This window comes from Mya arenaria, chromosome 9 (genome assembly GCF_026914265.1).
Source record: "Mya arenaria isolate MELC-2E11 chromosome 9, ASM2691426v1".
NCBI lineage: Eukaryota > Metazoa > Mollusca > Bivalvia > Myida > Myidae > Mya > Mya arenaria.
In genome coordinates, this window is record NC_069130.1 from 46,293,601 (window position 1) to 46,357,771 (window position 64,171).

Sequence of the window (64,171 nt, forward strand, 5' to 3'; positions counted from 1 at the left end):
CCTCATATCCACAATAAAGAAATATAGTTCATCTATTGTTGCCTCATATCCACAATAAAGAAATATAGTTCATCTATTGTTGCCTCATATCCACAATAAAGAAATATAGTTCATCTAGTGATGCCTATACTCCACAATAAAGAAATATAGTTCATTTATTGTTGCCTCATATCCACAATAAAGAAATATAGTTCATCTATTGTTGCCTTATATCCACAATAAAGAAATATAGTTCATTTATTGTTGCCTCATATCCACAATAAAGAAATATAGTTCATTTATTGTTGCCTCTAATCCACAATAAAGAAATATAGTTCATCTATTGTTGCCTCAAATCCACAATAAAGAAATAAAGTTTATCTTTTGTTGCCTTAAGCAATATAGTTTAGCTATTGTTGCCTCAAATCCACAATAAAAAAAGTTTATCTTTTGTTACCAAAAGAAATAAGTAATCTATTGCTGCCTCAAAACCAGAATAAACAAATACAGTTTATCTTTTGTTGCATAAAGCAATATAATTATTTAATCTATTGTTTCCTCAAATTCACAATAAAAGATATAGTGCACAGGCTTATTATTCTGGGCCGTTCCACCAAGAATCCCAAGAGTGATTTTGAGAAGTTTCAACAGTAATCATGCACTCATGAAAAAAAATCTCCAAAGTTCATAACCGAAATTTGAATTTACCAAAATTGGAAAGATAATGTGCTTTACACGGTGTTTTGGTATTACAAACTTGAAACCACGTGACTTTTTTTTGTATATTTCTGTTGCAGATTAGATTGATGTTGTTATCATGATAATTTAGTGATCATAAAGTGGATACAGGTCACCGTACGGCTTGTTTTTTACCCACCTTTCTTCTCTTGAGTGTTTAACAAGGAAACAGTACGATGAACTCACGTCAGTATCTGCACAATGGCTAGCGCCTGGTGACGGTCTGACGGCACAGTACGCAAGAAGAAGTCGTAGCGGCTCGTGTCGCTCAGCTCAGTACTCGTGGCTCCGTAGCTAATCTGGAAAAAAAGCTTGTTCGGTTGTAAATTGAAGACAACTTCTCTAAATAGCCAATATATTATTGTTAAGGAAATAACTTAATATTTGGACGATCAAATTTAATGTTACCGGAGCGGGTCCAGGATTTTACGTTAGAGGGGGCGTTATTTAGGGGCGTAACCTTTTGACTTGCACCACTTCCCTCATAACCAAGTTTATGACATATATTTTTTTTTCTCCGTTAAACATATGAACTCACAATCCCCAACTGCAGAAGTCCTTCTCAGACAAGGAAGTAAGAAAGTAAGTGCGATTACTAACATCATTTATAGAAGTGGCTATAAAGTGGTACTCTCAATATTGTGTCCGCAATCCACTTAAAATGCAGGAATAATAATATAATGCTAACATCATCTAGAAATATTCGAATAAAAACAACCGGCAGAAAATTGTATAAAACTTGGATAAGTTGTCAACATGCTATTTCTAGGCTAGTTTGCACAAGTTGGCTTACTTTAACGAAACTTAAGAATTTACCAGTTATATACAATTGGCTACAGCCCCCAACATCACGAAATACTTATAGCTGCACTCTCACAGAGTGATCGTTTTGACAACTTTTTTGTCTTCTAACAAGTTTTGCGAATGTGCATGGAAACAAGTGAAATAAGACTTCTGACAAAAATCAAATCGCAGATTTTCATATTTAAGTTTAAAAAATGAAGTCTTTTGCATTTTTCTTAAACCGTTAGTAACGCTTTTAGCAATAAAACATTATTTGAACGGAAATATGCAAATCTGCAATCTGATCTTTTATCAGCAGTCCTATATCACTGGTTTGCAGAAACTGACTCATTGCAAGACAAAAAAAAAGTTGTCAAAACGGTAAATCTGTGAGAGTGCAGCTCTTTAAGTGGACTCCAAATCTCAACTCATTTTACTATAAACATCAAAAGTCAATATAAAACGTATATATAAATATATATATATATATTTAATCTTCTTAAAAGCGAATTCCCTATGCTGATTAATGATTTTGGACAAGATTTTCAAGAAAAAATATACTACAGCAAAAAAATGTAATTGAGTTCAACTCGTTTTTTAGCAACAACTCAAATTATTTCTAGCTCTATAGTAAGCTTTCTTTGATGTATTGAAAACAAATCCACAATTATCTTGTCACCCGTCCGTGTAAACTTTTTTTTATCAAAACATGGGATGAGAAAATTCGTTTTTAAAATAAGTAGAAACATTTTGAATCATACAATGCTTTTATGTGGTAAAATGAGTTGATATCTTGATTAAGTAATTTTGTGATGTTGGAGCGTGATGCGATTCCTGTTTTTTATATTAAGCATATATATTCTGATAAATTATAGTATAAAGTAAAAGTAATACATTCAACATATTTGCCATGGAGGCAAAGTATATTAGTCAGTAAAATAAAAGTTGAACTATACTAATATAAATATTATAATGAAAATTAAGAACTGATTCGATAAAACAAGAACATACTTTTATTATTTCAACTTAAAGCCGCACTCTCACAGATTGACCATTTGGACAACTTTTTTAAATTTGTGTCTTTGAATGAACTAATTTTGCGTAAATATCTGGAAACCAGTAATGTAATACTGGTGGCAAAATATCAGATCAAAGTGTTTAACATATACGTTCGAAAATTGAAGTTTTATGGCCAAAAGCGTTACTTACGCCTTCAGAAAAGAATGTGTTTTTTTCGACAAAAACATTTATTTTCGAACGTAAATGAGTAAAACTGTGATCTGATCTTCCGCAATCTTATATCACTGGTTTCCAGACCTTAAAGCAAAAATTGGCTCATTCTAAGACAAAAAAAGTTGGCAAAACAGTCTGTGAGCGTCCAGCTTTAATAACATTAAACTAAATAGATGTTTGGCGGTACAATGGCGTACATGTACAATACGTCATCGCGGTAAACTGCTGACCACAAAGTACCTAAACGTACTGACAAAGGTTCAATGAATAGGCTAAACAACAAAAACCTCGAACAGTAGTGTTTTAAATTCCATCCTTATATATAGTTTATATATAGTTTACATTTACATATCTGTGTAAATACTTTACATTAGTTGCGTATCATTGAATATGATATTTATTAAAGCTGCACTCTCACAGATTGAACGCTTTGACAACTTTAGTTTTTGTCTTGGAACAAGCCAATTTTGGCGAAAGACCATGGAAACCAGTTAAATAAGATTACTGACAAAAAATAAGACCGCAGATTTTTATATTTAAGTTTAAAATTTTATGTTTTATGCATTTTTCTTAAACCGTTATTAACGGTTTAAGCCATAAAACATTAATTTTCGGACGGAAATATGAAAATCTACGATCTGACTTTTTGTCAATAATCTTATATCATTGGTTTGCAGGTATTTATGCAAAAAAATGCTCTTTTATAGACAAAAAAAAAATAAAAAAAGTTGTAAAAATGGTAAATCTGTGAGAGTGCAGCTTTAAGACAAAGAGGATTGGTTTCAGTTTAAGATCGTTATATGTTTCACCGAGTGATCATCATAACCTATATTTCACGAGTGATGTATCCACAAGTGTCACGCTTGTTCTTGGTGTTCAGGAAGTGAAATGCATTGCGGTTTCCCCTTAAAAAACACTTCTTTCTTTATGATATGCCTACACATGATAAAGTAAGTAAGAGCTGTCATAGAGACAGAGCGCTCGACTATTCCGCCGCTTTTAAGTTTAAAGGGGCGAGACACCAGATGTTTCCAAAATCGGCAAATACATTATTTCCACGAAACAAGCCTTGAGCTGGTGGTGTTAGTAGTTTATACTCCGGGTCCCGGCGTGAGCACATTGAAGGGTCCCAGAGTGACAGTTCAACCACCGCACACCTATCCTGGGCGGAGAACCAGTACTAGGTGCCTTCACTTCTGCAATGAACTGACAACTTCTGTACATGCCAGGGGCAGTGGTACAGTGCGAATGGTCGTAGAAAGGGTTTCATAACCAATCACAACAGAAGTGACCTGGTCCGCCCGGGAATCGAACCCGGGCTGTCCGATTAACAGTCCAACGCTCTACCGACTGAGCTAACCGGGCGGACTAACAAGCCTTGAAAGATACATGTGTCGTAAGCGACGTCATACATAAGATTCAAAACGTTGTACACAACGATATCAACTAATGTGACAATTATCTTTTTTCTTGCACTTGTATCATCTGGTGTCTAGTCCCTTTAAGGATTGCAAAGTTTAGTGAAACATGCATGTATCACTGTTAAGAAAGATTAAATGCAAAACCTTTACCAGAATTTCAAAGCCAAATAATAAAGGGCAGATATTTGAATTATATTCAAGATAGAGTTATACATCTTGATAAATTAATTAAGTTGTATAGTTGGAATAAATATCTTAAGTTTCAATGCAATACATGATGTGTTTGCTGAGATAATGACTTAGCTCTCTTTATTCTTCGAATAGTGGAGCTAAAATGAAATTTAATTGTAGTTTTAAATGATCAGAACGTAGGTCAAAATATACGCAAACGTAACGTCGATTAAATATTGTCCCAGCCCTGTATGCGCTGAAGTTTGATATTAACGCGAGGACGGGCTAAACATTCAAAACAGTGAAAACAAATTCATATTTTCACTGTTTGAAAAAGATATTTATGAAAAATTCAGAGTTCAACTTCACAATTCAGGAGTTCACGATTTCAATAGTTTGATATCACGATTTTGTGATTTAACGATTCCATGGTTGGACGTATTCAGCAATTTCACAAACTCACGAAGTAGTTAGTGAATTCGTCAACTCATGAAGTTGAAATCGTGAATTCGTGCAATAAAAATATTGAATTCGTGCGTTCTTGAAGATGACATCGTGAAGTTGTGAAGGGGGAATCATGAAATATTGAATTTGAGAAGTCACCATCGGTCTTTCGTCGATTTTAATTAACATTGGACTGATAAAACCACCGGAAAAGAATACGATAAAGCAGTAAACAAATGAAAATACTATATGAGATTGTAAAATGATTGTTGGTTTTTCAAACACGCTTAGTCTACATTTGGTAATGTAACAAAAACAACCCATTTTCATCATCTTATATAAAACGAGTTTGCACAGACGGGAGAGGCTTGATACCTGTGGAATCTTGAACAAGCGGAAGAAGGTGGCTAGCTGAATGGAAACTCCGGAGGTGGCGGCTCCAACCACGCCTATCAACTTGCCCTCGGTCTTCAATCTGAAATGACAATCTAGGATCTATAGGCGACTAATAAGACCAATCCAAATAGATGAAACGTTCTACGGATTTACCGCATCTATATTTCTTTGTCGGTATTAGATAATTAACTTCGCATTTATTTAAGTGTCTTCTTTAATTGAGACAATTAACATCCACCAACATGTTATAAACATGATTTCTCGATGAGTAAACACGCATGAAAATCGTGTGATGTTATATGTATTTTCATTGGACGACGGATATATCCGAGGCCGTCGTACTTTTCCGTATACTACAGTATACAATTAAAGCTGTGCATTGGGAAAAAGATCTAGCGGAAGTGTCAGTGACAAGGGATTAGTGGCCGCTAATAAGTGTTTATATGGCTTCACGGGGTAATAAAATAGTGGCCGCGGCCGCTTTACACAGGTGGCCCCTAATGCACGTCTTTTCTATAGTAAAAACGTACAGGGGGATTTTGAGTGGCCCGATAAGACAGGTGGCCCTTTAAAGGAGGTGGCCGTTCAACCAAGTTTGACTGTATATGCAAAAAACGTCTGTTAATATTTTTGTTTCCTATAATAATTGTAATCGCATATCGGCCTCCAATGGGATAGGGCTAGGTTAGCTATAGCCACAATAATGTGAACTTCTAGTGAACTTTGTTAACATTTGGATATTCATTTTGTTCCCTTAGCATAAGGTGGCCAAAACAAAGATCGTCAAAGACTTTGAAGCCGCTGCTTAAATGGACTAGGTTAGCTATGGCATGATGTCATAATATTGACGATCGTTTTGCCAGTTGCATCATCAAGATTTTAAAATATGTTAAACTATTACTTAAAGCACACTAGGCATAATGCGTATTGTTTGCGAGAAGTTAACAAGGCACACAACATCCAGCTTTATATCAAGCCGTGGGATGATTATTATGCAATGTCGACAAAACATTTTAAAGATCAAAGCAACAACATGTTACGTATGTTGATGGTATGTCTCTGTTGCTTTGGACATGCAGATAGGAATGCTATGAGTCATAAATTTTCACATTCAACGTCGAGAAACATAAACATTCTTTAGATACATAAGTTTGTTTTGTTTATAATTTTGCAATGCATATAAACCAAACATAATATCTGTTAAGTCAGACTTTCGCCAACTATTAATATCGCAAAACATTGCCTACTTTATCATACTGTAAGACACACTTGAACAAATATAAAATCATTTTTTGCAATTGATAGCAGTTTGATAATTAAGTTAACAAGCATCCGAAAACAGGTACAATGAATATGATTTTAATTAACGTTTACTGACTAGACATCAGTGGCTGTATTCAATAAGCAACTTAGATTGAACTTAAAATCAAGATTAAAAACAAGTGTTTTGATTGGCCTGTATATTTAGCTGACCAATAGGCTGAAGGGAATCGCTGAGACATGTCTATGGATAAGAATAAGATCAATATTGAATGCTGGCCCAGGGCTGGTATTCAATACTGGTCTTAATTGGATCTAAGAACGATGTAGCTAATCGGATTACTTGTTATTAATAACTTACCAATACAGTGAATGAAGTCAATGATGTATGCTCATAAGATTGACTTGTGATGCATATTGAATACACTAACTCAGACAGTCTCAAAATCGGCAAATACAGTTTTGCCTCAAAACAAGCCTAGATTTGCCAATGCGAGCTAGAAGGAGGCCGATAATACATTATTTTAAACATGATAAACGCACCAATCATGTTGCTGTCTCAGCTGTGATTCCCCGTTTAAAGGAGGAATAACTCATATACGAGTATGGGTACAGATAAACATACTAAAGCTATTTTTAAACTTACGAGGATTCACATGGTAGACAACCCTAGATGAATTTCAAATTGGAAAAAAATGCGCAAAAACAGCGAAAGATACGTGCAAAGTTAGCGATGTGACACATCAGTAAGAAAAATCCAATGTTTGAACTCAACGATGTCAAATGTATGTAAGTTTTGGAGAATTTCCTTTTTTTCTTGCAATCGTATTATCTGGTGTCTAGTCCCTTTAAAATCAAAGTTCAATTAGCTCGATGGTATTGACGTTTCGTTACAATGTTGATATATAAAAATTGTATTCGTAGAATTTCAAAATACCTTGGTGTGGAATCGTCCGTGCACTTGAACATTGATTCGAGCCCCAATGTGTAAGTTCTAAAGGTTACGTATTGCTGTGCGCGCCTCAGAGCCTCTGTGTCACTATAGCATGTGTCGTAGGCAAGGGTTCCCAACTTGAAGTCTAAAAATTGCAAGTGTTTGAAATTGTAGATTCGATAAATCATAAAGCAAGAGGTCAGCTTCTCAGCCCAAACAATGAGACAAATTCTTACAGAATTGGAAATTAAAATAGTCTTTTAAACAAGTCGTGTTAAAGTTTAGTTCAGTACTATTGTTTCGATATCATATATAATATTTATAGCCCAGAAATAGACTTATTTTAGAAATACAGGTAGCAGCTGAATGCAAAATATTCACATTTTATATCACTACTTACTTTTCCCTTTTAAAATCTCTGTATTAACTTTATTCAGCGCAAAAAGTAGTGCCTCCAGATTTTGTATTCCTGACTGGTCCTGTATGACGTGACCGCACGTGCCTCCCTCGTGAAGGTTGTGAATTGGAAATAGTGCGCCAATTAAGAAGTCTCCACGTATGTCAACTTTTTGGTTGTTAGTTTGCTGGGATAAGCACCTTGTAAATAATGAAACACAAGTTGCAGCCACTAAAATTTTCCAAAGAATCGCCATTTAACTGATGTGCACTAAAACATAAAGTAGTCAGTTAATGTGACTATTGGCCCGTTCTAATGTTGGTACCCGTATGGCCTTCGTCTTTTACCTCATGTATTCACATAAAGAGTGTGTTTGTATGCATACAGAGGTCCCGAAGATATATGCATATTTACACGAATAATTAAAAAAAATGATATGTTTGTGTATGCACACAGAATTAAGTAAGCATAATACATGCACACCAAAAATCAATCCTCAGAATCCGGTCAAGTGATAATTTATAAGCACGTAAAATGAAAACGGTTACTCCAAATGCACAAAACCTCTTTAACGTAAGATGTCCTTAGATGTTGAAGCAAACGTCCTTGTCCAAACAGTTGGATATTAATCAAACAGCGAACATACACAATCTACTTTTCATCATCTTCCGGAGCGTAAATAAGTAGTGTCACTTGACGGACACTTGATGCACCGTTTTAACTTTTATACACTTCGAATATCCGAATGACTGTTTATCTTTACAACTGTTCCGGTATGGTGTTTGTGACATATACATGATGTTAAGAGCTGTTGTTGTGCACTCACAAATTCTTCCTCGAAGATTTAAAATTAAATCCATGAACTTTCAGCGCTGTGTTCCTTGTTTGGTGCTCATATGGCCTGGATCCGTGTGGCTTTAAAGCTGCACTCTCACAAATTGAACGTTTTGACAACTTTTTTTGTCTTGGAACGAGCCAATTCATGCGACAGTGCGTGTAAACCAGATATATTTATAAGACTACTGACAAAATATTAGACCGCAGATTTTTATATTTAAGTTCAAAAATTGATTTGTATGCACTTTTCTTAAACCGTTAGTAACGCTTTTGGCCAAAAAACATTAAATTTCGAACGGAAATATGAAAGTCTGCGATCTAATATTTTGTCAGGAGTTATAACTATTTTACTCTTTGATACCGAGATTGCAGAAAAACATATACTTAAGGTATCAAAAACTATTCTAGTTTCAGTGGGGTGCTTTCCCATCCCGGTAGTGTCAAGGAAAATGTGAAAACTGACAATAAAACCTCACACCCACAAGGACTCATGAACAACCATAAGGATAACGTATCTTCCAAGCCTTGTTTGAATTGCGTTACTAACGCTATTAAAAATCGTGAACTTCAAAGACAAAATTTGAGCATATATCAACATTTGTTGAAGGATTCAAGCTATCAGTTTCTTTGTTTTAACACTCCTAATGATTTGCCACACTTTATTTCGTCATACAAAAAAGTGCATTTAACATAAAAAAAACCTGAGCTTGTCCCTTTAAACAGTACCTCAGTTAAATTCTACTACTCTGCTTGTCCCTGTAGTTAACACTTGTTTCTATTAAATCCATTTGCAACTTTTTTCTTCTAAATAATTATTTTGCCGGCAGTTTTTTTTCGCAAGGAAGTTAATATATTTATCAAATAAAATTCTTTCACTTCGCTTTCTTTCTTTATGTGTCACGGAATAGTTTACACACTTCATGTATTTTCAATAAAAAGTCGAATAAATATATAACTATAAATTCAATTTAAATACAAATAACGTCTAACACATATTTTTATACTGAATACTATAAAAATATATTTACAAACATTTGGCTAAACCTTACACGTAGATTACCATACAATATACTAATAATAAATATTTATAATCATAATATTGAAACCATGTGATAAATGTTATCACAGCATATCTGATAGCAGCGCAGATTTTTCACTTTAATATTGATACTTATTCTGTAATCATTATGTACATCGTGGGAGCCCTGATTATATCAATGTAAGGGAAATGGCCATTAACTTTAATCATACAGTTATTTGAAGTTATTGCTCACAATCGTTCATAACGAAGAACGAAAAACACACTGTAGTCGTATTAAGGGCCTTCTTCACTGCGGAAGTTAGTTCGAAGAACCAAAAAATTTCAGTTTAAAAAAAAACAAAAAACATTTTTTATTTAGTTTTGAGGTGTAATATTTAGCAAGCAGAATACTTATATCCTTTGCAACTCGGTAAACCTCGTTTCCGCAAAACACGCTTCGCTCGGGTCGGAATGAACCTTTCTCCCACCTCAGATAAGTAGATCCAATAATTCAACCATGCTAGAAATTCTTATCTTGCCCACGGGCGAAGATAAAATGCCCGTATGGAACTTCTTTTAATGGTCACCACATTGTAATGACCTCCCTTGTTGAGGACTGTCGTTTGTAGCGCATTATGGAAACCTTGTCTGGTGGCAATATTTTGAACGCGAGTTAATTATTTCTCGCTTCAAATGTCACCAGAAAACAGTTTTCACGCACGTTTCAAGAAATAATGCTTCACTCTTCTTAGAACTATTTAAAGGCCGATCAGACCATTCACATACTCTGAATCACTGCGCGAATATCCATGACAACCACGAATTATTGCACATCCGTACGCAATTATTTTCATTAAACACAAAAGAGTTCCGGCAAAAAAAATACATTTTTACTTAATTCTGTTTAACTGAGGTGGGAGAAAAAGCATCTACCATAGCCGCTCGTGTAAGAAAGGTTCATCCCGACCCTCGCGCAGGGTGTTTTGTGGAAACTCGGTAAACCTCGTTTCCGCAAAACACCCTACGCTCGGGTCGGAATGAACCTATCTTACACTCTCGGCCATGGAAGATACTTATAATCTTACACTCTCGGCCATGGAAGATACTTATAATCTTACACGCTTGGCCATGGAAGATACTTATAACCTCACATGTAGAAAAACATTTAGTACTCTGTACCTCATATGTAGACATACATAGAGTATCCTTTATTTCGCTCGAAGACCAACATTTAGTAACCTTTATTTCTCATGTAGACAAGGATTTACCACACTTATATGCCATCAATTAAAAACCTTTATCTCACATGTGGACACACCTTCACCCTACATTTTGACAAACATTAAGTACCTTTACCTCACACGAAAACCAGCATTTAATACCCTTTACCTCACATGTAGACACACGTTTAGTAACCTTTACCTCACACGTAGACACACATTCAGTACCCTTTACCTCACACGTAGACACACATTTAGTACCCTTTACCTCACACGTATACACACAATTAGTAACATTTACCTCACTTGTAGACACACATTTAGTTACCTTAACCTCACATGTAGACACACAATTAGTAACCTTTACCTCACTTGTAGACACACACACACAATGAGTAACCTTTACCTTATATGTAGACACACACTATTAGGAACCTTTACCTCACTTGTAGACACACATTCAGTTACCTTTACCTCACATATATACACACATTTAGTAACCTTAACCTCTCTTGAAGACACACAATTAGTAACCTTTACCTCACTTGTAGACACATATTTAGTACCCTTTACCTCACACGTAGACAAACGTTTAGTAACCTTAATCTCACATGTAGACACACATTTAGTAACCTTTATCTCAAATGTAGACACACATTTAGTAACCTTTACCTCACTTGTAGACACACAATTAGTAACCTTTACCTCACGTGTATACACACATTTAGTAACCTTAACCTCACTTGTAGACACACACATTTAGCAACCTTTAACTCACTTTTACACACACACATTCAGTAACCTTTACCTCAATTGTATACACACATTTAGTAACCTTAACCTCAGTTGTATACACACATTAAGTAACCATTACCTCACACGCAGACAAACATTTAGTATTCTTTACCTCACATTATGATAAATGTTCAGTAACCATTACTCGAATCAAGACAAATGTTTAGGTGCAGGCCATCATTTAGTACCCTTTGCCTCACATGAAGGCCAATTTATAGTAGTACCCATTACCTCACATGAAGGCCAGTTTATAGTAGTACCCATTACCTTACATGAAGGCCAGTTTATAGTAGTACCCATTACCTCACATGAAGGCCAATTTATAGTAGTACCCATTACCTCACATGAAGGCCAGTTTATAGTAGTACCCATTACCTCACATGAAGGCCAGTTTATAGTAGTACCCATTACCTCACATGAAGGCCGATTTATAATAGTACCCATTACCTCACATGAAGGCCAGTTTATAATAGTACCCATTACCTCACATGAAGGCCAGTTTATAATAGTACCCATTACCTCACATGAAGGCCAATTTATAGTAGTACCCATTACCTCACATGAAGGCCAATTTATAATAGTACCCATTACCTCACATGAAGGCCAGTTTATAATAGTACCCATTACCTCACATGAAGGCCAGTTTATAGTAGTACCCATTACCTCACATGAAGGCCGATTTATAATAGTACCCATTACCTCACATGAAGGCCGATTTATAATAGTACCCATTACCTCACATGAAGGCCGATTTATAATAGTACCCATTACCTCACATGAAGGCCGATTTATAACAGTACCCATTACCTCACATGAAGGCCGATTTATAATAGTACCCTTTACATCACATGAAGGCCAGTTTATAGTAGTACCCATTACCTCATAACATGGCCAACACTGTCTGGTATCATCAATACAAGTAACCAGCATCATTCTTAGAGTAACCAGCATCATTCTTATCCAGTATGTTGCATGCGGTTTTATTTTAATAACCGTTTTTGAAAGATGACCCAATTGTTGTGGAACATTGTGGCCTTGACCTTGGTTTGTTGATTCGTTGTAGCGATGCTGGCCCCCATCTTTCTCAATTTGGGATATTTTAAATTTCACTCCTCTTATTCTTGTTCCACAGCCACAATTTCTGAAAAATGTAGCCAATGGGTGCAGGCAGCCACCACGTATCTATATTAATTATCTACAACATTAAGTGGTGTGTTCAAGAAATTAGTTTAAACTGAACGGAGCAACGTCCCATTTTCACTAGTTTATTATTACAAAACAACAAAAACGTTGCCAAAAAGATCAACGGATTCAATAATCATGCATATATAATGATGTCAATGAAAAACAAACAAGCGCTTGAAATTGTTATAGTTAATGAAATAACATTCATTTTACCTTTAAGGTATTGTGAATAGACCTTAATTTAACAGTAACATAATATAAAACCATGATTTTGTTCCTGGAACACATGCAATTTGAACAATATGCTGGAATAGTGAACATTATGTTTTTCGATGGCTGATATAAATACATGTTGATTTGATGAAAGAAATTTAATGATGAGCAATTAATAAACGATTTCACCACTAAGGGCGATTATTAACCAATGGAAAGACATTTCTACAATGCAATATGGAACAAATGATACTTATTATGATTATTTTGGTACAGCAATAACGTACATGACTTAAACCACACTTCCTATCACAACAATGACACGTTCATTTTTAAAAACAAAAAGCCAACTCATCCAAATAATATTACTTGCATGCCTACTATTATTCTCTTTATTCTCTTGTTTATAAAATAATAAAATTTTCACAATCACAGTGGAAGAAAATCTTTTAACTTATATTAAATAATAATATTATTATTTGTAGGTCAGTGTTTATGTTTACAAGTATATAAAGTGAATTACTTATTATCAAAATTGAAGCTATATATCTATATTTCAACATAAAACCAACAATGTTCCATAAGAAGTGGCTCAGCTGTCATAGCAACCGTTGTAACATAAGTTTGGGTATGAAAATATGTTTTGTCTCATTCTCAAAAGACTTGGACTTAATAGCATTATTGGTCCAGGGACAGTATTCATCCTAGATTGGTCCAACATTTTAATGTTCTAGAGACAACATTCTTGTAAGTCTATTTTCCATACACATCATTCCCAGCACAGCTATAGTTATAGTCTATAGAGTTATTTCTTTTCCCTGGCTCTACTCTATACAAATTGCCTCCTTCGTGCATCCTCCAATAGTGGGATCTGAAGAGTGTAAATAACAGTTCAGTTAAGAATTTATTCCATATCAAAATCATTACTTGTACTATTGTGGCGGACAAAAATGAAACAATTGTCCAAAACAGTATTTATCTATCAGTATTCTATCAAGTACTCAAATTGTGTACCTGGCACACACAACTTGACCTGGCTGTATGATAATTAAGTCTTAATTAAAATAGAACATAATGCGTTCCATAAACATTTATGAAGAAATAAGTCATTTTAAATGACATGTGCCGAACAAAAATGAAATTAAAACTGGCAACATCTAAAGAGTCAAAATATGCTAAATAATTGGCAACTATTCATAAGCTATTTGTATCAAAATCTTTTTTGCAAAGCATTATACAGCATGTGTGAAAATTGTATGTAATGTCTCTAGACAATGTCTAACACAAGCAATCTATTGGCAAATAAATAATGCTTAGCTGGATATCTAAAACTACTACTTGGGAAAGATACAATAAAATAAAAACTAGCATGTTAGGTTAGTTAATTAGATGTTTTACAGCCAAGACACTTAAGTGTATCGGTCTGAAAAATCATTTATGTCTGAGGAATATCATTCTACCCGAGGTCAAAGTTGTGGGATGTAGTTGAACTATGTAAAGGAACGAGGCCCATTTACAAGGTACATGTTTTCAAAGAAACAACTAGCATATCTTATAAATTATTTAGGGCAAATACCAATTTGTGCAAGCAGTCAATAATTAACAGGCAAGTGGAATGTAGTTGCCAATTCTAGACTTCATCAATATGTCTAGTTCATATACTATCAAGTTAAACGTCTACAAAATGCTTAATAAAGGTTAAATCAATAAAGGTGACGCTAAATCAATGTTTCAATAGAAAGAAGAAGCAAGAAGCTAGTCTACAAAGCAAGCAAGGTTATACAGAGAGGTCACACATACACAGAAGCGGGTAACATACATACCTATACTCCATAAGCCTTAAACTTCTTTATTGACCACTCACTAAAAAGTACAAGTTTCATGATACACCATCAATATTTGAGAAATTCTTGCAACTAAACAGACCAGGGGAAAAATGTCCATCATGGCACTTTAAACAGTTACCAGTACACTTCCATTCCTTTCTTCTAAATAAATCTTACTAAAAAATTAAGAAATCTCAAATTTCAAGTGTTTACAGACAATAAATTCTCTATTGCATTGAGTTTACCATTGGAAGCAGGTTTTATTTTTTTATTCTTTCGAGTATATCTTCACCCAAAAAGGAAGGAAAAATGAATCTGTGCAGTATTAAAAACAGTAACGCTGGAGTTTGTGGCCTGACTGATAAAAAAAATGCATTCTTGAAAAGCATCCATTACACCAAACATCCTGGAAAATGTAGTCTAGACACATGCAACACCATATTGCTTAGCAACAGAAACCTACACCCTACAAAGTAACTTCCTGTCAGAGCACAAAAGCAGCTGCCCTACAGTACCACTGCACATCAAAAACAACCTCGAGCACCAAAAGCATCTAAACAGGGTCATTGCCAAATATAATGATAAAAGCGGCAAAGGAGAATAAAATGATAATGAAAATATCCGGCTACTTGAATAAAATCTCCACAAGAATATGCATAGCAGTGAGAACACCAGCTACTATATAATTCAAAACATGCAGGTAAGAATACCACAAAAGCGCCGTAGAACTTTCTGTTCAAAACTAAAGATAGTGTAACACCGCTGTTATTTTGCTGTAGAACAAGTACCCAAAAAGGTGACAGTGGTATTGCGGGCGCTGTTCAACGATTCAATGATGCGTTGACATGGGTGGAAGCCCATGGAGGTCAAGCCCAAGGGAGCGGGCAACATCTGAGCTCCAGAAAGCGGGTACATCACCCCCTGGCCCAGAGATTGGCCCATATAGTCCATGGGGTGGGGCCAAATTGGGTGCAATTTGGAAGCCAGTTTCCAGCGAAACTACCAGAGAAGAGAAATGTTATGCTGATACTGATATTGCTAAAGTTTCTGTTGCTATTATTTTCAAGATGAAGGGAGAAATGGGAAATGCATACATATAATTCTTAGAGATATGTTTATATTTTCCAAACACCAGATTTGAATTTACGATGCAAGTCATTTGAAACATATGCTCAAAGTTAATAGTCGCATTTGAAGTTTAAATTATATAAGCAGCCAGTGGGAAGCAGTTCAATTAGATGGAGAACCAAGGGCAGAATAAGTCTCAAAGACTGAGAAATTTCATCGTAATAAATGCAATATATTTGGATCCTTTTTTCCCAGATTTTCATTACATCATGTGGGTAAAAATGAAGATGTTCGAAGTGACATTAGATAAAGAAGACAGAACATTTTCACCGCTACCCCTTGAATATTAATTTATTAATGGTTTTATACATCTCTGGCTGCTTACAGAAGAATCAAACAGTAGAATCAAATGAAAGAATTGTTAACTAATTACCTGGGGTGCCTGCTGCTGACCGGTGCCCAGCTACATTAGGAGTACCGGTACCTGACTTGCCTCCAGCTAAAATCAAACCACATTTTCTGTTGTTAATACGCTTCACAGGTACCAAACAATATCCGAAATATTGTCTGAAATATTTCTGTGATAATATAAAAATAAACTAAAAATACTAGAAACAAAGATACATGTAGCTGTTTTTTCTTAAAAATTATGTACCTACATGTATAATGTAAAAATTTTGAGGCATTAGTGGCTATGCTTACTCTGCCTAAACCCCTCATTGTCTGCTGAAAAATTTTGTGAAACATTTGAAGACCGCCAGTAATGGTATAAGCATTATGTGACAAACCTGATAAATTCAAACAGCCAAACACAACTAAAACAAGACATTTGAGTGTGCCACTATATGATTGACAGTCAACAACTGGCACAAATGTCAATGCCATGTTTTGTTTATGTTTTGAAACCCATTCAGAATGTTGAGTCTGGCTGATCAAGTTTGGGGTAAATAACATGACCCTTGTTTTCAGAGCACAACTGTGATATGAATGTGCTTTGTTTAAACGGTTTAGGAGTATGCTTCACCAAGTTCATTTCAAAAGGGTGGGAACGCATATGGTAAACAGTGACTAACCTGATGTGGAGGGGCTGGGTGCTGCTGGGGCGGCAGTGACAGGAGCCTGACCAGGGTTGACCAGTCTGCCCAGAATAGATCTCTCTGACATCTGTAGTCTCTGTGTTACAGGAGGGACCCTCGCCAGTGTGGCTGGTAACCGGCTAACATCTTGCTTCATGTCCGATAGCAACTCTTCTAGTTGATTCAGTACTGGAATTAAAAAATTATGATTTTTTTTAGATTCAGATCACAGTAAGATATGAAAATAGATGAGGCAGTTAATGGATTTTGATATCCATGGGAGGGTAAATTACACTTTCAACATGATCAATTATCATCATCAAGTTGACTATTGCAAATACCTGTATACTAAAATATCCTAGACATGTTTTTTCCAGAAAATAATACACTGTGTACTTGTACAAATCATTTTGAAAATATCAATTAAAGAGATCAATTCACACAGTATTTCACAATCGGAACACCTCTGCAATTATATAAAAGTTATGACTTTGGAAATAATATGAGTCTTTAAAAATAGTCCAGCATGGCAGCACCCATATTGAAAATGTGATGTTTGTATTTTCAATCGTCAAAGGACATATTTAATGTTTTAGGGCGGAGAAGTAGTGACATTATACTGATCAGATATGGATCAAATTCAAGTTTCTCCAAATCATAATTAAGACATGAATCAAAATCATTCATTTCAGTAAATTGTTAACAGTATCGAATAGGTCTTCTTAGCGTAATGATAATTCAGTTAATCGCCGGTGCCTCATCACATTTTTGAATATTTTGAAGCCTATTGATGGGATCATCCCAAAGGTTGTCAGAGATGGCCGAGTTAATACAATTGAGTATTTCACTTATATTTTCCTACCTTTATGCAATACTGCATTTGCAGGCTTATTGCCAGCCAAGGACTCCTTGGACAGATGCTGATGAGATTCTGCAAGGCATTCCAGCTCGGCAAACCTCGTATTCAGAGCCATGGCAGGGTGAGTGGGGTCCTGTGTAAGGTTCAGGTAGGCAGCCCGTCTCAACTGCTCTTCTATGACCAGGCCTTGTTCTAGGAGCTGTGGAGAGAGAATGCCTTTATACACACACGGCCATATTCTTACATTTAAGTTATTTCTTAACTTGAGTCAATACCTAAGACATTTGAAGCCATATTCAAAGAAATGTACAAGTGTTTGTAACATAAAAGTTTGAATATTCAATAAAATCAAGTATTTCAAATATCATAAGGTCATTAAACAATATGAACAAGCGAGATACTTAACATAAGAAATTGACTTACCGGTAAGTTCAGGTATGACTTAAGATGTTTTATAAATACTTGACAAAAGTCTAAATGCACTGTAATCATTTGTATAGGGTTAGATATGTGACTATAATCCTAAATGGATGCAAGTCATTGAAAAGTGTTACCTTGAATCTCCTTGCCAAAAATTTGTTCTTAATCTCGAGGAAGTTTCCTTTTCCCTGCTCTGAGAGGAAAGGCTCGTTGATAACATGGAAACGGGTGTCGTTCTGCATATCCTGCCAGCGACCATACCCGTGACTGAGAACCAGGGTTAAGGTAAATACATGCCTCAACTTCATAGTTTTCAAAAACAATTCCATGATTTAAATGCCAATAAGTCAAATTATACTCTCAAACAAATGAAGTTCAAGATAAAAAAGAACTTGATTTTGAAGTTAAAAAAACAGAAAACCCATGTGTAGTTTCCAGATTATATTTCAGATTTATTAAAGTACCTACATATTAAAACTAATTGATCTGTTTAAAATATTCTCTGAAAGGAAATCATAATACTTCTTTTAATAAGATTTGATTATTGATACCATTTCGGTTCCTATTTTGCAACACTAGTATTGAATGTAAAAAGGAATGGACAGGAGATTTACAATTCAGCTATGAAAGGATACGTGACAAGTCCTGCCAGAAGCCAGTAGTCATGACGACGGTGCCAGACTTCATGTTCTCTGCCCTGGAAGAGAAGATTTATGCATTGCTTACAAGGAGATTTTTTATATTTTATAATGAGGTTGTTGTTTTATTATATAAACACTAGTGATGAAACGATTATCGAGAACAATCGATTAATCATCGCTGACAATGCTATGTCGGCGACAATCGATAGTAGTTAACCAAAATCGATGTCGCTAATGATACTTCCGGTAACTAAATATTGTTTTTTTTTGGTATAATTCGAGTAAATGACAATTTTTCTTTCCAGTAAATTCGTCGAGTTCAATTTAACAAGGGAGGTCACTCTTTTACACAAATGCGGTGAATGTAAACCACTTTGCTTAATAACTTACAAGCTCTCCCAATTTTTTTTTAATTGTTTATATATTTCTTAAAACCTTCTTCAATAACCTGTCTCTATGGTGTAGTGGGTCCAGTCTTACCTGTAAATACCTGGGATCCTTGCTCGATGCATTCCGTTTTTGAAACCTTTTTTGGTATCGCTTGTAATTTATTAATTTACTTTTTAGCGACAGTTATTTGAAATTAAGATATTCTAATGAAATTTGCAATATAGCAGGTTAGTGAATGTTAAGCTAGTTCACAAATATTTAATATGCTTTTACATGGATAAAATGCTAAGATAACTTACTTGATGTGGTGTGCGTCATTTTGCAATTGATGTGCAATTATTAAGTATGTGTTTTGTTGTTATGCTTTTTCATTAAGTTATCAAAGACAGAAAAAGGTAATGGAAATTTACTTACTGTTGCAAAAAGCATGACTATAGCATCACACGCACTGATTGCAGGTTTAACCATTAAAATGATCATGATGATACTATGTATAAAGAATGTATTCCTTACTGATGTAATGAACTTCCGATTATTATTCGATAGTAAATCGAAATGCTTAGTCCGATTCGATTCGATTATCGATAGCAAATGGAGTCCGATTTTCAAACACTAATAAACACTGTTTTTTTACTACATAGAATATTCCCCTCAGAAGTTTCCTTCACTGACCTAAGAGAATTACAACCCTAAATTACATGCAATTTAAACATGGCAGACTTTACGAGCATTTATTGAAACAATAATTGCTTTTATATCAAATAATATCCTTTTTATATCATTAACAATCTGTCACTAGTCAATCATTCAATATAAGATCATCTAATAGCTGTCACTCACCTTAACAAGAGCTCTCTGTTCATTCTGCCAGAGTGTATGAAGCTCGGTAAAACCTCCGTCGGCAATGTTGAACATAAACTTTTGATTTACTTCCTCTTTCTTCGTCCCGTCTTCAGCCTTGTCACTGTCTGGTTTACCAGATTCTGACTTAGTGTCCGACTTGGCATCACTGTCTGGATTCTCGGCCTTCACCTCTGGCTTTTCATCTTTTTCTTCTGAAATATTGAATAGGGTCAATAGGGTCCTCATTTGTAGTTTCAATGTAGTTTCTTCACCTGATCATTAAGACCATATGATGAAGGAACCTGCATGCTCACAAGTTAAGGCCAAAATAAAATGATTCGGTTAGGGTAACATCTTACATCCTTTTTAAAAACAGGTAGGGTAGGCAGGCTTCTTTTTTTATAAGGCTTTATATAAAAATGTTATCGTTAAAATTGGGAAATGGTGTTAAAGTAATCTTCAGTATAAAGCTTAAAAGGTTTTAAACAACATTAAAACACACACAAAATCAACTGACTAGAAGAACAGTAGGAGCGGAACTAACCTCATAGTTAGGGTTGGGAAAACCAAACCAAATGAATTTTTTTCTTGGCCTTACTAAAATAACCAATTCAGACATTCTTTGTCCAATTGCGTTCATATGTCATACAAAAGATACAATAAATAATAAAATGTAAAACTGAATTATTGCAAGCTTTCATTAACATTGTTTAGGCATGAAACAAATCAAAGATTAACATAAAAACTGTTTTGAACAATTTCCTAAGTAGCATATTGAATGGCATATTGTAGGAAAGTATCACTGTTAGCCTTTAATGTAACCCAGTGCCTTAAGAGCCTATATACACTCTAAATGGGCCCCCTAAAACTGGGCTGATTATTTGCCACACAGCTTTATGCAAGGAAAAACCAGTAGATCATTTTTCTGCTTTAAGCCAATGTGGGTAGAATTTCATGCAGCAGTTATAAAATAAAATCACCATTTGTTTCACCAAGTGTGAAGTTTTGCTGATAAAAGATTAGATAAGGCGAGTGTAAACATGTTCTCTTTATTAGCAACTACACATAAGCTAGTGATAGACAACTAGCCACTGTCAGCATCCAGTCACTGGGTGCATCAGCATCCAACCACTGACTATAAAAATGCCCTTCGTCAAAGTAGCAATGTCAATTGCATCAATACAACAGCGAATCTGATGAATGTGTACCGACCTTTCACTTCATCTTTACTGGAATCATCCTTCTCTTCCTTCACCTCTTCTTTATTTTCTCCCTCTGCAAAAACAAACTCCATCTCGTTAGTTTCAAACTTTTTCCAAGAATTTACAATTTCCTTGATTTTCAAGGATAATTAATCATACGGTTATCTGCATATCATAACATGGGATATCTTCAGACAGAACACAAATAAGTGATGTATTTTAAGAGAACTATATGCCAACTTATTTTAACATTTTTCTCACAAAAACAGTGTGTTTATCATGTTTGCATATGAGATTTCAGAGTATCTTTACAACCAGATAAGCCTCCATTACTAGAGCTGATGATGATGATATATCAACAAAAAAATGCAGAAAAAAATAGTTTTTCAAACATTTTGGGACATATACCACTGAATAAAAATAAAACAAAATGTGAAAATTGCAAAATTTAGGTAATGGTATACATGCTTCCAATACACTGTGTTGCTAAAGAACTATGGGTGCTGGGTTGAGATGTTTTTGCTTTTCATTAAGTTGCAATTTTTAAAGACATTTCATTTGTTGAAATTTCCAAATGCTGCAACAATACCTGCATTGTAAAATGATTAAAAACCAATGCAACCAGGACTTATAAACAGACAAAAAACAGAATACAATATTCTGATACTAACCAGCTGTTTTCTTGTCCTCAGTTGCTCTCCCTGTCTCCATGGGCTCCTGTTTAGTTGCCTCCCCTGATGGCTCTTCTTTTGTCTCCTTGGATTCTCCCTCCTTCTCTTCACTCTTCTCAGGCTGAAAGTATTAAAAAAAATTAATATATTTCTATATTTTAGAATCGAGAACCAATTCATATTTATCATTCAACTATATGAATAGCCATGAAACATTGAATAACAGTAAAATATTACTTTTATGTTTAAGTTTTCATCATTAATTCAATATTCGTTTTTCATCATTAATTCAGTATTCGTTGTCAATACAATTTTTGTATTTATTGAACTTCTGAACTGGTTCCTTAGTCCAAATAAAGGGTTATCTTTCTGGTTTACATAAAATTATACAAGTGTAAGCTCTAAACAGAATTGACTGTTATTTTATTCTTATTTTACTAGTACTGGCAAGATATACCTTTTCATCAGTTTCCATCTTCTCTTCTTTACTCTCCTCTGCTTTCTCGTCTTGTTTTTTCTCAATCTGCTCTTCTTTCTCCTTTCCAGCCTCTTGCACTGATTTCCCCTCTCCCTCACTTTTCCCGGTATCTCCCTCCCCTTTGTCACCCTCAGTTTTTTCACTTTCTGATTTTCCATCTTCTAATTTCCCATCTTCCGATTTCCCACTTTCTGCTTCATCTTTCTTGCCATCACCAGCTCCATCTGTACTCTCAGCACCATCAGCCTTTTTCTCTCCATCTTCAGCAGCCTTCTGAGTATCCTCAGTTTCCATCTTATCATTTTCCACCTTTTCCCCTTCTTTGGTCTCTGCGTTAGGAGCAGGAGAGGGGGCAGCTGAGTCTTTCTCTTCTTTTGTTTTCTCAACCGCCTCTGTGGCTTTCACATATGGCATACTGTTGATCCCATTGATAGCTTCAAACTCTTGTACCTGTATAATACACATATAATATCAAAATCAAAACAAATACAAGAAAATACAGTCATATACAGTTACAAATGAAGATAATATTCAGCAATCTATGTGCACATTATTTGACTTTATTAGAAGTAGCAATGCCATTTAATCAAAACACAAGTTTTACCATTAAGATATCTATGATACTTATACAGCATGTTAATAAGGACAACTTATGGTAGTATCAAAATTTAATGTGTTTTTTTTTATGCCTGGGTATACAATATTATTTTTGTTTCATTTAAAAACGATGTCATCTAAAAGAAGGAATATGTGCATGATTGTACCAAAAACCATATAATACAAACAAGATTTTTGCTTGAGAAATAGATCATTCAACTTTCTAATTCTGTTTAAGATTCCTAAAATTTGTAAAATGGGTAGACTGTACAAAAACAGATACATGTCTAACAGCATGTATAACATGTATCTCACCTTTTTCCTGACCAATGACATGATCCCAATCCTAGTGAGTACATGTTGCCGTGACAGCCCCTCTCTGGGAACACCGTCAGCGAATGTCTCCGCATTGTCAGGCTCCTGGTTCACACAGGTGGCGCATAAACAGGGATACGTAAGCCCTGAATACTTTCTCTGACTTGCCTCGCAGATCTCGAACCAACCTGAAACAGACAGCAGTTCTTTGAAAAAACCCTGGTATGTTGGTACATAACATGATGATGTGACAGAATTATCACACTGATTTCTTTTTTCTTTTTTCCAATAAAAAACAGCATTGCATGCAGTCTTAAAAGTAAACTAATTGGATATGATCAATGGCCATAACTCCATCACATGATTATATCGGGCAACTATTGTTTCACATATACTCAAAGAGTTAAATGTATCCTGTTAGGGCATGCTATACCTCATAACTGGATTCAGAAAGGCCTTACGAAACCTGGCATTTAATAAGAGGGCCTAACTCTACCCCATATAAAAAACAACATTCTCACATATGTAACTTACCATTGAGAGTTAAATGCATCCTGTGGGGGCATGCCGTATCTCATGACAGCGTTCAGGAAGGCTTTCCTTTGTCTCGCATTGAATCCCAGGACCTCAATCTGTCCATTAACCCTGGCCAGCAGTGGTGGTAATGGTCTGTCTCTCTCACGACGCTCGGAGCGCTTGCTTCGGCCTGGACAAGAAAAAGAACAATTGATTGATGGAAAGAATTGCATACAGAATGAACTTTCAACACTTATATTAACATTCCCTACATAAAGTTTGCTAAAAGAATGTTAAAGCATGTTTTTCATGCTAAAATGTTGATAAGCGTATGTTTTTAAAACAGTATCTTTTTTGAAAGTCTAAATATTTATACTGCATTTAGTCTAGGGAGTCTGTGTATTCCAGATATTAGAGGGACATAAAACTCCTTATAATAAGACTTTGATAATTTGACAGGCAGACTGAACAGATAATGAGTTTTATAGAGGTTCAATACATAACTTGAATATCCATTTCAATGCCTTTAAACATTCAATATTATGGTAAGAACTGGAAGTTTGCATTTAATCATAAGTAAAATCATGCACTCACCAGCTCCGTCTTTCTGGCCCTCCCCTAAGAATTCTTCGTCATCATCATCCTCATTCTCCCCATTATGGCTGAAGTCGGAATCATAATCCGACATGGTCTCCTTCCAAGCAACGTCGTCCTGAGTTCCAAGGGTGGCATCGTTATAGTTCACCTGTTTCCTGACTCGTTTGCCCTTTCCAAGGGTTCGGGCAAGATCCTCCTGCTGCTGCTCGTAGTGGTGACGGAGCAATTTCTCCCAGTAGGCGGGGTCAGCATGCTCTGCCTCCTGTTTCAACACTTCTGTCTCTTGTTCCTCCTCCTGAGATAGTAAAATAAGAATAAAGAACTGAAGAATAATTATTGGTCCCAGTAGCAGTGTGTGTATACAAAATGAGAAGCTATGTCATAAATGATATGCTGGATAACTTAACTATTCCTTCACCATTTTTTATGGAACATAGCACAGTCTACGCCACTTAGGGAGCCCGGCCTTCTGTCTTTTACCAAACAAGCTTTTTCACAAAATTGCCGCCTGATAATTTGGGTGGAACGTAAAGTTACTTAAATGCAAATCCAAGCAACTTTACCAAGCTAATACTTACATCACTTTCGCCCTCCTTGACATTGTAGGCAGCCACCTTGAATGAGTCAAAGTAATCATTCATAGCTATTTCCTTTTCTTCCTGGGCTTCTTTAGATCTATCCAGAAGCTGTGAGATAGCTTCGTCAGTGTACACAATACGCTTTTCTTCGTCATCATCACCTGAGGAATGATAAGACACCAAATAATTAAACAAAATATCAACAGTTAATGTAGTCTACATGTATCTGAAATTCATTCACAGACATCATGCTTCATGTCACAGTCATTGAAATTAGACTTTTGGAAGAGTAAGCCCGAATTCCTATACTATAGCTTGGCATCAAATTTTTTAACAAGACCTGCTATATAAAATTCAGAATTTGAGCAAGCCCGGGAAGACATTTTTCCAGTGCAGGTCTTGCGGGTTTGTGTTAATTTAGACCACTGATGTCAATAGCACCATTAAGCCTTCAATAAACCCCAATTCTTCAGTTAAACATGAAGCAATAACTCATCAAATATTAAAGCCAGAGTATAGAGCCTTGTATGTATTGTCTCTGGAAATATGTGTACCAAGTTTCATTTGTATATTTTTAATGATTTGTTAGATATGGCAAATGTTAAAACAGACATCAATGCAACCAAAATTCCTTGACCATTTTATCTTCAAAAACAGACAAGCTTACAATACCCTCAGGAAATATAAGTTCTTATATTTCAAAAGTCTTTACTAACTTCTGTTATTAAGTCTATTTGTTTAAAAGACTTTACATGGAAATTAATGCAATATTTAATAACTGTTGACAAATCACTAAGAGAAACGTTTAGGTGCAAAACAATTATACCATTACATTTCATGACACTTAATTATTTTACATAAACTATAAAATATTTAATTATTCACCTCGAATATGTCAAAGTTTACAGGTAGTCACTTCCGTAGGTAATCAATATTGTATCAATTCTGATTGGTTGCTTTATTTTGCGATAGTTTTGGTGCAAAAATTTCCGCGCTAAAATATTAATTCGATCTTTGTTTGTCGTGCCTGACAGTTGTCTTTTGAAATAAGTTATTAAAAAAAATAGTCTTCATACCCTCCACTTCTTTAAACAGTTCTTCTGTTCCAAATTTCAAGATATCATCCAGCTCTTGTTTAGACATGGAAGTTGTCTTGTTGCCAACTCCTGGTCGTACCACTAAATGCTGCAACATCATCTTTTTCTTTGCTACCTGCAGACAGTTCAATAAAGAAACATTAATATAAAAATACTGTTGTTGAAATTGATAAAATACCCTTACTTACAGTCATTACTTTAAAGACAAAGCTATTCAAAAAGAGTTATTGATCAAGCTCATGTCACAGTTGTGTTCCCAAAGGTGTTGGATGTGCTTTGGTTTGTTCACATTAGTGTGCAAATTGGTGTAGACTGGATCCAGTTTTTCTAGACAGGTCAAAAGACATTACCACACTTATTCTGTTGCCATAGCCGGACAAATTTAAGTGGGCTGAAATTTCTATGGGTAGGTTGGGAAAACACATTTTATAACACCTTACTACTTCAATTGAACTTTTTTTGAACTGCTAAGAAAAAAAGTTGAAAATTCTTGCTGAGTGCCTACCTGTGTGATTCTCTCTTCCACTGAATTCCTCGTCACGAACCGATAGATGAGTACCTTGTTTGCCTGACCAATCCTGTGGGCTCTACTGAATGCCTGAAACATCAAATAACATGTGTATTCATGTCAAAACATACACTGCAAAACTCATTGTTCTGAGAATTATACTTGTTTGCTATGTTCCAATTCTGTTTTTAGTCTTTTCATACTAAATGCTATGTTACTCAAGATATTGTGTGCCCATAAATTATTGGCAATAATATAAATTATTTTTTATCTTTTGTTGTAGCAATACTTATGTTGATGCAAGAGTAATGTTTACAATAGCAACCACTAAGTTGCTATGCCACAAGTGAGAAAGTCTTGGCTCTTATTAAAAATCTCATGTGATCTAATTAATCCTACATTACAAAATGCTCACCTGTATGTCATTGTGAGGGTTCCAATCAGAAGTCGTAAATGATGACGGTGTCGGCTGTAGCCAGGTTGATGCCCAGACCACCAGATCTTGTGGATAACAGGAATGCAAACTGTTCTGCTCCAGGAGCTGGATAAGGAAATAAACATGACAGTAAAAAGTTCTGCTCCTGATGCAATAATTATTAAAGCTAGAATTATGTGGCTTGTCATACATGTATGTACTGTACCTGGAAACATGTGTACCAAGTTTCATAAGAATATCTTGGAAGGCTTTCGGAGTTACAGCCAAGGTTAAAATCTAGCTTAAAAATCATCAACACAATATAGATTTACCATTCCCCTTACTTTTTTTTGATCATTTTTTCCTACACCCACTGACCATGAAAAGCATCATTTACTTCTTATGGATTTCATATGTCACACATACCATTAAACCTGTCAATGGCGTCTTGTCTCTGAGATCCCGTAATAGCGCCATCAATACGCTCGTATTTGTAACCCTCGTGTTCCAAGAAATCTTCTAGAATATCCAACATCTTTGTCATCTGTTTGCGAAAAAATAAATAGAGAATATTTGTAAAAAAAATGCCGGAATTGTATTATTAGGTACTCACTGAAAGCATATGTCAGGGATGAGATTGACTTGGCAGCTGGAGGGCTGAAACCATATCAGCGAGCGGTGTGAACAGGGCTTTAGGCATGAGATTGGGGTAAAAGGGTGTGAAGCACCCTGCCACAAAAGCAAAGTTGGCTTTTAAGAGGCCCTTTTGAGGGCTGTTATGACTTCAAATTTGAAACAAACTGGAGTGTCAATACTTACAACAAATAAGTTACACCAAAAAGCAAACTGTAGCCATTAGACCCGCTGAAATCTACGGACAAATCACATCCATGTATTTCTATTTCGCAAAAATCATCCTATTGGATGAGGCCTGCATTTATACTGATTCACTCACCTGTGAGAATATAAGTACTCTATGCCCGTCCTCTTTCAGCTTACTCATCATTTTGGATACCAAAATCAACTTGCCAGACGCCTTCGTCAAGGCTGTGCCTTCATATGCATTATTGTGCGTGCGAGGAGCCTCCTATAATATCAGGTAATTTGTTCATAAAAGCAGTTTTGCAAGAGTATTTTGAAAATTAAGCATTGCTAGGTTATTTGTCAAAATATTTATGTATTTAGTTGATAAGAACACTTTAAAAGTGTAAAATCTGTTTTATTTTCAAACAACAGACAAAACCCGCTGTCAAACTCTGTTATCTCAATAGTATGGTTATGTTGGATTTTATTTAGAAAGTGTTTGGTTTAGTTACACAGGTTCTGTTTTTCAGTAATATCGAATGTTTGTTATCTCAAAGTATTTCCCAGGGTCCCAATGAATTTGACATAGCGAGTTTTGAATGTTTATAAAAATGGAAAAACATCATCCTTGGATAAAAAAACGTTTTTTATGTATATGACATCTAAAGAATCTAAGAATGCTTGGAGGCATGTTTCAATAAGAACCTGTAATTCGTTTTCAACTGGTATTAGCTGTTCAGATGTCTGCCTCTCACTAAAGAGGTTGTCACATGTTCCATACCCACCAGTAGAACTTTCTAGGACTGTATAAAAAAGACATCAGAACTGATTCTACCAAGGAAATGGACCTAACAGTGATTCTGTAAGTGATAAGCCTTAGACCCAATGGAGCTTAAAGATATCAATATAAACTAGTAATGAAACGATTATCCAGTACAATCGATAAATCGTCCTGACAATGCTATGTCGGCGACAATCGATAGTGGTTGTCCAAAATCGATGTCGCTAATGTTACTTCCGGTAACTACGTATTTTTTTGTCTTGTCGTTAAAGTCGAGTAAATGTAAATTCTTATTTCAGGTAAATTCTCGTTTAGTTCATTTAAACAAGAGATGTCACTCTCTTACGGTCACGCTCTCTTACACAAATCATGAAATGCGGTGAATGTAAACACTTTTGCTTAAAAACTTACAACCTCTCCTAAAATTACAAATTAATCATAATTGTTTATATATTTCATAAAACATTCTTCAATAACCTGTCTCTATGATGTAGTGGATCCGGTCTTTCCTGTAAATATCCGGGATCCCGGCTCAATGCATTCTGTTTTTGAAACCTTTTTTGGTTTGGTGTGTAATTAACTAAATTACTTTTTTGTTGAAAGTTTTATAAAATTAAGATGTTCTAATGAAATGATGAATTTAACAGGTTCACAAAAATTTGATATGCATTTACATGGATAAAATATTAAGATACTTAAATGTTCCAGTGTGCATCATTTTGCAGTATAATGTGCAATTATTAAGAATGTGTTGTGTTGTAATGTTTTTTTTCGTTTAGTTGTTAAAAGACAGAAAGGGGTTATGGAAATTTACTTTCTGTTGCAAAAAGCATGTCTATAGCATCACACGTACTGAATCCAGGTTTAACCATTTAAATGCTCGTGATACCATGTATAAATAATGTATTCCTTACTGATATTATGAACTTTCAATTATTGTCCGATAGTAAATCGAAATGCTTGGCCCGATTCGAATCGATTATCAATAGCAAATGGAGTCCGATTTTCAAACACTAGTATCAACTACCTAAATCCAGTGTTCTTACCTGTTGTGCAGTTGGGAAGAGGTACGGATGATTACAGCATTTCTTCAAGTCCATCATGATGTTGAGCAGGGAAACAGAATTACCGCCCTTGATGTTTAGGGCTGAGAAGTTACGTGTCAGAATATATTTGTAGTATTTCCTGAAATGTTAATAATCATTGGGTAATAAGATTTTAATACAACTAATAACATTTATATATATCAACGAGAGTGCCATGGGGCAAATGTTAACTTCCCTCTCTTGTTTTTCAGTCGAATAAGGAGCATTACTTAAAAATTACTGAAGTCAAAGATTTTTGCATTGCTGTATGTGTGCATAATTTCTAGCAAAATATGAAGTTAGAACTCAGATTTTTTTTACAATATCCTGCGCATGTTATGGCCAAGGTTTAAGTTTTGCATGACAAAGAAGTTGGAAACAACAAAGCTATGATAATACCTCAACTTTTTTTTTAATAAAAAGATGAGCTAAAATCTACTTGAACGTTGATCTCCAGAATCCAGGAAGTCCTTTTTCAAACATTCAAATAACTTCATTTATCCCAAAACAAAAAACAATCATCCAAATATTGTTCAAGTTGTTGCAACTTTTTACCACATGTTTACAACTGACTGATAAGAGGAGTTCTTAATAAAACCTTCAATTTCACAAGATACACAAAATGATGTCAACTTACTTTTGCATAGGGCTAAGCTCCACTCTGACAATGAATTCACTCTTGCCGGGCATTCCCTTGAGTACATCAGCCTTCAGACGACGCAGCAAGTGAGGGCCCAGCATGTCGTGGAGTTTCCTAACTTGATCGTCCTTGGAAATGTCCGCAAACTCACTCTGGAAGTGCTGTAGATCACTGAAACAATGAATACTCAATAAAATATCAATTCCAGGGTTACTTGCAAGATGAGTATATATAGGATCTGACACGAGTTGTCATTTAATACAAGATTTTATTAAACAAGTTCATGAAATTTGTTAGTAAGCGAGCCTCTGGCGAGCTTACTAACAACTTTCATTGACAAGTTTAATAAAAATCTTGTATAAAATGACAATGAGTGCCAGATCTTTTTTATCACATGCTTTAGCAGCTTTAAACGGTGTTTTATTACCAATTAAGTTCCACTTTCTGAACTCATTGTTTGACAGCCAAAGTACTCAGAGTGGAATGTCAACGATGCCCCATACAAATTAGTTCCAAATGAAAATCACAAAAATAGCTAGCAGTTACCAGGTTTTAATTCTGATAAAGCGCTTAACAAGTCACAAATATCAAAATGTGTAGTAAAATATCCAACATGAATAATGAACAATTCTAACAAGAAAACCCAATAAGTACACATTTTAATGACGTCACACCGAGAGTATATGCATTTACGCGGTTTATTATGTGACCTGTATATATTAAACTGGCAAGCAAATGGCGGGTGTTTGTCAAGATGGAGATGTTTGAAATGTTCTTATGTTGTTTGTCACTTTTAAATGTGGCTGTATTTGTTGACTGGAATTTTCTGTGACTAGTGATCTGAATTATCTGGTTGGTGGAACATTGTTATCAGAAAGGTTTTGAACAAGATGCTTTCTGGCACTATGATTCGTTAGCCATTTGTCTCCCGGAAGTCCTACAGCTTCATTATTGAGGTAAGTATTTAGCGTTTAAACCACTTTGTTTACAAACAATGCGGAGGGATGTCTAGGTCACGTGTTATTAGTCTAGCCAATAGAATGTCTGATACGTTATCTTACACAAGTGTCAGATAAAAATATTCCTAATGGGTATATTACATCGAAAACAAGGGTAAGCATGTGATAAAACTCCATATAAAAATATGAGTTTAATCCGTTTTGCATTTCAGCTCTCGATCATAGTCCTAGTGCTGTATTCAATCAATCTTTAACTTGACAAATTTCAGAGGGCGAGAGTTGTCTAGTGGTATAGGTGTCCTCTTGGTTGTGTGTATGAACCCCATCTGGGCTTTTTTCTCATGGCCTCTCAAAATGGACACCAGCACTGGTTTCTACCCAGAAAGCAGACTCAAGAGCGATTCTATAAGCTATCAGCTTTTGTCACAATCAAGCTATAAGAAATTAGTATAAACTTACTTGACAAATTAGTTATCAGGGGCCCATATACAATATATGACATTAGATTTAACTTAATTTTGATTGGACAGGATAACTAATTGGTCAATAGGCTTAATGGAATAACTGAAGCATGTCCAATGATAAGGATAGAACGATATTGAACATGACCCCTGAAGGCAGTTTGTTGTGAGACCTCATTAACAACTCATTAGGGGAAAGACTTACTTGAAGTTATCCGGAGACATGAAATTGAGCAGATGGAACAACTCTTCAAGGTTGTTCTGTAGTGGGGTCCCTGTCAGTAGCAGCTTGTACGCAATGTGGTAGTTGGACAGGATACGGAAAAACTAAAATGTAGATACAGAAAAAACTGAAATGTAGATACGGGAAATCTGAAATGTGCATACTGAAAAAACTGAAACAGGGTAGTTTGACAGATACAGAAAACTGAAATATAGATGTGGAAAACTTGTTATATGGAAGTTGGTTAAAATAGGGAAAAAAATGATATTTAGCCAAACAGAAAAACTGAAGTAATGTAGTTGGACAAGTTACGGAATAAACTGAAACGATAGTCATTTGTGCTCATGATAAAAGTAACTAGTATGTAACACACCTGTTAAGTCATTTCACAGCATAAAGAAAGTGGTTATTTGCAAGTGTATAGACAGTAAATATGTTTTCACTTTATCTCAAACTTGTGTTTTCATATTTATCATTCCTTTATGAATAAGCAGTGTCAAAAATACACTGATTGCTTGTAAAAACCATTTTCCAGTTAAAATCTGTCAATACTTAAAAATGACAAGCAGGGCCATTTTTAAAGAAACCTATTCCTGTGATAGATTTTGAACAGGTTTAAGGTTATAGTGGAACAATGAAATGTCACGCCCCCGCAGATTAATAACACTTTTTCCATACCTTAGACTGGTTATTCTTCAGCCTATGAGCCTCATCCACAACTAAGACTGCCCAGTCTATAGATCCAAGGGTCGCTGTATCAATACTGATCAACTCGTACGACGTCAGAAGGACGTGGAATTTCACACTGCTACCCTGCTTCATTTTCGAAGCTTTACCGCCTATTGTACGTACAGCTCCCTCATCAAATGAAAATTCATTTTCTCTGGAAAAATCATAAGAATGCCACATTACAAACGCTGTTAGTCTTGGGGGTTTTCTTAGCTAAACTAGGGGCATAACTCACCACTAAGTAAAGCAGGAGTTATAAAAGCCTTGCAATGCATGTGTGCACATTCTCTCACAATGTGTCTTATTTGAATATCTTTAACGGTTTAAAAGTAAAAAGGACATCAAATAGGTTTATAATTGATAGAGGTAAAAACAAAATTTAACTGTACACAAATCATACACTTTTTTTAGCTCAGATCAATAAAGTCAAATAAGTTTATTAAAACATAATAATGCATTAAAATTAAAAAAAGATCTATCAAGAGTAAACCCTGTTTGTGCCCTACTACATCAGATTGCTTGAATTATTTTTAGCTTGTTTTTTTTTCAAAAAATATTATTCAAGACATGTATTGAAAACAAAATGCCAATCAGCAACAGTTCAGCCCGTAGTTTACCTTATGACTGCACGGCAGTCTTTGTCTCCTGTGTATGTGACCACATAAAGATTAGGAGCCCAGAACTCAAACTCTCTCTCCCAGTTGATAATGGTTGACAGTGGTGCCGACACCAGGAACGGACCTTTACAGTGGCCCTGTGGATGATATATGTAGATTTTGAAGTTGCACAAACCTTATGAAGTATCTTAGCACTGAAATTTCTATTCATTTATTTTCATCCTTTTCATTGGTCAAATGCGGTCACATGACGGCCCAAGGAAAATAATCACTAGCAATACGTGATATTTGATAACTAGCCTGCATGCGTAGCAGGATGTGTCATAAGTGCAAATGTACATGTATGCTATGATAAACACAAAGGACCAGAAATTTTGAAATTGTATTAAGGGGCATATATTTCAAATGTGTAGTGTAAATGAGCTTGATGAAAATTAATTATTAAAGCATATCATAAAACACTTACAGACCGATTACATAGTCTATAAAACGGTTTATATTCCTCACTTTATAGTTAAATGTTTTTGCCCTTTTATCATGTGCATAAAGTAAAATGTGAATATTTGACAACTTTTAAAATGCTTCACCACCCACTTACTTCATTATACAAGGAAGAAAGGAATGAGATGGTCTGAATAGTCTTTCCGAGGCCCATTTCATCAGCCAAGATGGTGTCTGTGTGGTTGGCCCAGGAGTATCTCAGCCAGTTGAGGCCCTCCAGCTGGTACGGGTGTAGTTTGCCACCAGTTTGTTTAAGGTAATCTGGGTCATCAGGTAGCTGCTTACGCATCTGTGGAGGTGGAAAGAGAAAGATTTTTGATACTAGCATACAAAAAGAGTTGCTCTTAAAACAGAGCATGATTACGAGTGTATGCACGTATTTATGGACCAAAGAGAAACGAGTATTTGGGCTAGTCTACTTTGTGTAAAACATTAAGAATATAGACTATCATATAATAATGTAACAGACTTGTGCATTTTTGTTTAACATTCAAATTACACAAAATCATATGCTTAAGTATAAGGCTCGACTATTTGGAAGGGGGATCAGTATTGATCGTTTAAACCTTTTTATTACAGTGGGGGTGTAGTAGGTTTGAGGGTTGCAGTCTTTTAACAGGGGGCGGGAGTATTAAGGGTTTTATACTGACATCAGTGACTGGATATGCAGGCGGCATGCCCATAGGTCGAGGAGAATCCACGCCTTCTTCCTCCCCTTTCTTCTTCTTGCCCTTCTTCTTACGCGGCTTCTCTTCCGCCGGACCACCCAACATCACCCTCCTGCAATACAGAGCACACATATCTGAACCATTCAAGTAGATGATGTTTCGACAGGGAAATAATAATCAAACATTCTTGTGGATTTATTCATTATATATTTTACAACAATTGTGACGCTAGTTATGAGAACTTAAACTAAGTCACTCTCGTTGGAACAATGCTGATGTATAATTCATTAAAACTTATGCAGCGTCTAAGCCCAACAATAAAATTAATTTTTCAGTACCAATCAAATAGCTTTCATTACCTGAGGTTGTCATAGTAATCTATTGAAGCTTTGAAATCGGGCACTTCACTGTCTTCGGGCTCCCATGTTGCCATATCGTAGTTTAGGTCTCTCCATTTTACCAAATAACTAGTCTGACCGTGTTCAACTCTGAAGGGGCATAAACACACATTATTACTATAATGATCAATCATAGTGATCAACTTAACCTTCAAATCAGGTATCGCCACATCAAAAGGAAGCAGGTTACACGTCACCAGAACCTTTTTAGGCACTTCAGAAACATGTAATTGTATAATATTGTAACAGTAAATAGAAGAAATATTTTTTGGGTCTTTCATAGTGTTTTATTTCTTTTCTTTCTATTTTTTTCCACCAAGTTTAAATAAACACATAAATGTTCATTATTAAATAATATAACATTTCAATGCTTTTTCTATCAGTATGGTTAGACAAAAAAAACACATACACCCACATTGATTTAATTCTTAATGTTTTAAAGAAATTATGTAAATAAAAACCATTTATAAAGCCAATAAATATGTGAATATTTAATCGAGACACTGAGGCCAGGTCCTCACCTGTGGTTGATAATCCTATGTATCTGGAGCCACTCAGGCCGCACACCGTACTTGTAGAATCTATCTTCAAGGTTATCTGTGTCCTGATCAGCAGCGTGTTTGCGCTTCTCCTTATTTCCCCAACTACTACCGTCCTCTAACGGCGGGGGTTCATCCATGTCATTTTTACGCATGTACATCCGGATAAGAGCTGATTGGTATACATCCAACTGAAAGATTTAAGAGCATGACTATACTGTGTTTTTCTTTAAAGCATTTAGTATTACTAATTAACATTAAAACCTATGGCTTCATAGTTAGTATATTCTAATTCTGGTCTTATGTAACATTACATTATTGTAGTGCTATATCTGTAAATCATCTTAGTTTGATATTTGAATTTAATTAATGAAAACTTGATTGTATTTAATAAACTTTGTTTCTGCTGCTTCCGTACTTTAATGATTATAACCCCACTAATTTTTAGATAGCATCTACTTGCTGATGTAATTTGTAATCCCCAATGCAAGAATGGTTTTTGTTGTTGTTGCTGTTGTTGTACAAATTTTCAGCTAATGGAAATTTTTCAAATCCATTGCATGTTTGTTACCTGGAGGAACATAGTGATACTGTCTACAAAGGCTTGAAAATTGGACACAAACCAGAAGAAATATTCTGTGTGAGAATACAAATTAAAACAAATGAGATCATCTGTACCTGAAGTTCTGAGATCCACTCACAGTGCCAGAAAGACAGCCCCACATACCGCACAAAGAACTCCCTCTCCGGCTTGTGATCCTGCAACAGAATAGAAAGTCATTTAGCCATAAAAACACATTTTTTATTATGATAATACACTGATAGTATTTAAAATTCATGGACAATTATGTGAATTTTGGATGCCTTGGTGGCCTCCTATTATTATGGTAAGAATTGAAATGGTTTTAGGAGTACTGAAAGAATATATAAAGCAAGAATAAACAACAAGAATATCTAAATCAGACACTGAAAACAATATTATAAATGAGCCTTTTGGCTTTACAAAAAGGTCAGCTCATATCATCCAATTTCTGTTGAAATCAATAACAATAACACTCATTACGGTCATTTGGCCAAGTCATTAGGCCAAGACAGGGCAACAATAAATGTGTAATTCTAATAAGCTATTAAATATCAGTGATTTGCTTCATTGATAAGCCCTTGCTAAAATTCATCAAGCCTCTCTGATGTAAAGACTTAGAGCTATTTAGAATACAATATGCTCACTTAAGTCATTTTCTGTTGGATACTTTAATATTCTATTCTCATTGATGTTAACTTATCAAGGGGAAACAACTTGTATACATGTTGACAGCAATTTTATCAATTGTTGTCTCCCTTTGTTCTTACTCTCGGAGCGAAAGTGAAGAAATAAAAATCAATGGCACATATCTCAGAAATAAATCAGATTGATAACTCTAAAGCCGTGGACTGATTCAGGCTAAATTGGCAGGAATAACCAAATACAAACTTCAATAACTGTACCCATAATGTGTTTTCAGTCTAAGCACAAACTTCCCTTTCAAATGATACCAAAATTGTCAAGGTATGTCACCAGGCATCAAGATTTACAGCTGGACCAAATGACGAGCTAATCTCTGTATCAGTATATTGGATACATTAAACAACACCTTAAGTAACATAATTCAAGTGGTAAAAGAAAACATGTCTCTAGGAACTCAGGCTTATACTTGTTGATGTATAACTATTATAACATACCGGTGTTGACTTGGGCTCGAGGTGATGTTCATGGGTGTGGTCCATCTCCTCCATCTTTTTCTCCGGCTCCGGGGGCTCCGTCCACTTCCACGTCAGGACCTTGGCCACCTACAAGGAAACATTGGTTGAAAATCGTTGTAAATAAAAATTAATATTACGGGTGGATTATATAATCATCTGAGTTCTGACTGTCCCAAGAAATATAACAAATCAATGTTGGATGATAGAATTTTTAATTTGTAAAGTATTACAAACTCACAGTGACTCTTACGTAAATATAGATTTCTATCATAATTTTACCTTGGCAGATCCACAATACCAAATGAGTACACTTCTTGGTACATTTCTGTATGAACTACACAAAAAAACTCAAAAAAAAGATATTTTTTTTTCTCCACCTAAAATGGGGTCAAAATTGAGCCACATTCACATTTCAGAAATGTAAGCAATTGTCATACCTTTGCCTTCATTGGCGGGCATGAACACCTGGGACATATCCACTCCCCTTTGGGAACCTCTTTCTTTGGGGGGTTGAGACAGTGGGGGTGGTAAGATGAGGGACATCTGTCACAACACATCAGCTCTCCACCATCTTTGCAAACGCGACAAAACTCATTGTGGTCAGTCATCTTCAACCTCTGGGATGGCGGGACCTTCAGTTTCCTGAATGGTTAAGTCTACACTTCAATTTTCTAGACAAACAAAGTAGAAGTAATACTGCGGTTTAGTAGATATGCAAACAATTGGTCATGAAATTGTTCTAGATTGAAAAAAAATATTCGAACATTCGCTGAGAATTAACATTTGCATTCTTCAAATCCACTGCCTTTTCACTTTATATTTTCAATAACATCAGCTACACATATTTCTCAATCTCATAGATTCTGAGCATATCATTTGGTGCAAATTTGACCAAATCTTTTGGAACTGGCTGCAGCTTCTTCAAACTCTCAAGTGACTACTAAAAGCTAACAATACACATACGCAGTGAGGGCAGGACCATTTTCCCTCCGGGGCTTCCTCCAATTCGGGTTCAAGACACACAAGATGGTAAGCCCGGGGACAGGTGTCACACAGGATGATTTCCCCTCCCTGCTGGCACACCTCGCAGTAATCCTGGTGTTCTGTCTGTAAAGGTAAGAATTACAGTCACAATGAATGACAAGTCACTCATATACTGTGGCATTAAAAATATGTCCACATTTAAAATATGCTTGGTAAATGTGATTACGAACTGTTTATCATTGCTGTGTGATAACATGTAGCAAGCATTGTCAAAGTTTAGAGTTTGGGATTGAACCCAGTACCATCTGACTCAGAGTCCATAATGCTATAAACTCGGCCCATTGCCACGCCAAGTATATAAGTTCTGTTTGGTCAGCTGAATGGCAAATTTCAACAAACATTTTCCTTGTAAAGAATGGTATACACATTTAAACACCATGCTTGCAGACCATAATGTCCATTTTCAACAAAAACCAATAGATTTCATTCCTTTTTGGCACTTCAGCCTTTCGCATGCCAAATTTCGTGCAATTTTCCTACCTCAGAATTATCCTGATCTTCCACTCGCAACAAATGACTTAGCTTAAGCTGTATCTTAACCGAACCAGCATACATTCCCTTGCAACACATTTTAGTTTCTCTTTAACCTTGAAGGCTCATAAATGGCAAGTAGATCATATTTTATTGTTCTTACCTCATAACCATCTTCCTCCCCTCCAAAAGAGCGACTCAGCTTCAAACGTTTCTTGCCCTTGCCGGCTTTCTTTCCCTTCTTTACACGCTTTGGCTTTTCCTCTCTCTCCTGTTCGGCAATCAGACTAGCTTCTTCTAGTTGCCGTTCAAACTCCTCGTCAGAGGTGTTGTTGCCACCACCATCACCGTCATCCTATTATGGGAATAAATGAATAAATTATTTTGAAATCAACTGCAGTTACTGCAGATTACTTGAATATCAAAATGTCCTTTCGAGTTGCAAATTTTTTATTTTGATCAATATCGCTGGGTTAAAATCAAAGATTCCATTATCTTACCACTGATACGTAAAGATATATTGATTTTAATTGTTTGACGTTAAATTTATGACCTGATCAATTTTCAATTATTTACAAATACTACAACCCTCACAAAATTCCATTAGAATGCAAGGTATATATATGCGAACAAATGGTGTAAATTTAGCATTGAATTTCACTAAGTAACCACTTAAAAGTATTTCATGTAACTGAAGTCTTGTCATGTATGTTTGATAATCATGGTCAAGACCTATCTTCTTTTTAAATAAATGAAACAGCTCAAACACTGACATTAGCTGCAAAACATTTTATATGTTGATGATGATCAATAATTATTTAAAATGAAAATACAAGGATCGATCACATTTGTTTTGTGTAGTCATACTGTATTGTGAGCGTCATAAAATTTGCTCATGTGCACTCATGGAGTTATCAAAATTTGACATTTGGATAAACAAGGCTAAATTCTTATACAAGTGCTTGACTTTATTTTTTCCAACAAGCCTGGCTATATAAATCCTAAAATTGAGCAAGCACAGAAAGCGTTTTACCAGTGCTGGGCTTTTGGGCTTGTGCTACATTCCAGCACAGGTTTACAGCATGAACACACAAACAAATCAATATTCCATGCACACAATGAACTGTTTTATAAGACTAAAGCACTTTTTCACTATTTTCGGCAAAGGAATCAAGCTAGATATTGAAAACAGAAAGAAGTTCATCCCAAATTAAGGAGAATTTTTTAATCAAACATTTTTTACCAATTTCATATTAAAACAACTTCTCCCATTGCCGATATTGGGAGTTGTTTAATATACAAGCTAAGCTTTGTTTTCTCAAATTTCCCTGTAGCCTGATCCCTGCTGCATGACTGACCCATTCATCACACTGTCAAAATATATGCATCTATGTGTGCAACTAGTCAGACAAGGCAAAGAAAAATTAATTTTAGTTTCTTAGACACTCATTTAAAAAAAATATTGATATTATATTTGTTACTTTTCATTTTCTCAATTTATTTAATCACTATTCATTCATGGATTTTCAAATTAATTATATGTTATCAAGCTAAAAATAAAGAAGTAAAACGGACATAGACTTCATTGCAAATTTTACAGAATAAGCTCATAATAATTATTTTAATACTTTCTATGGCTAAAAATACAAAATTTATAAAATTAACAAAGGTGGGAGTAAAAAATGAATGCGACAGTGTCTAAGAACCTAACCATTATTTTCCTTTTGCCTTAAACCTGCCTAGCACATCAACATATCCACATATACTTACACTACTCCCCTTTCTTCGGCGCTTCTTCTTTGTAGACAGCTTGATCTTGATTGGAGCCACAGACTTCCCCTTCTTCTTCTTACCACTACTCTTGGCATCCTAAAGCAACATTCATTCATTATAGTTTAATAATCACCATTGAATTTTTCACGAGATTGGTGAGCCAGCTACATAATGAATGTGTCAACATTAGACTACCATCGCTCGTATACTGTCATACTTACAGTAAAAATATGGGCAAACTATACAATAATTAAAGGTGAGAGTTATGGGCCTTGCTATACATATTATTAATGGTATCATGTGTATAAAATGTCCCATTTTAATGCAAATGATAGGTCTCAGGGAATGGCTTTGGTTCAAGTTTTCATGACATTGCCAACACCAAGCCAACAAGAGCTTAACTTTGTTTCTTTGAAAGATATTGAAGTTGATAAAAGAGAAAGGTACCAAACAGTCTTTAAACTTCTAGGGATATTTTGAAAACATTAATTTACTCTTGAATCCCACAACATATTTTACCATGACAGAATCTATATACATGGATATGGAACCTTCCCAAAACCAAGCCTCTTTTACTTATCAATATATTAACTTGTGTGTCTTCCATCAGTGTGTAAATTGAACAGATACCCAAAACTATTTTGGAAAAAGGTCCCTACTCATAATTGGGAAAAAGTTATAATGTTTCACTTCAAATATAGACTAAACTGCACTGGGAATAGGTCCAATATTGGCCAAAACAGTCCCCTACCATGTAAGAGTCCTCATCCTCTTCCTCCTCCACGTCATCATAGTCAGCCCCTTTCTTCTTTTTACCAGCACTGCCCCGCTTCTTCTTCCCTTTGGCACCGAGCTCAACGTATTCTTCTTCTTCAAAATCTTCTTCTGTAACAGATAATGTATGGGAATAAAAATCAGTGAAAATCATAATTGTCCATCAAAAAATAATTTATCCAAGTCATATTGATCAATTTTCAAATGTTAAGTAAAAATAAAATTCCTTCAGTGGTATAAAAAGAATGATAAGAAATGCAGCAATGCAACATAACCAGGTTTCAGCATTTAAAAACAATTTTGAAGCCTAATTCAGCATTTAGAAACATAGAAACAAGTAAAAGCCTAATTCAGCATTTAGAATCAGGTTTACCGTATTATATCATGCATAGGACGCACTTTTTACCCCCAATTATCGTCTTAAAAATTGCCTGCGTCCTTTCTATGCTATTAGAATTTCATCTGTTTTTTTCCAAGTCCATTCCTGGTCGAAAATATCGGACCGGGGGAAGAACGCGGTAATAGTAAGTATCTGTAAGGAACTGACATAGGTAAAATCACGCAAGTTAACACACGCAGAAATATATTGAATGTTTACTTTAAAATGATTTATTGAGAAATAAATTGAAAACAAACACGAGTGTTTACTTTTTTACAAAAGGGACGCTACTCACAAAAACTCGATGTGAGTCAGCACTTTAACTGGATTGAGTTACAACGGCAACGGAATATCGGGAAAGGAGGTATTTATCAATTAATCGTTGTTCATGATTTTAATGTTTCGATATTTTACAAAACATTTTGTTGTATGTTACTGTTTTAAAAGATTAATAAAGGAATGTGCATAACGCAAAGCAGCATTATTGTCACTATCAAATCTTTTCAAATGTGCGAAGGTGTGAAAAACACCCGCTGTCTGTCATTAAAAAAACATCAATAGAACAAACTATTGCGATGGTAATACCGTATTGTTGTTTGTTCGCACTTTACCCGAGGTGCCTTCTTCTGGCAAGGCTAATTTCCGACACGCAATAATTATGCTGACATGCTTTAATCCGCGCAGCGACAAGCCTTATCAAAACAATCATTAGTTTTGACAGTACACAGTTTTGCAACGGTTGCAATGGTTGACTGTCATTCAGAAGGCATGTCGGGAGATGCAACGGTTGCAACGATTGACTGTCAGTCAGAACTAGTCTATTACAGCATTTGTACAAGTCTTATATTATGCATGAATGTTCTCAAAATGTCAAGACATATATCATTGTTGTGTACGCTTAATTACCGAAATAAGACGATAATTATCGAAATACACAAGACACTTATCGAAATATGCCTTATATACAATTTTTGTTTCTTTTTTACTTCAATATATGTTATAAATACTTTACCGACCTCAATTTTTCGGCTCCGATTTTGACATTTTTCCGCTGCGTCCTATTTATATATTAAGGGGTTTTACCTATTGGGTTTTCTCGATATATTTTTTTGCCTGCGTCCTATCTATGCTAGCGTCCTATACATGATATAATACGGTAAGCCTAATTCAGCATTTAGAATCAGGTTTTAGCCTAATTCAGCATTTAGAATCAGGTATAAGCCTAATTCCACATTAAGAATCAGGTATTAGCCTAATTCAGCATTTAGAATCAGGTATAAGCCTAATTCCAGCATTAAGAATCAGGTATTAGCCTAATTCCAGCATTAAGAATCAGGTATTAGCCTAATTCAGCATTTAGAATCAGGTATAAGCCTAATTCCAGCATTAGAATCAGGTATTAGCCTAATTCAGCATTTAGAATCAGATTTGAGTCTAATTCAGGATACAGAATCAGGTTTTCAGCCTTTAGAAACAGACTATAAGAAATAGGAATAAAATAAACAATTAAATCCTTGGCATTAATCCACTTGGTTGTATGTTTAACTAGCATTATTAATACAGAATTAATTAATCTGAATAAAACATAACTGACATTTAAACAGATGCTTGTGTTTCAATAAACAAGGCAAGAGTACCAACCCTCCATAGCATCCAAAGCTTTTTTGGATTTCTTAGCTGCCCTACGTCGTTTAGGTTTCTCCTCAACATACTCCTCATTTTCAACTTCTTCTTCGATCTCTTCTTCAGGTTCAATTTTTGGCTCCTTAGGTTTTCGACCCCGTTTTTTCTTGCCTGTGCTGGCTTTCTCCTCAGTGTAATAGTCTTCTGCAGTGTCTTCATCTGAAAAGTGTTCAAACATGTTGAAATTCTTCATGCCATGATGGTCAAATGAATACGTCTTAATCTTCAACACCTTTAGTTCTTAGCAAGTTAAAACTCGTACTACAGCTTTCAAAACCTCAGCGGGAGTTTTGACAAATAACTTGATAATTTAATTTTGGTTCGTTCATACCACGGAATCAATAGATATGCAAGTGCTCATTGTCCTGTTGATGTCCGAAATAATGCTGATTAAGCATCTCAACCAACTCTCAAGATGTCAGGAATACTGGCTCAAAAACCAACGAAAGTACCAGATTTCTTGGCATTATAGTGTATTTGAATGATTAATCATTTCTACTTGATAGTTCTTACAACACTTCAACATACCTGACTCCTTTGCCTGTACGGGCGTCTCGGGCTCTGCAGGTATGTGTTTCTCGGTACCATCAGTAGTTGGGCTTACCACCCCGAGTTTATTCTTCTTGTATTGACCAGCTGCCTGGGCAAACTCCCGCCATTTGGCTGCTATAAGGTTTATCAGCTTGGCCTACAAAATATATTGTTAGAATAACATTCATCAACATGAAAGCAACTATCAATTGTAATGGGAATGGGAATTTCCTGAAAATCAACAAATAATGAATGCCTGCAAGTCTCAGCGTGTTTATTAACGTGACTTGAAATTGCATTAAGTTCTATGCATTCATTAAACACAATCCATATATGATCCCACTCCTTTTGAGACCTGCAACATATCATTCTCATGCATTTACCAACAAGGCCATGACAAACTTGATTCTATGTTTGCGTCATTGGTTGTAGGTTTAGGCTTCAGAAAGCAGAAAAACATATAGCCTGCATTTATTTAACAAACATACTAACATATGTAACAAGTTTACAGAACAAAGCATAGAAAGAACCATAAAACCAGATTCAGAAATCAATGAACCTGCAACTGTATATCTTTGTTTTGAAGTTTTTGACACTGCAGGGTATCTCGCCTTAGCGTATACTGTGTTATTTCAAAAATGTTGAATGGAGAGAACTTTCCTTGATTTTCTTTTCTTTGTTGTGTTTTTTCCACCCTGATATATAGGTTTGAATTTCATACCAGACACTGAACCTAGAATCATTCTGGTACATCAAGTAAGAGCATGTAATATTTTAATAACAGTATTTACCTGTGCCGCTTTGGGGTTCTGATCAACCAGTAGCGGTTGAATATGTTCTCTGAACAGCTTGTAGTTTGTTAGGGCCTCAAAATCTTCAGCTGTGTATTCCAGCTCAATGTTGGCTAGGCCAAACTTGGCAGCAATATCTGCTGATGTTTCCTGTCCAGGCTGCAGAGAAGAAGAAAGTTTGAATATTGATGTTAACTTTTATAAGCATTAACTTCATAATTAAAATTAAAGGTTAGTATGAGAAAAACACCGGCTGTGGACATGTGGTTTATGACCATTGAATACTAAGAAGGTTTTATCCAATACCCTTGGTCTGTCTCGAGGTGTTCCAAGATCTGCCATGCCTTTATCTTTCTTCTTTTTCTTGTGTTTCTCACCATCCGAGCCCTGAAGGGGAAAGGAAGAGAATATAAATATGTCCAGTTGCTGTATTGCAATATAAAACCTAGAGATTTCAAAAAAAACCTTCAGTCATGATTTTTCAAATGTTTCATAAACTGAAAGGTTACATCATGTTTAAGTTTGCAAGCTTTATTTTTAAAACAGACCCAAACTTGTGATTTTTCTCATGTTATACAAACCAGACGCATATTTGCTATTATTTTACCAGTATAACATTAACATAGATTATTCCTCTAATCATTAAACCCTTTCATATGATACAAAATAATACAGTGTCACCAGGCATCAAAATTTCACATAATAGTAAGTCCAAAATGATAAGGAGGTAGGATTCTGTAAATTGTAATACAAGTGGCTAATTTACATCGTCATCATGGTGATGCTTCTTCTTCTTCTTTTTCTTCTTCCCACTGCCATCTTTCTTTTTTCTTTTCTTTCCTTTCTTTTCAGCGTCATCATCTTCAACGTCATCTGAAGGGAAAAAAAAATAACGTTTTCTTTCATACTTTCAACTATACATGTATAGTAAGCTTAAGACAATGTTTTCACATTCAGTAACTGTTCATCATATCTGCTTAACTATAGCTCACATACAATGTCATGTACACAATTATAAAGATGGAAACAACAGAGACGTTACCATAGTTTTATTTATGTAAGTTCTGTTTTGGTTACAATCTTTAAGCTGTAGATTAGTCACAGATACATGTGTTTTAAATTGAGAGCGAAAGAAAACATGCAAAGCATGCAATAAACCAATAAATCTCCATCCCAGGGGGACTACAAGCCTGATAAAACAATAAATCACCTTCTCATTGGCTCCAAGCCACCTAATTTGACTTAGGAAAAGCAAAATATCAACATGCATCTTTCACCTTTGTCGACATTTAACTACTCTTCTTTTTTTGGAATTGATGAGATCAACATTGAAAAACAAAAATTTGAAAACAAGTAAGGCCAAATTCAGCAATGGCTGCAGTGCAGATATTTATACCATGAACGCCATACAGCAGTATTTAAATCAGACTTTTATATGTACAAACCCAAATTATTACATTAGGTTTCAGCATAAATTTAAAATGTTCAAGCCCTGCTATATGAAATTCAGAGTTTGAAATAGCTCTGCTAATATCAAGAATAGACTGTATTAAATTTATTTACCCCCCTCCCCACCAAAAAAACAAAAAAGAATGACTGCAGCACATAACAATAAACAAATAATGTATCACTGAAAACAATGTATGCTCCTCTAAAGCCTTTTGTCCACGAAAAAGCAGCAATTGTTAACTTATACACACACATATATTGATAGGTAAATAGTTGTGGCATTTTTATGGACAGGTGAAAGCAGCTCCAGTATAAATGCATACTGTAAAAGTAAGAGGTGGATATAATTCTACAATGAAATAAGGTAGAGCATCAAGTTTCATTGAAATCTCATCAGTATGGTAGTTTTACATTTATTCATCAGGGCTGACATACCAACATTTATGGACATATTACAGGATGGAAAAGCGGCAATTCCATGCTCTTCCTTCGGGTAGCAAAATAAATGAAGGATACAGCTTATAAACTAGCATGCAATTGCCACATTTTACAAGAAACTGACCACATACTTAAATAAACTGCTGGGGTAAATGTGTATGCATTGATGACAGGATGAAATCATGATGATAAAATAGGCAGCCATACACCACTGGTTTACCATACAAAAGCTTGGACATTGGCTTGATAATAATCTCTTTGAAGGAGAAACACTGTGTGCAAGGCTTAAACTTCTTGTCCTGGCATTTGTGAAATTTCATTCAAAAATAAAAAAATAACTTTATATGAAGCTAAAATATCGAGAAAACAAAGCCAAATCAAGTTACATGTAATAGCAACTTCAAAAAAATGCCAAGGGCATCACAGACTTGTTTCAAATTTATAAGCCTGGATCATAAATTAACCAGTCACCAAACCAGATTACATGGTGCAGAACCACTATTATATAAAAATTCACAACTGTTTAACCAACGGAACCATTTTCTAGTCATGGGATAAACCTACAAAAACAAATGCATATAGATTTGGATTAAAGATATCATGATTTTGTTTGATATTTTCAAGGGGGTATAAATCTGAAAAAGCAATATGTCAATTACTAGAGCTTGACAATACAGTTTGGGGCAGGTTCTCCAGTTCATACACTCGATAAATAAACTCTACCAAGAGCTATGATAAATAAACTCTACCAAGAGCTATTATTTTATAACAAAATATAATCCCATGATTGGTTAACTAATTGTTTGGTTTACAACTGGCGACTGGTGAATTTAGATGATGCAAGCCTGGTAAAGTTAAGCCTGCACAGTTCCTCCCTGACTTACGGGATTGACGGTCCTCTCCCCTCCCGGGGGGAAATGAGGACTGAGTGGTGTCATCTGCAATATTTATTTTTAATGATGGTTATGTTGAATACAGTATGTTTATGATGGCTTATTTAATACCTAAAAAAATCATCATTTTTACCATAGCGGCTAAAAAGTTAAATCATTAATTTATACTAACATAGTACATGATTATGCACTTAAACATTAAATACATCAAAAAGTAAATTACAAGAGTTTTAGACCTACAAGAAAATTATGATACAATCATAACATTTGCATTGTACTACATGTGATAAGTACTGTATTAAGTCGATGTTATGTTTAAAACATTTTGTACGTATAAGTTCAATTGTGACTAAAGCTATTTTCAGCATTGCAGACAAAGTCATGCAGCGTTAATTAATACATTCTTCTTTTTAAACAATGAGTTTGATTAGTTTGAAGATACCACATTCTTAAGACTAAGTAGCACAGATTACAAGTGAAAGTAGAACCCGGCATGTTGACCTATATTTATATTGCGCACGCGCACTAACCGACTTGGATAAATCTAAATATAGATGCTCAAAATATCACCAAAAACTTCTCAAATGCAACTTTTAAACATATTTTGAGGTCCAAATCTCAGCCGAAACGTGCCAGTTATGTTGATTAGTTAAACGATATTCGAAATTTGTTTCTCGGTCTCTTCTAAGTTAGTCAAAACCGAAACTGAAATGATGTCGCGTTTTATTGACAAAGACGGCATGCGAAAGTGCCGAAACCACAATGAAAACAAAGCCACCAAATAGCAATTAAACCTGCAAATTCATGAAATATTTGGCCAGGGAATACTTCAAACTAATTTAATTCCGTAAGATCAAAACTAACTCTTCAAAATTATATCTTAATTTTTGCTGTCCTAATTAATTATTCTTACAATGGCGATTGGATTCGGTGATTGATCTTCCCAAAATAAATCCACCTACCTTCGGCGCCTTCAACTTCCATATTCTCCTCCATTTCTTCTTCGTCACTTCTATCGTAACTAGCCATTTTAATCTACGGCAAATTTAAATAAAATTCATTCAAAACACTGTTATTTTGTCATTAATTGCACCTCTAATGCAGAATCCTCGACTGATCAAAGGCGCGTGACGTCACAGATTCAAAATTTCTATCCCGTAGTTGTACGCGCATACTAATGAGTCACGTGATATTGATTTTATTCAGTATGCAAATACCAAGTTTTATCAGGAAAACTTTTTTAGTTTTTATATAGGGCTAATCATTAACGAAGTGGTATTAAAACATTTTACGTTTAATACTTATATAAGACTGCAATTTAACCCAGGGTCCGCAAATTTTAAGTCAGATATGTACAGTACATACAGTACAGTATGTAGAAGCAAAAAGTAATTATAAATACTGACAATTGGGTAAAAACTTAATTATGAGATTTGCAGTTGTTAGCTCGCAATTTCTTTAAAATATTGATTGGTGTTTGCTTCATATGGTAATATTCAGCAAAAACAATAGAACTTTATGACATATTATAAGCGGCTATACCGTATATGAAGTTTATAAGGATCGGAGCAATATACTCTTACAGTGGAACCTGTGCATGCACCATTGCAATAATGATGATTGTTCACTATATATTACTTAAGTTTTCCCGTATCTGTGCACAGTTACATGTATATGCATATGAATGGCTCCGAGTCGGCACACGGACCTATAATTTATAAAACATAACCAGGTCCGTACTGGTACCGACTTAATACATTTTTGCTCGTCATTTTTGTACTCGTTTAATCTCTCAAGATTTTAACTATTTCAGACTTGGTAAGAAGCGCCATCATTTCCACCGGTTTCTCTAGCAGTTTACTACACTTTGAATCAACCTGCAATTTCGTCGATCAGCAAGTTCGTTTCCCCCTTCTAAGACTCTATGTCCCGGAGTTACAATAAACCAAGATGGAATTACCTTTGAAGTGTACTGTATGCAGGATATTTCAAGTTCTTTTAATGGAACACTGCATTCAACGACGAATGGCAACCCATACCATTGCCGTAGCCAGACCTGGGACCAATAATATGTAATCTTACTCCCAGGTCAGACTTAAAAATACACCGAGACAGAACGGTCTATGGGGGTCCGGGGGCATGCCCCCCCCCCCCCCCCCCTCCCGATTATTTTTTGCAAGAAGCGATTTCCTGCATTCTGGAGTATCTTTGGTCGATGGATTGTGTACATTGAGACAAATGAAGTAAGTCGAAAAAGGTTACTTTTAGAGATATTGAAATTGTTATATGTACCCCAAAACACCGAGGCAGCTCAGTGTAGCTACGGCACTGCATACAAATGTATATGTTCATGTTTGATGGACCTGCGATCTTCATCATGTAATAAACCTTCATGTAAGATTATCCCTGGTATTTTTATTTACATCAGCATTTTTCTGCCATTGTTTTTGTTCCATTGCCCTTACCACTATCCCGCCATAGAATCGTCAATTTCGCATTCATAATGACTCCAAATCCCGCCATAGAATCGTCAATTTCGCATTCATAATGACTCCAAATAATAGATGCATTTGAATCATTTTGATGAGATGTACATGGCTATAGGCTATTTAGATCTACACATGATGTTGTTGACGATATTTCGGGAAAATCATTCATCTGATCTTATTTCACTAAGAAGCTTTATGAGCACGGCCCCACATCACTGTGTTTTAACTGAATGACTGCACCAATATCCCCGTTGTTAATGCCGCCGAATGACTACATACAGGAATTGGACCGTGGACCCCGTCTGTCTGCCGGTCAGTCCCCGCGATTTCCGATCAATAGCTGAATAGTGTATGACACAAAGAATCTTAAGATTGGTAGGCAGTTTGGTTATGACCAGCAGACGACACCTGTCGATTTTGAGGTAGGTAGGTCGAAGGTTAGTGTATGTACATGTATGAAAAAAAGGGTTCCTCAGGCCAATTAAACCTCAAACTTAGTAGGCAGGTCATGACCAGCAGATAATTTCTTTCTATTATGAGGTCAGTAGGTCAAAATTCAAGGTCGCGGTGACCTTGAGTTGGAAAATGATTTCAGCCAATCAATAACTGAATAATGATTGGACCCAGAAAACTCATACCTAGTAATTTACAGGTGAAAGGAAAAGGTATCGGTAAAACGGTTTCTGATAAAAAAAGATTAGAACGCCTGAGACAAAGAACCTCAACTTTGGTGTGCATGAATGTCATGACATAGAGATGACCCCTGTCGTTTTTAAGGACTGTAGGTCAAAGGTCAATGTCACAATGACTTTGAGTTTAAAAAAGGTTTATAATAATGCATACCTGAAGAATACTTGGGCACAGGAGCCGCAAGCATGGTAGCCACTTTGATAATGACCAACAGATGACCCTGTGGATTTCGCTGTCAAATGTCAAGGTCGCGGTTAAACATTTTTCGACCACTATTGGGGGATTCGTGCATAATCAAAGCTCTTGATTTTTGATGTTTCCTGCATAGTTTTAAAACTTAGTTTACAACAAATCGAATATAGCATCATAAGATATTGGGTATTCGTAGCAAATCGTTACAAAAGTATGACGCTTACCTCTGTTCACGTAAAATGGCGATCATTATGGAATTTATAAAAAAAAAATCAAAAATATTGTAATCCGGTTGGCTCAAAAGTGAATCCAACCATTATAAAATAGTATCGCATGCGGATCGGGAGTTTTCAAAGCTGGTTCTCTCGTCCTGTTTGGCATGGATGTCTCCATTAGGTGGGGGTCGTGGGCAATATAGGGATTCGCTCTTCATGGTAGATTCATTGTTCATTTCGAATCTTTACACCAGAAACACTGTTAATTGGGTGAATCTCCTCTGTCTTTACGGCGGCCAATGATTGGAACCATAACATTTTGTTATGCGTTGAAACTGCTCCAACGCATCTTATGTTGTAGTGCCAATGAGTGGAAGTGGATGTTAACAGTGAGTAAGGTTTCATTTTTTTTTTTAAATTTAGAGGTTTATAAATGTAAAATGAAAAGATCGGGAATGTAGATCCACAAACGATTGACTATGGGTTGTGTTCAATGTAAAAGTTCTGTACAAATTCATATTCTGATCGTCTAGAACTTGCATAACTTGAAAATGTTTGATGTTGACAACGTAAATATCTGGATTTTCAGGAAAGTGTTATCGTATCTTAGGTTTAAGCAATTGATTGAAATTGATATTGAAAATCACTAGAAGTGACTGTTCGGTGTCTATTTAAAGTTCTTAGACATGTATTTTTGTCGGGGAGGGGAGACCCTCTGACCCCAAGCACCATGAGGATGAAATTACCCCACACACTCCTCCATCGATTACATCGCAGCTTTAACCACGCTACGCCCCTGTTTGGCTGTTATGTTTATTCACAAAAACATGCAAATTGTCCCTTTGGAAATTCTTCAGTTGTGGGACTTTTCCGGACATAGAAAAAAGTTATTGCATTTCATTCATGACTATTATAATTACAAAGTTATGCTTTATAAACCACATTGCTTTTACTGTATTAATGTCTTTAAAAAAACTACAAATAACTAGAAAATGCTGAAAATCGGTCCCAAACACAAGTTTATTTTTCGGTGCTTCGGCTGTTGCCTTCTCACCCAAGTTAGTATCCCTTTCACTTGACCTTTCCTTCTCTGCCTACAGTATTCCTTTCTTCCAGTATTTTATTCCTATTGTCCACAGGCCCACTTTCGCCGACATGTGTGTTTATGACACAATTTGTCATAATCAATGCAATTAATGGTAGGGGTTGAAACCATAGATCCATAAGTGACACTTGTGTGTCATAGCAATTGGCCATGGCTTGTGTTTGTGTCAATTGTGTTGATAATTTTGAATGACACAAAATCGAATGCAATATTTAATCTGCAGTGGTTGTTTTATTTTTTTTAGGTCTTTATTCTAATGGATATAACGGCATTGGGAGATACATATATAATATACATTGAACTTCATTATTTTGTTCAAAGTCGTACATGGGGATGCTTTGGTGCACTTTTTGACGATTATTTGCTAATATATCAGAACAGCGAGTACGATTGGACACGCTTAGAAACGCGCGTCGAGTGCGTCCCGTCTGCATGAGTTCGCTTTTAAAAGCTGTGAAATATAAAAAAAGTTAGTACCTACTATTGGTGGAAGACCCCAGACCTTCGTATCCGGTCATTTCAACCATGGAAGAAAAACCCACGGGTAAAAGATGTAGGGACTAATTTTTGCAAACCGTTGTCACGCATTCCTCTTTTCTACGCTGTATACATAATGTTGTCCACTGTAAGAGCATTTCCGACGAATACAAAATGAAAGAGACACAACAAGTCGGATATCGTGACGGTTAAAACCGAACTGTTATGGTGCTCCACGCACCTTAAGCTCGGATGAGAATCTGATATGGACTTACACTACATGTATTTATCTAAAGGGTGTTACGCATCAGTCAATTGTAACCACGCCCCCCCCCCCCCAGGTCCGGGGAATAGCGGGGACTTTGACTTTCGGTCCAGCCAAGTCAGGACAAAGTGCCCGACCTGCTCGTGAAACCCCCGCCAAATGCACCCGCACCCAACAGACTCTAGGTAAGGCCCATTCCCCGCTATATATGGCTGGAAGACAAAACCACCGCATTCACCCGGCACTGCGGGGCCACCTGGAAGGAAAAAAACACGACCCATTTCCCCGGCTATCCCCGGTGTACCCCCGGACCTAGGGGCGTGGTTAAAATTGACTGGTGCATTAGTGCGCTGACTTAACTTATTTTAGAGTAAGAAAATTCACGGACCGGCCAAAACAGCTGAATTGAACTCTTTACGAACCTCAATAAGGGATACTGCGGCAGACAGTTTGCAAATGAAAGATACAGAAACCGCCTACAGCATGGAATTGAAACTAAAACTAAGTTAAAGAACAAGCTGTTTTTGAAATTCCTTCTTCTCAAATTGACTTTGTAACCAAGAAAGATCATGATACCTCCGCCAAAGGTACTTTTTCGAAACTAAAGAAAACATGTATTTGTATGGTATCGTAGCGATAACAGAAACTGATTTCTGTATTGGCGCACATTTTCCCTTTCAGCCATACATCGGCGGGTTACCATCACGTTATTATGTATCGAGCAGTGTACTTTCAGATGCCCCTCTCATTGTAGTCTACAAATGGAAAAAATCTAATGAGGTAGATGAATACAAAACCACTGTCACAGAACTCTTAAAAGCCACTATATAACATTGGCTATATAGTAATGCACCAGTCAATTGTAACCACGGCCTCCCCAGGTCCGGGAACTAGCGGGGACTTTGACCTACGGCCCAGGCAAGCCCGGGTAAAATCCCCGCCCTGCGGAGACGAACTGATGGTAAAATCCCTGCTAAATGCCCCCGCACCCAATGATCCTAGGTAGGCCCATTCTCGGCTATATTTGGCGCGAAGACAAAACCACCGCATTCACCCGGCACTGCGGGGCCACCTGGAAGGTAAAACCACGGCCCATTTTCCCGGCTATCCCCAGTATACCCCCGGACCTGGGGGAGCCGAGGTTACAATTGACTGGTGCATAATAGTAATACTGATATGGCTTACTCAGTTATTGTTAGATGCATAATAGTTGTCGCCGACACAGTCATGGCGTTGTAACTCTCAAAACGTGGATACAAGAAATTCTTGAAACCAAGCTGGTCCTCATCACTGAGAATTGCAAGAATTGTACCACCAACTCAGACTTCCACACCTTCCATGGTGCTAGACAGGTAAAATAAACGGTTCACCGGAACATGTAGCAAATAAACAGCTCAAATGTATCTTTCGACTTCAACTCAGAGCAGCCGCACATGCGAATGAAGAGGCAGAACTCCGTCGTATCAATAGGATAGCGACCAGGGTTCATTTTGGAAAATAATATATATGGCGTCATATCCATAAAGAAGGGCGGTAACTGCTGCAAATGCGCTCTTATATTTGGTTTGATAATAACAATGTTAAATAAGTGTTCTTGAATTGTTGTTGTTTAACAAGTATGGTATTTGCAATGCATTTATACATTACATTCATTTTTGTCATTGTCTTGTTATATAGTGTTCTTTGAATTGTTAACTTGTTGAAGAATGTCTTTTTCGTATATGCTTTCAAGATCGGCAAATTATAATATATAGGACAGGCATACATGTATTTGATATGCGATCAAACTCATTTGATAAAAATGAATTAAATAGTTTTGTCAATTATAAATGTAACTTTAGAATGATACGGACTTTATTTTGTATTTGTCCAGGTTCATATAAAAAAAATTCTTACCAAATGCTCTTTTTGTTATAACAGTAATACTAGAATTTGTCTAGTTTTATAAATGGGGCAACTTAATATATGTCATATCTTACGGCTTTAGTTCGTTCTTCATTAGCGATTCTTTGTCCATACTATTTTAACATTAACGTTCAAACTTTTGAACCTTACTAAAAATGAAGCAATTAACATAGTACAATCGGCATTTGAAAACAGTAACAAATTAAAGGTATACTGAAACGCAACATTATAAAGAATTATACGATTGTAAATATAGTTTACCATAGTAATAATTTATATAGTTAGTTCCAACTTATGTTTCTTAATACTAGAAAGCAATCAAAATTGTACATACAGCATTTTAAAAGATGCAGTCTTACTCACAAATAAGATTTACCACAATTAATACAGTTGTTTTATTATTCCAAAAAAGGATGAATACATGTCGAAAACAATGGTTCTTATGAAGGATACCGAGTTTAATTTGAAAGAAATAAGCATAAAACACGGTATTTCTACCTTATAAAAATATAGTACACCAGAGTAAATATTTTAGCATTCACCAATCATTTCAAATTATTATTTTTGCGCTTTCTGCTATTAAATACACGGTTACAATCTTGTTATCAGTAATAAATGATTTTCCATAAATGTATTATTCAGTATGTAGTTAAAGGCTTATCAGTTAATATTGATGTTTGTGATACATGTACGTGTATGTATTGATTTAAAAAAAGAGTGTCACTTTAAATAGTAGAAACATCAAGTAGACTGAAATACAACATTATAGAGTGCAATACCATTGAAAATGTTGTATTCCTTTGGGATGGGTGTGAGATGTACAAAGACACAAGGTTCTGGTTACATGTTTACTGTGTGAAGTCTGATTAACAAGTGCTATGAAAGTGTACAACATCAGTTTATAATAAACATTACATACAATATAGCTTATGATTAAAGGGAAGTAATGCAATTTAACTCATTGTCTATTGTAGTGTTAGAGTAGTGTATATTTTATACAAAATATTTTGTTATACTTTATCATCATGATAATGATTTATCTAATACTTTACCTAGTAATAATTGACAAATGTTTATTGTAAACGTATGTCATGTAAGACTCATGTTCGTTCCAATATACAATGAGCTCTCTACAGGGTATGTACTGATAATTTCTTTTATTTTAGATTGAAAATATAGAACATGTATTAAAATGCATCATATGTAAATAAGATACTATTAGAATTCTGTTCTGTAGTGTGCTGTTTCATGTCATCTCTTTGTATTTACCCATGACCTTGTTTTTTGTTTGCCATATTGTAATGTTGTATGTTAACTCATATCCTCAGTTACCAGTATGGGCCTTGGGAATAATACAACTTGATACTTGAAACTATATTTTTGTTCTTCCATTGATTTTCAAAAGTATATTTTATATCGGAATGTAGTTTCTTTATTCAAATTATGTGATTTCATTCTTTTTAAGAAACATTCCTGAATTGGTCCTGTTAAGCAATTAGAAGTAGTTAACGATCTTCCATGGCCAATGCTTAGATGTTGATTACTACGCATATCAATACAAATCCAATAAAAAGTAGACCTGTGTCCAAAGGACACGGATGCCCCAACTTGCCTTACGAGACACAGGAAATGTTTACACCAGTTTTGTTTTGTTTTCGATTTGTTTTCTATCTATAGAAATTTGTTGTGACACTCATATTTGCAAACAAAATATCTCGAAAATGTCAATTTTTGGTAACTCAATGGCCATAAGTATCCCCCTACTATGTGCAGCTGCAAACAAAATCCCAAATGTACATTTTCATCATCTCAACAACATTCCCCAGAGGTTTCAAGACCCTACGTCAAACAGTTTTAGAGTTTGAATGAAACAAGTTCGCATAAAACTAATAGACGGTATCACGGAAAGACGGACGCAGGGCAAATCTTGATGCTTCTACCCATAAGTGGAAGCATAAACTCTTCACATATATTTTTTCCATTAAAAACGGGTTGAGGGGGGAGGGAGATATTTTACACTACTCTATTAATACCAAGATTCAAGATTTATGAACATTTAAGAACAGAAGTGAAAGAGAAAATAATAATGATGTAGTTTATCTTATATAATTACCATGAACGAATACCTATGACGAATACAGTAACGAAAAACACCCGCGTTTTGCGTGGGTAGTGACATTTTACCGACTCACTTTTTATAAAAAGAAATACTGTACAAAAACGCTAGTACTAGTTTACGGTTGATGGACAACATTTATTTGCCGATGAAAGGTTTACATCATTTTTGATCACTCTATTATGAACATTTTATTGAAATATTTGTATATGAAAGATTAAAGGCTAAGCTTACAGTTGTCAATATACTCAAATATTGGTCGTCGACACGATAAAAATAAAGAAATAAAATACTCTTTATGGACGATCTGTAGCAGTGATATTCAATCTGTATGCGCAGTCTTTTGTGGTTCTTTATTGTTGTGTGTCATCTTGGTCGTTAATATTTGTTATGTTCTAATTGGTTATTACTATTTCGTGTATTCTAATTTTGTCGCTTATATTTGTGAATATAAGGTGTGTACTGTAATGGTCGTTCATATAAAATGTGTTCCATTTTGGTCGTCAATGATTATTGGGTGTTATTTGGATATTTTTGTTGTGTTCTTTTTAGGTCGTTAACATTCGTTGTGTTCTGGGTTTTTTCGTCAATATGTGTTGTGCATTATTTTGGTCGTTAATATGTGTTGTGTGTTACATTGGCCTTTAATATTTTGTTTTGTGCTATTTTGGTCGTTAATATTTGCTGCACATGTTACTTTGGTCGTTATTATTTGTTGTGTGCTATTTTGTTGTGTGCTATTTTGTTGTGTGCTATTTTAGTCGTTAGATTTTGCTGTGTGTTATTTTGTTGTGTGTTATTTTGGTCGTTCATATATGTTGCGTGCTATTTTGGTCGTGAATATATGTTGTGTGCTATTTTGGTGGTTCATATATGTTGTGCGCTATTTTGGTCGTGAATATTTGTTGTGTGCTATATTGGTCGTGAATATATGTTGTGTGCTATTTTGATCATTAATATTTGTTGTGTATAATTTTGGTCGTTTTTTTCGGTGTGCTGATTTGTGGTTCTTATTTTTTGTTTGCTCCCTTACGACTCGTGTTTTTTACCTATTTTTGTCATACAAGGCCCTTACTAGACCGATAAACATTTCGTTTCCTCAAAAAGCGTAATAGGTTTTCGTTATTGGCCCATTAATTAAATGGCGTAATGTAATCGTGTATGCAATCGCAGGGCGATGTCAGCCGGTTTAAAACACGCGTGAAAGAATGTACAAATACGTTTAAACTGGTTGATATTTTTAAATATTTGTAATAGTTGTAAGCTACATTGCTCACACAGTCATATTTTACAAATGATATATAAACATTGAATTTTATGATTAAAGTGGATATGATTAATGATAAATTTTATTTTATTTCTGTTTGTTCTTTAATGAAAATCATTCATGTTCGGACGTGAATTCTATATTTGTTTATAATTACAACAGTTTCTTCAGTATTCGGTCTAACAACACACTTTTTAGCTTTCTGTAAAAGTAATAGCAATCCTTGTTTGACTTATTTTGCCATCCTATTCAACATTTTAACGCAACCTGCCTGTTCATCAAAGCATCACTTGGAAAAAACTATATGATATGTTATGAACAAAACACTCTATGTGAAACTTTGCTTGTATACCGTTTACAGGCTGATGCATAAGTATTCCTCTTATGGGTGGGTGTATAAGCGTATTTATACTTGCGATCCGGCAAGGCCCATCCGGCGAGTGCACCGATAATTAAGATTGTTGGTCATTTTAAAGTTTTTGGAGTATGTTGCACAGCCCGAATGTTAGCCTGGCTAGAGCTACCCTGGTTCTTTAAAGTGCACCAGTGTATAGCACTGCCAAACAGGACCCAATTTTAACGTCCCTTCCGGAAGAAGTTTAATATTTTTTATTGTTGCGGCGGGATTCGAACCTGAGTCCCCTTGATTGACAATGAAGTATGTTAAACATTAGGCCACGCATCCGCCACAAATCCTTTAATAGGATAATCTTGAAATACTTTTTGGAAACCGGGGCTGGAGGAAAGATATTCTCCTACAATGACTCAAGTGCACCCATAATTCTGCGTAGGTATTGACAAATAACAAACACACTTTAAAAATAAATAAAAAATAAACAAATGGGCAATTACACGTTTACGGTTGACGGACAACTAAGAGGTATACATACATCGTTTTAGATCTCTCTATTATGAACATTTTATTGAAATATTCGTAAATGAAAGACTTCAACAAACAACTCCCGAATTATAACAATCGACTCAAACAATAATAGGCTAAGATAAGAGTTGCATGATCAGAGAATTATCCTCTGTAAGCGACAAAGCTGAAAGAAAGAGATACTCTTTATGGGCGAGTTGCTGCAGTGATATACACTCTCTACGCACAGTCTTTTGTGTCTTTTCATTGGTGTGGGCTATTTGGTATTTTATGTTTAGTTTTCTGCTATTTAGTTTCCTCAATAAACGTTGATTCAATGGCGTAATGTAGTTGTTTAGGGAAGCGCGTGGCCATGTTAGCAAAATGAATGTTATAGTACGAAAAAAGTCATTACCTGATAAAACCAATAATGGCGAGCTGCTGATTTTCCAAAATAACTGAAATGCAGTATTAAGTGAATTATTAGTTCCGTTCATCTCAATAATTTTGTTGACTCATTCTCCATTATCATAATGACTCTTAGGCTGACTTTATCAGTCTTATTATAAAAACATTTTTTGCTAATTTTCACATTCACATAGCCTGATAGTATTGTATTTTTTGTGAATATTATTTTCAATTTGATCTCAACTTATGTGCTACACACACTCTGTTCACTGTGTTTTATGTAATGTAGTTACTGATATTTGTTTCACTGTTTTGTTTAAACCGTTTCAAACTTGTTTTTATGTCATCATCTCATGCATATTATATGCCAAAGATGTGAATAAAAACTTGGAACTTGAAACAAGTATTGTTTGAAATTGCAAAATATTGGATTTCTTTTTTTAATCAGCATTGGTGATCGGGATTCACTTTAGTGTAAGACGCTAAAGTATCTTATTTCTCATTTCCAAATTACTCATTCTACCGTGCTTATCTTAAATATTATTTCATTAAAATATTTTAAGACTCTTTTAAAGGAAGATTATTACACAATTCATACCAAGGCTGAGTCACCGTACACCTGCACGGGTAGGAGGACGGGCGGTCCATGCTTTTCAATGTTTGTGGAGCGAACTACCAGGTCCTCAGCTACTAATTTCTATTTCCTTATCATTCTCGCACACCAGAGCGATGATGGTATACGTACATCAGATTTATCATTATCAAACATCTGATGAATGAGAATGTACTTTAACAACATATTAGAAATAAATGCTTTTATTATTTACGGTATATAGAAATATATAACAATAAGGTATATATATTTCCATATCGCGTAAATACACACAAGCATTCCAAATATGTTGACACCTCGTTTTAGATGACACCGAATATTATTTAATCATCCTTAATAATCTGAAATGTTGAAATATATGTTACTTTATACTTCTTTTTCACAATGACTTTAAATTAAAGGGGCATACTTCAGGTTGATGCAAACATTTTTTTTTAAATTTTAAATGCATCAGTACGTCTAGCTTAGTTGACTTTAAGGATCAAAACACAAAAAAAGCATTATGATTTGTGTACATTTCAAAGAATATTAGCCTTTATAAATGCGTTTTAATGATTAGCTACGTGGCCACAAATTACCCAATTAAAAGGCATTAAAATATCGCTAATATCGCTAGATAACAGAGTTCGACATAGCGAGTTTCGACTTAACTCAAATTCAGTACAGTTTTAAAAGAATCGTAGCCATCACAAAGCCTATGAGTGAGTCCCTTACATGATGGTTAAATCACAGGCTTTAATTATTATTATTATTATTATTATTATTATTATTATTATTATTATTATTATTATTATTATTAAATAACAGTTCGCGGTATCTAAAACAAGGTTGTCAACATGTTTTGAAAAACTTGAAATTTGACTTGACATGTTATCATTTAAATAATGTTTTTAACAATGAAGACATCATAAATTATGATATGGCATATTTTGAAATGCTATTTAAATTGATTAATAACTTAGTTGGCCCGTCGAGGGGACACCCGTCAGATACGCCCTAGTCAAACAAGGAAAAAAGTGATTAATAGTACAGTAAAAATATATTCACGCAATTGTCTTTCGTGTATTCGTTAGATATATACTGATACAATAGCAGGAGCGGGTCCAAGACTCGCCGTAAGAGGGGCGTAACTTAGGGGCGTACCCTTTAGACTTACGCCCCTCCCTCAGTAACGAAATCTATTTGGTTTCAAGGGTTGGAGTGGGTGTGGGCCCCCCCCCCCATAAAAGTTTAACATAATTGAGTCCGAAATGGTGCATTTCGGGCGTGTTTTAATTCTTTTTCTTCTCCTATATTGAAATAAAAAGTAAACTTGAACCCCCCCCCCCCCCCCCCCTGAATCCGCTAGTGAAAAGTGTTCGTTCTTTGCTATAATACACATGAATGAAATATTTGCAGTAGATAGATTAAGTATCTGAGGGTGTTCCAGACTTTGTTAGGGTGTGATGTTAGTGGAAACAAACAATTATTAAACCCTTGTATCGAAGGGTGTGTATCAGTTGTAGTCATCATGCGATGGCGCGGGTGGACGTTGCAAAATGGCTGTGGAGCGAACTTAAGTCAATCTTATGGCCATACATCATTCACTTCATTCACTCAATTGATCAGCTACGAATACCAAGTAATCCGATTAGCTATATCGTTCATAGGTTCAAGCAAAGGCCATTGGTATTCAATGTGAGAATTAAGTTAATCTAATGGTCATGCATCATTGACATTATTCACTCAAATAATCAGTTATGAATAACAAGTAATCCGATACGCTATATCGTTCTTAGATCCAATTAAGACCAATAATACCAACTCAGGGGCTCGTTTGAATGAAGATCGTATTAACTTGAGATCGTAAATTTCGAGACGTAAACTCGTTTTTGGCGTTAACTGCATTTCAATAAAATTATTATCATATATAAAGGACATTTAGCGCTTAGATTCTTCTTGTCACTTTACGGGTGTACCAGACCACTTGTTAGCAGCGCCCTGGGCCCAGTTTCAATAAAGAACATAAGGTTTAAGATCGTAACTTTCTATGCATATATCCATTTGTTGGTGTCAATAAAATTATCCTAAGGCCATTTATCCCATATATTCTGCCCGTGTCTTTTTAATACGCTTGACCCCGAGTAATCCTATGCAACCTAATGTTGACGACTAAGATATCTTATTGAAAAGAGGTCCCAGGTGCATAGCTATCTATACACAAAATGCGCATTTGCGTGCAGAAGCTCCGTAAGAAGAAAAACATTATGTTATGCAGTGTGCTGTTTCATTTCATATCTTTGTATACAGTCGAACCCCGTTGGCTCGAGCTCGCTTGGCTCGAATTTCTCATTGGCTCGAACTGGATGTTAAGGACCGATTTCTTTATACTGAATGTAAGATTTCCCTCTTGGTTCGAATTTTCTGAGGCTCGATGTATTTTTGCAGGTCCCTAAAGTTCGAGCCAATTGATTCGACTGTATATCATACATTTGTTTCTTGTTTGCAACTTGGTATTGTTGTATGTTAACTCATATCCTCAGTTACCAGTATGGGCCTTGAGAATAGTGAAACTTGTTACTTGAAACCAGATTGTTGTTCTTCCATAAATCTTCAAAATAATAATTTACATCGGGATGTAATTTCTCGATTCAAATGATGTGAAATCATCCTTTTTAAAAACATTTCTGAATTGGTCGGATTAAGCAAATAGAAATAGATTCTTCCATGGCCGAGAGTATAAGATATGTTCATCCCGACCCGAGCGTAGGGTGTTTTGCGGAAACGAGGTTTACCGAGGCTCGGGATGAATCTATCGTACACGAGCGGCTATGGTAGATGCTTTTTCTCCCACCTCAGTTAAAAAATTAAGTAAAAATGTATTTCTTGCTGGAACTCGTTTGTGCTTAGTGGAATTGATTTCGTAAGGATATGCGATAATTCGTGGTTGTCATGGATATGCGCGCAGTGATTCAGATTATGTTAATAGTCAAATCGGTCTTTAAAAGTGAGTTTAGTTCTAAGGAGAGTGAAGCATTATTTCTTGAAAGGTGCGTGGAAACTGTTTTATGGTGACATCTGAAGTGAGAATTATTTAATTAGCGTTCTAAATATTGCAACAAGACAAAGTTTCGATGATACTACAGACGACAGTCTTCAACAAGGGAGGTAATTACAATGTGGTGACCATTAAAAAGGAGTTCCATGCGGGCATTTTATCTTCGCCCGTGAGCAAGATAAGAATTTCTCGCATGGTTAAATAATTGGATCTACTTATCTGAGGTGGGAGAAAATGTTCTTCCATGGCCAATGTTTAGACGTTGCATACTACGTGTACGCATGTCGGTACACTCCCAATAAAAAGTAGACCTGTGTCCAAAGGAACTTTTTACACCAGTTCTATATTTTCGAACAAAAATGAATTTCTATCCATAGAAAGTTATTGTGTCACTCATATTTGCAAACAAAATATCTCGAAAATGCTTGGTAATTCAAAGGTCATAAGTATCCCCCTACTATGTGCAGCAGCAAACGAAATCCCCAGTGCACAATTTCATCTCAATAACATTCTCCAAAGGTTTCAAGACTCTAGGTCAAATAGTTTTTGAGTTTTGAATGACACAAGTTCGCATAAAACTTACAGGCGGGATCACGGAAAGACGGACGGAAGAACGGACAAGGGCAAATCTTTATGCTTCCACCCATAAGTGAAGCATTAACTCTTCACATATTTCTTTCCTTTGAAAACGGGTGGGGGGCGTGGGGGAGGTATTTTACACTTCTCTATTAATACCAAGATTCAAGATTCATGAACATTTAAGAACTGAAGTGAAAGAGAAAAATAATAATGATGTAGTTTATCTTATATAATTACCATGAACGAATGCGTATGACACATACAAGAACGAAAAACACCCGCTTTTTGCGTGGGTAGTGACAAATTACCGACACACTTTTTATAAAAAGAAATATTATACAAAAAACGCAAGTACTAGTTTACGGTTGATGGACATCTTTTATTTGCCGATCAAAGGTTTACATCATATTTGATCACTCTATTATGAACATTTCATTGAAGTATTTGAAGATGAAAGAT

General features: G+C 35.4%; 1 protein-coding gene and 1 pseudogene across 1 annotated transcript in view; both read right to left on the minus strand.

Moving 5' to 3' along the window:
* Window positions 1-8,703, minus strand: part of LOC128202840 (metabotropic glutamate receptor 3-like) — a 23,970-nt gene extending 15,267 nt beyond the window's left edge. The window contains exons 1-4 of the mRNA XM_052903994.1: window positions 7,760-8,703; window positions 7,363-7,504; window positions 5,145-5,244; window positions 904-1,016 (exon numbers count right to left, since the gene is read on the minus strand). Of these exons, the coding sequence (XP_052759954.1) occupies window positions 904-1,016; window positions 5,145-5,244; window positions 7,363-7,504; window positions 7,760-8,012 (608 nt within the window). The 5' untranslated portion in view covers window positions 8,013-8,703. The remainder of the gene's footprint in view (window positions 1-903; window positions 1,017-5,144; window positions 5,245-7,362; window positions 7,505-7,759) is intronic.
* Window positions 8,704-12,880: 4,177 nt separating this feature from the next.
* On the minus strand, window positions 12,881-48,632 carry LOC128246950 (chromodomain-helicase-DNA-binding protein Mi-2 homolog; annotated as a pseudogene).
* Between the last annotated feature and the right edge of the window lie 15,539 nt (window positions 48,633-64,171).